Genomic DNA, 72,089 nt, shown 5'->3' with positions numbered 1-72,089 from the left:
TAGGATCTTAACGTTTCCTTGTAGCCCATGTCAATGGAGAGTAGCTGATCGATCTCTACTGGCGTCTTGGTGTTCGTTCTGAACCTTGTCACGAACGCCTCCGCTAATTGCGCCCAAGAGGCTATGCTGCCTTCTGGTAGCCTTTCGAACCAGGTTAAACCTAGGTCGCCAAAGCTGGATGGGAATAGGATGCACATCAAAGCCTCGTTCCGCCGGTATACTGCCATGACCTGGCGAAAGTGGCTTAGATGCATGTAAGGATCTGTCTTTCCCTCGTACGTCGTAAATTTAGGCTGGATGAAGCCTGAAGGTAATGATGCGTTCTCAATCACCAGAACGAACGACGAGCTATGTAGCCTTGCCAATGCTTTATCTGTTGGCTCGTAGGCAAGGTGCGGTATTGGCATTCCTACCTCGATGCTTCTATGCGTCCAAGGAGCCAACCGCTGAAGGGCTGAAACTCTGCGCAGTCGCGTGCCCTGGTATCCTCCTTCCGTCGTGCCCTTTCTTCAAGCATAGTCCGTAAGTTGGACGATCTAGGCAACTCCGTTTGCTTAGATGATGTCTGGTGTGTATGTGAGGGCTGATAGGTGCTTCCCTCAGTGTAAGACCTCAATGTTCTCGTTCTCTCAGACCTAGAGTAACGAGTCCTTGCAGTCTTTGATTGAGTGTCGCATGTTCTGAGGCTCCTACTCTCTGCTTGTGATGACGTGGTATACCTACCATGATCTTCTGAGTGGCGAGGAGGCGTATTGCTTTTGCACCCGTCTCCTGTCACCACCCCCTTCCCTTTTATCTGGCGCTTCATCAATTCCATGTCCGCCGCCATCTTCCTGATTAACTCGTCCTGTTCCTTTACCCGATCCTCCAAAACTTGAGGGTCGATCCTCCAGGACTTGATGAGCAACGGGGGCTGTTACCCCGCCTCTCCCTTGCATCCCTCTGGGGATTCTGTCGTTGGGGCTCTAAATCTGCCATGAGAGAGATGGAAGGAAAACCTTCACGCCTCCTACCTCTCTCTGGGGTTTGCCCGTCAATAGCGGACTGCGGCAAATCTTCATTGTGCGCCATTGCATCTAATCTAGCGAGAAAAACTTTGATCAAGAGGTTTTGTTCTTCTGTGATTCCCACAGACGGCGCCAATTGTACGAGCAAGAAATAATCTTCTCGTATAATCCTGTTGATCAAGTCCGCGCTCCTCCAAACGTCGTCGCTTTACTCCCTCAAAACACAAACGTGAGCTAGCCGGCGGGTGTGTGCCGGATACCTCTCCGATGCCTAAGTCAGCAAAATAGACAAATAGACAAAAGCTCTGTGCATTCGAGAATCAAAGTTGTGTTACCTCTCCATAGGTGATGTTGTGAGCTTTTATAGGTTCCACGTGGCACAATCCAAGTAGGACTCTTACTCCTCCATGTAGAGTCCTCCTAGGAATCACATTCCTGAAAGATAATGCTTATCCTTCAACACCCCTCTCACTACTTAAACCAAGTGAGATGGTTCTACCACGGTTGGATGTCAATACGATTGAGATAACATGGGCATGCTAAAGCCGCAGACTAGACCGAGCTGCCACTAGCTCGGTTCTTCTTTTCACTGAGTGTAGCTCGGTTTGACATATTCCAACTGGGTTGTCTGAGACCGCACTAACCACAACGAGCTTGGACCGAGCTAACCAATAGCCAGGTACTGAGGAAAGCTCAACATACTTCGGCTCAATATGGTATGATCGAGCTAACTGTTACCGCTCTTTTGGACTGGGCTAACTTCTAGGCCCTTCTTACTGTAGCCCTCAGAATAGCCCATTACCTAGCTCGGCCTAATTTATATATAAATTACCTTCTCAAATTTGATTCCAAATTTAATAAAATCATAAATAATAAATTAAACTTAGATTTAGGACTAAACCGATAGAATTCAAAACTCACCCCTAGAGTGATCAGCACCACTTTTGATTTGGCCTACCTAGAAAGAGGGAGCACCGTAGGAGATATGATCAAGCATACAGATGATTCCCAACTACAGCTCTAAAGTACGCCTCCTTCCTAGCATGCACCCTTGTTGTTTCACTTCACCTTCCTAGCATGCGCCCTTGTTGTCTCACTTCACCACGTTCTTATATTTTTTTCCCCCTCATTTTCTTCGCTGTCTCTCTCTCTCTCTCTCTCTCTCCCTTGGATTTGCAGGCAGCTGAAAAACCCTAGTTCTCTTGAATTTCGAACAACGCACTCGATGGTACTGCAGACCTTGAGGCCAATAAAATCAAAAATTTTGAAGTTAACTTTTTCTCTTTTGGTTTCGTAATTATTTACTCTGTTTTATGTAAGATCTGACACCCTCTCTCTACTCTGCTCTTTCTATTTTATTTTCCGTTTGGTTTCTGAGAAAACAGAGGAAGATGAGACAAAACCTGGAGCCTGCCCTGTCCTGGTCGCGGTTTGAATGGTTCTGAATTTCCCAAGTTTTCTTATCTTTTTGGCCGTTTTCTCAGCAGCCAAACGCAGCTACTTCTAGAAAAGAGGTCACTTTTTTTATGCTAATTTGTGAGAATCGTTTCAATTTTGATGGTTTTATTGGAATTGAATTTATTTGTAATTAAATTTGTTTAGTTGTAGTTGAAAATATTGTTTTTCCCTCCTTGCCCAATTAATTTTTAAGTTGTATTTCATTTTGATTTGTTTAATTGTTGAGACGAGGTTTTTTTTTTTTTTTTTATGGTCATGGTTAAGTTGTTTGTGCAATAGAATGTTTGACTAGCTCTCGCTTGATTATGATGGAGATTATGAACTTTGGCTTTGGAATTTAAATCTGCCTCTTGTTCTGTTCTATGGTAGATAAGAAATGAGTGCAGGCCATTATTTGTGGGGATGTTATTGTGTGTTTTGTTGTAGGAACTAAGAACTCTTTTGCAGGTGTTCTTTGAACAATCTGTATTTCAGAAACTAATAAGCAGATAGCAAGTGAAAGTGTTAAAAAAGAACCAAGGGCTTGATCAGTGCAAGTTTTTGAAAGAAAAAATTGGAGAAAAGAAGAAAACAGAAATATGGAAACAAAAGGAAAGCTAGGACCTGTTAGAAACAGAACTAAAAAACTGGAAATGCTTGAGTATATACTTTTATTCCATGCCCATGTACATTGGACTTTTTTTCTCATCAGATTTGATGATATTTAATTATGGTTGATTTGATAGCTCTAGAATTTCTTACACCAAACTCTTGAAATTTTTTTTGGCCTTTATTTTAATTTTTCTTAATTATTTACTACACTTGTCTAGTTCTTATCATAACTTTCACACTAAAAAAAAATAGACATTTAGTTTTATATCCACTGCATTATGAATTTTGCTCTGCTTTTCTCTTCTTTTCTTTTCTTTACTTATTTATTTATTTTTTTAGTTTACTTTTTTTTGTTGATATGAAGACATATATTGGTATGGTAGGCTTGATGCTTTTTGGCTTCGAGAGCTTTCGCTCATGCATTTTAGCTGTCTGCCTTTTTGCCTTTTGTATTTTGGTTTCTTTGGATTAAAAGGTTCCTTCAGTGTTGCTGACATCGACTGGTCATCCTACTATTTGTAGTTTCTTTATGACGTGGGTAGATTTTCATAAAACTGTATAATAAGAAAGTGCATCTATTCTATCATAGATATGCATGGCTTATATGAAGTCCCACTTCCTGTTACTTAAAGGCCAGGCCTTACCTTCAATGTTAGGAAAGCAAGTTTGAAGTCTTTTCTAGCATTTGAGTACGATAAGAAGCCAATCTAATAATATAGGTGCTCTTTGTTGAGAGTGTTGACTCATTCCTTTTGCATCTGGCACAAATGCCACCTTCTAATGAATTTATTAACTCTGGAACAGGATGACTGTCTGCCAGATTGTTGTCACAAAGGATAAGAGTTCTTGTAATGTTTACTGTTGCTTGTGATTTGGTCGAGTTATTTTTGAGTTCATAGAATGGATCGGTGTGATACATCAGGATTTGGTAGTCGGGGTGCACTGTAATCTTTTGAGGCTCTTTGAACCCCTTTAATCCTTTATTACAACCCCAGAAGTTGGGCAAACTGTTTTATTACAATTGTTAGTTGGTTTGGGTAGGAAGCTTTACATCTGTTAACTAGATGGACAACACTCCTCGACATCTTATTGCTAATTTTGCCTCAAATGTGTCAAACAACCTGTGCAAAGTTGGAGATACAGGAGTTGTTTGTTCCAGTGTTGCTGCTTTGCAACTTCATTCTCCTGATGTTTCAAGCTCTTATTTTTCAAATTCCAGTGGAAGCAAAAGAAAATGGGGTGTCAATGGTGGTTCTGTGAACCTGCAGGACAGCTCTTCTCTAGTTCTTGGTTTGGGCCGTTCATTAAGTTCTTGCACTACCATATCATTGGGGAAAGAAATTGAGGAGGGGTCTTCAATCGATCTTGGTTTGAGTATCAACCTCCTTGAGAGAACAGCTAAACAAAAGAATGTATCATGTGAGACTCCCAAGGGACTGCAAGTGGAAAAACCAAAGCTAGAACTTGAGCTGAGTTTGTCTACTGGGCCTTCTGATTCTGATATAACTTCTGTTACTCAAGGATTCCCCCCATTCCAGAATAATGTGGAGTCTCCAATCACAATTGGTGTAGTTCAATTTGTGGATGAAAGGTCAACGTCATCTCGATGGAAGCTAAGGCCTCTTGTGCTTCCATTGCATACATTACAAAGCACAGAGAGCTCTACTCCTTTTGACCATGGTCTTACTCATATCGATCCAACTCCAGTTACCCCAAACCTCTCATCAGTCACGGTAATCACACCAAAAGGCTCAGTTGCCTGTGCTTCTGGGGTAACTCATCAGCAACAGCATCAGCGACAGCGACGCAATACTAGTGTAAAAACCTGTCAATTCAATGGATGTACAAGAGGAGCAAGAGGTGCTTCTGGCCTTTGTATTGCCCATGGCGGTGGCAGGAGGTGTCAGAGAGCTGGCTGTCAGAAGGGAGCTGAAGGCAAGACAGTATTCTGCAAGGCCCATGGGGGTGGCCGGCGTTGCCAACATCTCGGGTGCACGAAGAGTGCCGAAGGCCGAACAGACTATTGCATTGGCCATGGAGGAGGTAGGCGGTGCAGTCACGAGGGTTGCACCCACGCTGCAAGAGGGAAATCTGGCTTATGCATCCGGCATGGGGGTGGCAAGAGGTGTAAGATGCAAAATTGCTCTAAGAGTGCTGAGGGCATTTCTGGCCTATGCATCTCCCATGGCGGAGGCCGTCGTTGCCAGTATCCTGACTGTACAAAAGGTGCTCAAGGTAGCACAATGTTTTGCAAAGCACATGGTGGGGGTAAAAGGTGCACGGTTTTAGGGTGTACAAAAGGTGCAGAAGGGAGCAAACCATTATGTAAAGGCCATGGTGGGGGGAAACGGTGTTCGTTTGCAGGGGGATGCTTGAAGAGTGTTCATGGAGGAACCTTATTTTGTGTTAATCATGGTGGGGGCAAGAGATGTGCTGTGCCTGAATGCGCCAAGAGTGCAAGGGGTCGTACAAATTTTTGCGTCCATCATGGTGGAGGAAAAAGGTGCAAATTTGAGGGATGTGGGAAGAGCGCACAGGGAAGCACTGATTTTTGCAAGGCACACGGTGGAGGGAAACGTTGTTCCTGGGGCCAATCAGGCATTCCTTGTGATAAATTTGCTAGGGGGAAATCTGGTTTATGTGCTGCCCACGGTGCCCAGGTGCAAGACATGAAGATCCATGGTGGCAGAACATTGGTTCACACACTGCATGACCCGCACTCCATCACATCCAACAAGATGAAAGGGATCAACCATGCCAATGGTACTGAAACTGCAGGCAGAGTCAGTGCATCAATTAATTTTATGGGTTATGGGCATCCTGTGCAGGTACCGACCCAGGACACAAATAGTTGTTTAGTTCAGTTTTCACTTCCAGAAGGTAGGGTGCGTGGAGGAAACCTAATGTCAATGTTAAGAGGCACTACCGGCTTCGGAGCAAGAACCAATAATCAAGTAGTTGGTGGCCCATCAGAGCCAGGAACATCTAATCCTGTGCCTCACAACTGGGTTTAAGCAAACTTCTTTCCTTTTCGTTGTGTTGGAATTGGATCTGCTTTTAGCTAGTAGTTTAGAGATTTGGTGATTATGGATGAGAAATCAAATTCTCATCTCAGTGATTTCCTCAAAAACTCATTTGAGATAATAATGGGGAAAATAGCTTGGGTATGTGTAAAAAGGCATTGGTAGTTTGGTTGTTTCAAGTGTTCTGTTGTAAATACTCAGTACATGATTAGGCAGAGTATGCTGTGAATACAAGTTCATTTTTTTTTTTTTTTTTTTTTTTTTTTTTTTTTTTTTGGGCCCTTTTCGTTAATGTAAGTCATATAGTTCTGGTGTATCATTTGATATTCTAAAATTCTATTTGTATAGATAATTGTGTACTAATTCAACAGTAGATTATGCTGATTCTTCTAAACCCCATATGGATAAAGTAATTCCAAAAGAAAATGTTCCCATAGATAACTCTTTAAAAGAATTTACTTCAGATTCTTGGTAAATTAGCTAAAGCAACCAGTTTTATGGTCACCATTAGGAAGATTAAGGCTATGTTTGGATTAGAATTTGTTTAAAGGAAATTAAAAGGAAAAGGAAAAAAAAAATGAAATTACTCATTTTTCTACGGGTAAATTACACTTTACCCTTTTATGTTTCAAATTTTTCTCACTTTACTTCTAAAATCAACTTTTATTCAAAATTAGATAGAAAAGACCACAATAACTATCATATAATATAAAATATATTATTATATTAGAATTTAAGTTTATGTTAGAGGTGTGAGTCATATATAATAAAATATTTTTATATCACGTAATTGATAATTTGTCATTTTTGTCTAATTTTTAACAAAAATTAACTTTAGAAGTAAAGTGTGAAAAACTAGAAATACGAAGGGTTAAAGTGGAAAAAAATAAGCTTGAAGGACCAAGTGGGAAAATGGCCAAACATAAACGAAGCAAAGTGTAATTTACCCTTTTTCTACAGGTAACACAATAATATTTTCTGGTTTCATTTTTCCAACCCAACCAAACAAAAAAGCTAAGAACAAGCCACCAAAAATGAATAAAACAATTTATGAGACAAATTTATCAAAATCGCCAAAAATTGCAATCAAACAAGCGATACAACGCGGGCTCCAGCACAACATTTGAGATATTTACCATAAAAAATGAAAATGATCTTAGAACATTTATTTAACAAGTATGAAGCTCATCAATTTCTCAACACAGTTTAGGAACCAACTCATATTCTATTGCCACCATCGTGGGCTGCAAATTCCTATTAGTAAGATTTTTCATGACATGTAAAGATGTATTTGGTTTACATTTTATCTGTGTGCTAAAACAAACAAACAAACAAACAAAAGAGAAGAAGTTCACAACAAAACCAATGGGCTCATTTAAAAAGCGACCTCATAGACAAATTCAATGATTACGCTTATTGTTCAGACCCAATTTTGATCTGGAAGCCTTTTCCCAAATCTGTATATTGGTTTCTATGATAGCAAATATCCTTGTGGCCACCAAAAAGATTGCTAGATTGTGAAAGACCCCACTTTTAAATGGGTAATTTTTACCCTGAAAATCAACTTGACGGCTTGTGTCATTCTACACTTCTGAACTTACCAAAGAGCACGAATTTTTATATCTGGTGTACGCTAGTTCTTTCTAACAGAAGTACTGGAAACTCCAAGCAACTAACTTTCCATGAGCAGTTTCTCCGTATAGCATAACTGCATCAGCACCCTCTCGTATAGCAATGGAAAATTGGCAATGTCTGACACCTCTGCTCAGGTTAGTGTAGGATGGAGAATTATGCTTTCTAGCATATTTGATGCCACAATAACTGCTGTCCCTATGCTACCACACATCCTGATTATCTCTTCCTGCATGTTTGCAACAAATTGTTAGCTTATTTAGTAAGGTGTCGTTTGGCAACATTTAAGTTTTATTGTTTTTGTTTGCAGAAAATATTAGCACGTTTATGTTTATGTTTATGTTTGGTAAAAATAAAAACAAAAAATATGATTTTGATGTGTTAGAAAAGGAGAAAAATTGAAAACAAGTGAAAGGGGTGGCAATTGCAGGAGGTAGTTATCAACGATAACAGATGGTGATTGGAGGAAGTTGTAGGCCGCCAAAGGTGGTTAATGACAATTAAAGACAGTGGCCGTCCATTGGAGGTGGTGACCAGAGGTGGTTTTTGGCAAAAGTTGGTGGTGGCTGGAGGTGGTGACTGAAGGTGGTTTCTAGCATTAGGTGATTCGTTCAAGTTCTTTCTATTGACTAACACTCTTGCTTAGCCTTTCGTTTTCATCGAATTAGAGCTTGTCTCTTAGGTTGTTGAGCTCGCTTTGGAATTGAAAAATCTGGATTTGAAGATTTATTATGTTGGATAAACATGAAGTTCCATGCTTGTTAGAAAGTTTTACTGAGTATTTTACTGAATTTCGAGTTTGAGAAATTGAATAAGAAAAATGTTTTAGAGCTCTAAAAGAAGAGCTCTAAAGTAGCATTAATTTGTCTTCTTCCTCTTTTTGTTTTGTCTTTTTCCTCTTTTCTTTTTTTTTTTTTTTTTGAGAAATGCTTTAGACCACTAATTAGTGGTGGCTCTAATGATGTGGCAGTGGGTCCCACCCACTGCCACAGTATGTTTGTGCCTTCTTCTTTTTTTTTCCCAATTACCACCTCACTAGTAGTGGGATTAGTGATGACAAATTAGTGATCTATAACACTGCTCTTTTTTATTTAGGCGTGCCAACTCAGTAGAGCTGTTGTTAGAGCAGCTCTACTAGAGCTCTCTAGCAAAGCTGATTGAATAATGATGAAATTGGGAGGGAAGATTACCTGTTGATGAGATGCCCTCACTAAAAGTTATATGTTGAAAAAACAGAATGTTTGTATAGGAGTTGTAGGTCTAAGTTTATTGTATTGTTTTATTATATTATGTTTACCTTATTATTATTATTATTATTATTATTATTATTATTATTTGCAGAGTGTGTGTCTTGCATTCCTTTTGCTTGGTGCAGCTTCTGAAATGTGTTTGGAAGGATGAAAAAAAAAAAAAAAAAAAAGGACTTCTTGAGGTTCAAAAATAAATAATCTCAATTGTGCATATAATATAAATTTCTTTATATTTTGTGAGGATCACATTGTGCTAGGTTTGTCTATCTTGACTCTCCACATGAATTTGATTGCTCCACATTGCAAGTTTGCATTGGATTTCACATTTTAAGAGTTAAATCTAGTTGGAGACAGCTTGTATTCTAGTATTTGTTTCATTCTTGCTACTGTGAAGTTTTTCCATTGGATTTCACATTTTATGAGTTAAATCTATCCAATGTACCAACTTTTAGGTAACAGTCAAGTTCATCTAACTTTACCAAAAAAAGAAAAAAGAAAAAAGAAAAAAAGGGGATAACAGAAGCCCAAAAATGAGCTAATTAATCTTTTATTAAAGCACTGATTTTCTTTCAGCATTTTCTTAATATAGGAAAGCTTACATCAAAGGTGGAAGTTAACAACAAACAGGCTTATGAGCAATGCCATGTGCAATTCTTCATTGCATAGATATTTTAATATTCTCTCATCCTTCCACAGGAAGTTCTCTAAGAAAAAAAACTATTCCTATAACTACATAGAATTTTTGTTTTTTGTTGTTTTAACATATGTACTTGAACAAATGAAAAGTGTTTAGTTTTTTATTCTTGGCAAGTGGACTAACTATGCCTTGAAATTTGTTGATAAAGAACTTTTTTTTTTTTTTGCTGTGATTTGTAATCACCTACAAGGCATTAGTATCTAGTGTTTCCAATTGTTTCTGGAATCATTTCTAGCAAGAGTTTCCTGGTTAGCAACTAATTACAAATGACTGAGAATTTTTCAGTGACTGATAGTATTTGGTTTTAGAACTTGAGTCCTTTTCATAATATGGCAATATTGGGGAATGAGATGAACATAGACACTGGTATTGATCATTTATATTGCTTTTAACTTGTAGAAAACTGTCTTTTTTGGAAGTATGTCGAAAATATCACGTGGATCTAATAATTATTTTATTGCTTTAACATTTTTTTTTTGGGTACGTTGGAAACGGATATTGCTTTAACATTTAATTGTGACACATGGGGGTCGGAGTTGAGAGCAGCCACTGTGTGAAATTCGCTTGACATTTGGTCTCATTTTTGGTTCCAAGGCTCAACTTTGTTTCACATTTGGTCTTTTATGGGGTTTTGTTTGATCTCCACGGCGCAAATTTCTTGTGGATACACTAATCATGCTGATGGTAAGAGTGGGTTGGATCATTTCTGATTTTCTTGAGCTGGTTGGGTGATTACAAAATGGGCGAAAAAATTAAAAAGAAAAGAAAGAGGACTTGCAATATAGTTTATTGTGCTCAATCATTTTCAATTTAATTGTTATTATTATCCTATATTTTCTAACCCGCTGAGCAGAGCAATTTCTCCCATCACTCATGTGCCTTATGAACAATAAAAATAAAAATAAATGATTTAGGCTTTAGAAATCTTTGCAAGATTACAGTATGGTTTCCTAAATAGATTGACCAACATTTGTTAGCTAGTTATGTTCTTTGGTTTGGATAAATTAGATGCTTATCTTTGCTTATAATTACTTCTGATTTGGTATTTGCGGCAGTCGGCAGTGGTAGTGGTGTTGATGACATAGACAGATAAGTGGACAAGTGGACAGATAGTTATATATAGACAAATTGTGCGATAACACGCAGACAGATAGGTAGACTGTAGATAAATAAGTATGGGTAAAAAATAGATTTTGAAATTATAATTATTCTTTTGGCTTCAAAAGAATAGAATTTGGGCCTATTGATTAGCCCAAAAGATTTAGAAATAACCCTCTTTCCTAACCACTCTTAAAAAAGTTGATTCTATTTACGCAATATTTTCAACTCATTACACCAATTATCTCATTACACTCATTTAAAAATTTAAAAATTTTAATTTTTTCTATTTAAACTTCTCAATATATAAATTTTGTCATTACCTATAACCTTACTTTCCTCTCTTTACACCCATTTCCCCTGCCCTATCTTCTCTATTCATTCTCTTCTTCTTTTCACCATCTCTGACTACCATTACAGCCATATTCGATCGTCACCACCAGCTTTTCCCCACCGAGGACACAATCTAACCATTACACCATATGCGACACACTCCGACAGCAACACCTATTTTTAAAAATGATTGTTTGATATATTTTTTGGGTTTTTAATTTATAAACATCTTGACACACTCTAGCGAGCATTTTCCATTTGATTTCTTTTTTTGTATTTTTGTTAACGTTTTCATTGATCCAAGTTTTACAAACAATTCGGTACTGGTTTGCCGAGCACACGACATTTGTCCAATTGTGGCCTATTGAATATGCAATATGTGTCTAGTTTTCGGGGTGCTGAACATGATGGTTTTATAAAATTTGGCAATAGATGTTAGGAATGTTTCAATTTTGTTCGGTGGTGGTTGTTTGTGCAGTTTGATTTTGTTCGATAATAAGGCTATGAGCTGTTTGGTTTTGTTTGATTCTGGTGCACTGAACAAAAGTTGAACAACCATCTCTAAATTCGATTTGAAAAAGTAGAATTAAAAAAAATCAACAGTTCACTTTTCTGCTGGTTATTCATCATTATTTCTTCATTTATTGTCTTATTTTATAATCAAAATATCACGATTTATACTTTTGTAGGAGAATGTGCAATAAAAAAAATGAAATGAGAAAAGAAGAAGATGAATAAGGTTTATAGTGAGACGCGTGTAAAGAGATATTAAAATCTATTGATTTTTTTCTTTTGCCCTGAAAAGTAATTTTGCACAATTGGATTAAAAAATATTTCAAATAAATGAGGGGTGTAATGAGTTAAAACTGTTACGTATGTAGAGTTATAAAAAAAAAAAGGATAAATCACAAATATACTTCTCAAGGTTTGCTTAAACTACGGATTGCTTTTGTGGTTCTGAAAATTATATCCCACTTTTTTAATTTTCTAATTGTATAACTAACGACTCATTTTATTAATAAATCATTAAATTAATAAATTAATTAATAATTTTTAATAATGTTAAATATATATTTTAATTAATACTTTAAGCAATTTTATTGTTTTATAGAAGAATAGTTAGAAATTTATTTATTCTTGTTAATTTTGTCAAATAAAAAATGTTGATAAGAAGATATTTGTAATTTTTAAAATTATTGGGCTTAGTTTATATTTTCAAGTAAACCTTAAGAGAGGTGTATTTGTAAGTTATTTTAAAAAAAATGAAAAAAAAAATTGTAAAAAGAGAATGAATAACAACGGTGCTAGGACCCACCATCCCAGTTTTTTTTTATTAGTCAAATTTTTTTTTTTTCCCCTTCCAATCACCCACAGACACGTGGGGCTGGGGTCTGCCGCATTTTTCAATGAATATATGCTGCTACATCATGAACTTTTGGTGCTCCGCAGCTGCAGTAGGAAATCAACGGTTCCTAAATGACATAAAAGCGCGGGAAAATTCGATACGTTTGGCGCCACATAAACTGTAAATCACACAGAACTAGCCATTAGCACCGACGCCAAGATCTAAAAGTTTATAATGTCAAGTGCATCTCTCGCATCGCATCTCATCTCATCATATTCATATTCCTCTCACATTTCTCAATTCTGGTGCTCTTTTGGTTTTTGTTTTTTCCTTCAATCAATTCTGTCAAACCCTAGTCCGACCCATTTGAATACCCTAATTCATACGATTTCCAATTCTGATCGACATGGAAGGTTTATCCGCCATTTGCGCTGGTCTCGGAGTCATTGAGGAAGACGACAATGGCAATCGGAACAGCTACACACCCGGCGAATACTGCTTAGGTATCACTGTAATCTCCATGACTCCCATTTTTTTTTTTTTTTTGGTTTCATTTTGTAATCTTTCCCAAATATTATAGTAAATCGACTTAATGTTTGTTAAATACACTTGAATGCATTGCTCTATTTAAATAGATTTGTTACGGATTTTGTTTTTTCCCCGATTGCCTTCTAGATAATTTGAAAGACTTGTTGAGGTTTCTGAGGCGAGACGATCCACAAACCCGAGAAGTATTCAAGCAAGTTTGTAAATGGAATATTGTTGGCAAGGATTTGATACCCATTATTGAACATTGTCAGGATGATCGTAATTTGGTTCTAAATTCAGGTAGTCACTCACTCATTGATTCATAAAGTAGAAGCTTTATTGATTTATTATAAAGTTTGCAAATCAATAGGATCTTCACAAAATATTTACAAATTCATGGAAAAGTTTATAACTTTAATTATTAAAGTTGATAAATTTTACCACTAATTTGATTTTTTTTTAAAAAAAATTTATTAAAAACTTCCACTGAATTGCAATTTCCCCTAAATTGGGGAAATTGCAAATCAATGGGATCTTCACCAAATATTTACTCATTATTGCTTAATACAATTTACAGTGAAGGTTCTGGTGTTTCTAACTATGCCTGTTGAGCCTACATCCAATGACATACCCCAACAAATAGAGTATCTTTGGGGGTTGATGTCTTCAATTACTTGCAGTGACATTGTCCCAGTGATTGTCTCACTTCTAGAGAGTCCGCTGGAAAATTTAGAACAGTAAGTTGGAATTCCTTCTCCCCTTTTGTTTTGGCATTTGGTTTGGCTCCTTTCATACACCATCAAAGATTTGAAACTGCCAAGTAAAATGATTACATGAAGTATCAGGATTGTAGATGATGGGCTCTTTTGATTTTCTTCCATTATTTTCCTCGTTTTTTTCTTTTCGTACTAAATTTTACTTTTGAGAAATAGAGGTGGAAAAAGGGAAATGACTTAAAGTAAGGCTGTGTTTGGTGCAACTTTGAAAACTTAATTCCACCCCTCCATTTGCATGCATTGTTTGGATTGAGTTTTGGAATTGTGATTCCACCACACATTTCAAAACATATTTCTCTTTCATGTTTGGCTGCTCTCTCTCCTTCGTGTTTTTCATTCTAATTTTGGGTCTACCCGGTCATACTCCCAAACGTCCCTGGACGTCCAGCTAGTTAACCGGAACAGTGTTCATGTTTTTTTTTTTTTTTTTTTTTTTTTTTTTTTTGCAGCTGTTATTTTTATATTTTAAATAAAAAATATTTTGAATATTTTTTTTAAAAAGTTTTTATGAGCTTTGAATAGAATTTCAATTTGTGTGTTTGGGTATGAGTTGTAAATTTTTGAATCAAATATCATATGTTACATCACTCAATTCAAAACTCTTTTCAAAACTCATAACCAAACAAATTTTTCACACTCAAATCATAATTCCTGTTAGTATATTATATTAGTGCTTGTAATGATGTTAGTAGTGTATAGCTGTTAGTAGTGTATATTTCCTTTACTTTATTAGTGCCACTTTCGGCCACTTTAGGTTCCCACTTTTGGCTCCTCTCCTATATAAACGAGCTCAATTGAACCTTTGTAATATAACATTCAATACATATTCAATACACAATTCTTTCTCTTTCTTTATACATAAAACTAATATGGTATCAGAGCTAGGTTAAGAACCTAGTCATTCTGCTTCACCGGCGGGCGGTAGCCTCGCCTTGGCCGCCCGCCGGACCTCTACACATACCCTGACTCCGCTGCTACTAAACCCCTCCTTTTTCTTCTTTGATTCAGCCATTGCGGCGCTTTTTCTCTCTAAACTGAGCTCGGTTTTTGCTTCTGTAACCACTAAAGAACACTATTGAAGAATACTGCTGTAACTTCATCTTCCTCTCCTCGCTATTGAAGAACTCTGCTATTAGCCCTCTTCTTTCTTTCTTCGTCACATCGGCCGAGCCTTCACACCGCCGCTGCTGTTACTGATCATCACCGACACCAACTCATTTCCAACACCACTGCCGCTGCTGCCTTGCGCCACCAGCTCACGCTATCACTCGCCCCACTCATCACTGAAGCCAATCGATGTTAGTACGCCGGCCATCGTTGCAACTTCCAGGCACCGTCACCGCCCCTGTTCCAGCGTTGCGACCCAAGCTGCTGCTCACCATCAGTGCTTCCCTTCATTTTAATGCTGCAGTCCCTCAGAGATCCAGGCCCACCATAGCTCTGTTCTGCTGCAAGTGTCGACGCTAATTCCGCTGCGACGTTGCTGCTACTATCGGCATCTACTGTCCAGCGTTGATTACAGCTAGCTTCTCTCTGCTGCAAGTTCGCCACCGGCTTCAACTATTCCAGCACCGACCACACACGTTTGCCCTCTCAACGCCGTGTGTGGTCTAGCCAAGCATCCTTCTCCCCCTCAACATTCACTTTCAAGTTCAGAGCATCATCACCATCGTCAATCTTCTCTCTCTAGACATTCCGAGGCTGTTCTCTGTCTAGGAAATGACACACGGCCTCAGCTCTCTCTCTCTAGCGATATCTCTCTCCCTAGTTTTTCAAACCCACGAATCTTCCACCCAATCAAAGCCTTCTGAGCATAGCATTCCAGCAACCAAGAATGGTTGAAAGAAACATCAAGCTCTCACCCACTGTACCACCGAGGCGTGGCTATCACTGTAACTCACTTTGAAGCAGATAATACACACTGTATTCAATCCCAAAGTGACCATGAGAAGCCACCATCGGACTGAAACCGCAGAAAACTACCGGGGGAACTTTCTCTCTCTAGAATCTAGAGAGAGAGGCTCCTACTTTCTTACCCACCTCACCAACCCCATTTTACTTTTCTTTTATTTCTTTATTTTTTCTTTTCATCTATTTTACACCACCAAACACTTTACACCCACTCTCTCTCTCAATCCGGGAAACAGATTTTCTCTCTCTCACTTTACTTTTTCCACCACCCACAAAACATTATCATCACCATTCCACAAATACTAATATATATATATATATGTCTCTTTTTATTCCATCACACCAAACTTATTGGGCCACCTGTCCACCCACGTTGGCTCCACTTTTCATTTCAAAAAAAAAAAAAAAACAAACAAACAAAAACAAAAACAAAAAAAAAATCCATTCCCAACCAACTCGTTTTTCATTCCACAACCTTGTCATTTCTTCATGCCAGGATCAACCCCGATCACAATTTTACACCACCATCGACAAAAAAAAAAAAAAAAAACAAAAAACCCTTTCTATCATTTTTTTTTTTTTTCACATCTTCACTCTGTGTTGTGCTGTTTTACTCCACTTTATTCATCCATTTGTTTCAACCTCAACTAGGTTTCTATCTTCACACCTATTTGAGTTTGAGGGGGGGTTATACATATATCATGGTGAGCATGGTTACACACCATGCGAACCACCCAAGCCACCTCATGGCGCACTCCTTAAGTCGCCACCTTGGTGCACCACCAAATTCTTCTGCATCGGTCCGGCATGACCCCGTAAACTGTCCCGACATTGATTCCGGTCAGCTTCTACAACGGTCCGGCATGACCCCGTAAACTGTCCCGACATTGATTCCGGTCAGCTTCTACAACGGTCCGGCATGACCCGGTAAACTGTCCCGACATTGATTCCGGTCAGCTTCTACATTGGTCCGGCATGACCCCGTAAACTGTCCCGACATTGATTCCGGTTACAGTGTCTTCACCAATGGTTCGACACGACCATACAGTGTGTTCTATCCTATTTTCCTGTTTTGTTAATCTCTCCAAACTCAAGTTGGCTAGTACCTATCCTCCTTGAGTTTGAGAGGGGGCTGTTAGTATATTATATTAGTGCTTGTAATGATGTTAGTAGTGTATAGCTGTTAGTAGTGTATATTTCCTTTACTTTTACTTTACTTTATTAGTGTCACTTTCGGCCACTTTAGGCTCCCACTTTTGGCTCCTCTCCTATATAAACGAGATCAATTGAACCTTTGTAATATAACATTCAATATAACATTCAATACATATTCAATACACAATTCTTTCTCTTTCTTTATACATAAAACTAATAATTCCAAAACTCACAAACTCAAAATACAACTCTATTCTCAAATTATAATTCTAAAGCTCTACCAAACGCAAGTTTTTGGGATTTTCATTACTTGGAATTTTGGTTTGTTAAAGTTGAGAATTCTATTCCTTAGTGTCCAAACTGTGCAAACATCAGATTCAAGATGTTACTTTATTTTCATCAAGTTTTTCAATGAAGTAAATATTTCATTGTTTCATAAAATTGTAGTAAGTAAACCATTTTATGAGCATGAGTTCACTGAAACATATTTTAAGCTGCCTGTTATTCATGCTGGAAGTTGAATGCTTTCCTTAGTTTCAGGAGGTACAGGGGAGCATTAATAAAATACCTTTACCATGCATGACAAAATGCTAATACTTGTTAAGAGTGATCTTACTGATCTGATTAGGAAATGAACAGAACTCTCTACCCTTCTTCATATATGAGTGTTATATTTTTGAAACATTCATATGTGTTCCATGATTTTTTATTCAGAATCATCATCAATCTTTCTTAGAAGTGTTTAAAGTAGGCTATATGCTAAGAAGGTTTTGCTCTTATCTTTATTGCCTCTGTGACAGAATCTTGCCCAATATGGAAGTTAATACCAATAGCGAAGCATAAGCATCCTTTTGTTGTTTAAAATATGAATTGTGGTGACCATTTTGTATTAGAGACTCATATAATTAATCAAATGTGACTGCAAGTGTGGGATAGATATGGTTAAGAAGACCCATGCATCAATCAATGCTTGAGCACTTTGGAGTGTTTCAAGTTTTTTTTTTTTTTTTCTTCTTTTTTTTCTTTTTTTTTTTTATACAACCTACACATGTTTATATATCTCAACGGCCTGCTTGCTCTGATACCAAGTTAAAATTATATGAATAAGTTTAAGAGTGAAAAGAGGGAGACAAGAAAACAAGAGAGAAAAAAATGATTTGCAGGAAAGAGGCATAAAACCCAAGATTAGGTTTTTCCTCTATAACCATATGTATTTATACTAATCAAATTAGTGAACAAGTACAAAACCACCCTTCATCTTACTTAACATCATTTTATTGTCTTCATATTTTGTCTTTTTTCTTGCCTTCACATGCTTAATTGTTGTTATTATCACTATCATTTGTCATGTTATCACTGGTCTCATGATTAATTTTGTGCTAAGCAGTGAAGCATTTACAGAGGATGACTGGAAATTAGTTCAGCTGGTGCTTACTTTATTTCGCAACATTCTAGCTATCCAAGACATCCCTCTGCATGAGAAGGCTGGGGGATCTGCCACACAGTTCTTATCCCTCAGAGATAAGTTTCTAGAACTACTGTTCCGTGAGAATGCCACGGACTTGATCTTAGTTCTAACGCAGCATATTGGTGGTTCTTGTGGCTATATCCGTCAAGATAACTTGCTTTTATTGGAAACTTTCCATTACATATTTATAGGTCAAGAGCCAGAGTTGATCGCTAAAGCATATTCAAAGGGATTGAAGGTTGGTCTCTGTTCAATAATTTCCAGCATTTTTTAGCAATAAATTAAAATAGTTTGTGCCGTTTCCAGGAAGGAAACTGGCTGGAATTAATTGTGTTAATGTAGAAGAGAAAGAGAGTTTGGGAGAATGAGAGAGCTTAATCACAAGGGTTAACTCGTCTAAATATATATATATATATAACAAGTGTGGGTACAATGACATAAAATACTTTTAACACTACCTCTCAAGTTGGTGCATATATATATACCATATGTAACAAGCTTGTTACATATATATCTCACTCTAGAACCACACAACAAATCTGCTAGCTGATCTCTTGACTTTACATGACTCATACGAATCACATTCTATGACAACTTTCCTCTAATAAAATGGCAATCAACCTCAATGTGTTTTGTTTTCTCATGGAACACTAGATTGGAGGCATTGTGAACTGCTGCTTGGTTATCACATCACTAATTCATAGGATGATGGTGCTCTAATGCAAGTTTTTCTAACACATGTGTCAACCAAATTAACTCACATGTAATATATGCAATAGCTCCATATTAAGACTCAGCACTGGAGTGGGATGGGGGTCCAGCCCAATTTGAACATGACAATGATCCATAGGAGAGTATAGTAGGTTTAGACTCCAACATCCGTGTTTCACTTAACAAATCAAGAGCATACTTTCTTTGAGATGAAGAGATTCCCTGATATGACCTGGCTACTTCAATTCCTAAAAAATTTCCCAATTACCCTAGACCTTTGGTATGAAATTTATTCTGAGAAAGCACTTCAACTCCTGAATACCAACACAATCATCACCAATAATCACAATGTCGTCCACATACAAATCAACAATATTCGTCCAAATACAGTATGACTGTAAAACACAAAATGATATGCCCCACATCTTTGAAGACCGGCAATCACAATGTCACTAAATCTCCCAAACCATGCGCAATGGGATTGTTTGAGTCTATATAACGACATTTTTAAACGACATACTAATTTTGACTCCCTTAGAGCAACACATCCAAGAGGTTGCTCCATATAAACTTCCTCGTGGAGATCACCATGAAGGAATGCATTCTTCACTTCCAACTGATGTAAAGGCCACTCAAATGTAGCAGGAATACAAACAAATAGACAAATGGAAACAATTTTTGCCACAGGCGAGAATGTCTTAAATTACTCAAGATCATAAACTTGGGTATATCCCTTGGCGACAAGACAAACCTTCAATTGTTCAACGGTATCATCAGGATGAACCTTGATCACATAGACCCATTGATAGCTAACAACATATTTGCCCAGAGGAAGAGATACTAAGGGGTGGTTTGGGATGTTCTAAATAAGTGTACTTTTTGATTTTTTATGAAATATGGGTTGAGTATGGGTTGGGTTTGAAGTGATGTGGTAGAGAGCTGATGTGACTTAAATAAAATGATGTGACTTAAATAGAATAGTGATTTTTTGACTTTTTTAGTATATGCCAAACAAGGCCCAAATCCCACGTACCATGATTTCAGGCAAAGCCTGTTCTGATACCATGTTTATGTAGAAGAGAAAGAGACTTTAGGAGAATGAGAGAGCTTAGTCACAAGGGTTAGCTCCTCTAAATATATATATATAGAACAAGTGAGGATACAACAACATAAATACCCTTAACAAATTGGAACTAAATATATGTTGAGTTTTTTAATTTTAATTCTGGGTTCCACTTTGAAGACCAAGAGACAAAGAAATTAAAAGGAAAAAGCCAAAGCAAAAAAAGGATTATGACATCCACCTTCATAGCTTTAAACTCTTTAAAGAAGAAGATCTTTTGGGTAAATAAATTTATATATTCATATTGGTTTGTGAATGTATGGTTTAGTTCTTATCAATTATTTTTGTAATATCTCATGCTTGTTATTAAACTAGTTCATAGTAACCACTATCAAACAACATCTTTGTGATAGACTACTTAAAAGGGAGATTTTATTCATTAGGTGGACGGTGATGCCAAAACTTCTATCAACAGTCTTAGATCCATTATGGAAGAGGAACAGGAAAAAAGAAAGCTCACCAGACTACGCAATTTGGGTTGTTACTCACAATTTACCGGAACTTTTACTCGGCTAACCATGGTATGTTCTTGTCACTGTTATAGATGCACATGAAGAATTATTTACCAACTTTAGCAACTTAAGCAACATTTTAAAACAGGATGGTTCTAAAACATTATGCAAGGGAAACCCATGTTCTGCCTCTCATGATCCTCTGCTCAATTCTCGTAAAGTCCATCGAGGTCCATTGAAAAGAGTGGTGTGGGACTATGGAAGATTACCATCAACAAAGGACAATACTCTGGAATTGCTCCATGATTTTGTTAACCAGCTATTGTCAGGGGGTTACAATGGTATACTTTCTGTAATTGAAATGAAAGTTTGTGTTTCTTAACCTTTTCTTCTTTAGTCTCAATACAATACTGGTGCATGTTCTTACCCTGCTGTCAATGGTTTCAGTTTTAATGGAGTCCATCTGTGAGGATGTTGAAAAGGAACACCATACAATTCAAAATAGTGATGTCATTATTTTCTTTCAAGTTGCTCAATTTATTACGTCTTTTCAATATCATAAATCTGTGTGTTTGAAGGTGAGAAGTTATACTCAACTCATATCTCAATCTGTGCATCTTACATTCTTATGTCTATTGACATGCAATTTATTTTTGATGGGTGATACTCTGCATTCTTCATTTATGCTTACTACTTTGAAATAAAAAAAACCTCTAGATTCTATAATAATGATGAGTGCCTGATGCTGCCAACAACTAGCAGAACCTTGATATGATTTGGATAATTTAATTATTTGGATATGATAATTGATGATGCGAGTTGTGAAATGAACCGGTGTCTGTCAAAAAAGTTGTATACAGCAGAGAGTTAGGGCATTAATAAATTGCGACACATATATCTTGTTTAGGCATGTATATGTGCCCATGTGTAGAGTGATTTATAGTCTCATTGTAACATATTCTTTACTTTAATTAATCTAATTTGCGGTTTGGAAAATTATGAACTCAAAAGTGAAAGCAGACCTGAAACAATTAAAAGGGTATTTCAGGATTTGCAACATTTTCATTTTAAGTTTGGAATTGTATGTTTGATGATACTGGTTGGAATGATATGGTGGCAAAAATCAAGAAATATCCATGTTTGCATCAAGTTTTCACCAAGGAATAAGGTACTAAACTTGTATCTTTAGCCGTGAAACTTTCCGAGGAGATGGAGAAGGGACTAAAACATGGGATGATGTTATATATGTGCACGTGTGAAATTGTGATTATCGGATTAGTTGGTTTCTGTGCATGGAATGACAATAGCTATTTTCTCACTAGGTGACTAATTAAAAGGCTAGGGAGAAGAAGAAAGATCACCCTCTACTGTATATTGACTTTTGCAAATCTTGTTTAGGAAGAGATCTCATAGTGCATCTCGCTTGTTGACGGTGCAGTTTTATCAGATGAAACACGAGGAAGGGTAAAGATGAGCATGACATGATGATTGATATGGGGAATACTGAAAATTGATGTTTATGCTATCTTGGATTTATTATCCACTAGGAAGATTGAAAAGGACAATAGTCATAGAATTGTAGTGGGATAGATGAAGTGGAAATTGTGATTTTTAAATGTTGGGGTTATGTTGCCATTAAGGATCCCCTTTATTGCACATAATATCATTTCGGCAACAAACATATATAAGGATGCCCAATTAGATAAGGTTTTTACCATTAAAGTTTGATGACATTGCATTTAGTTTTCTACATATTTAGATCTAGAAGCTCTGGATTATTTACATATCAAAGATTTAAACACTGACTGAATCTTTTGAATTGAAAATTTTGAAATGGTTTAACAGATGAAATTCAGATGAAAGACATGATTACCTTGTCTGAAACATTTTCTTGTCTGCCCAATTTTGATTCTTCACTATTTGATAATTTCATTGATTTTTTTGTTGCTAAAATATGTGCATGCTTTATGGTTATGGTTTTGTCTCAATATTGCCTTTCTTCATTGACGACAACTGAACAGCTCATATGGTCTCTCGTTGCTTTAACAGTCAAACATGAAAGCTGACCCATTTGAAGCTTCTGTAAATCGTCATGCTGATAGCACATTGTTTGAAGGCAATTTATGTGGACCAATTGCTGCATCTATGAATGAGTCAATGTTCCTGTTAGTCATTTCAAAGTGGCGTTATGCATATGACAGCTTGAAGCAGACAAATGAGTATAAATTTGTATCTGCAGCAGGATCTCTTATGAAAATCATGGTGATCTATGCTTCCTTGTTCTTCCTTTCTTTCTTTCTTTCTTTTTTTTTTTTTTTTTTTCTTTTTTCTTTTTTCTTTTTTCTTTTTTTTCCCCTCTTCTTCATATTTCAACATGAAATTCTATCCAACCTCACTTTTGATTGGGACATGGGCTTAATTTGGTTTGGTTTGGAGGTTGAAAAGTTAATGACTGCATGTTTCTCTTGCCTGTGCATGCACATAAAAATGCATAGATGTGTTGATAAAATTACCTAATATTCACCTGCATGAATTTTTATGTCAGTTTTTATTTATTTTATATTCGTTGGAGTCCTAATATCATTAGCATTATAGTTAATGTACCATCGCCCATAGGAAAAGGTTTAGCATTGCATATTTGCATAAGTAGATTAAATCATTTTTTATATTTTGAAGGATTTAAAACAGCTGATGCTGCAGTATGAACAAGGGGGTGTGCATGGGTTGGTTTTGGGGGGAAATCATCAACCAAACTTCCCTTGGTGGATTTAGAATTTCCAACCTGCCCATCCTAAAAACAGGCGGGTTGGTTCAATATTTGGCAGTTTCGAGCCAATGGTTTAAGTGGGTTGGATGGCTTTGAAATACAGAACGAGGAAAAACATAAATATTTTCTAAGTTCAACCAAAAAATTATTATTAATTCCAAATCTCAACACAAAATCCATAAATTAATCAAATGCATTATGTTATTAAAATCACTTTTTGCTACTCAATATCTAAGACAATCAAATTAAGAAAAAAAATATGCAACAAAACTGAGGGTGGGTGTTATCTAATTAATGGTATTAGGTTTATGGAGGGATTCTTTTTAGACAACTGCAAGGTAGTTTTACACATACACTTAGGCGGGTTGGGTTGATTTATGGTGGATTAATAATTCTTAAATTGCATGCCAACCAACCTGTTGATTTTTTATCATGTGACCCGCTCACCTTTTCAAACCACACAGGTGGCTTTGAGTCGGTGCAAAGTTGACAGGTTGGTGGATATTTTGTACACCCTTAGGTATCAACTATCATTTTTGATCTTGCAAGTTGGATCTGATCATTTGTAGTTTTTTGCTTATTCTATTAAGGGTTGAGAACTTTGCAAAGCATGTTATAGTATGCGTACCACTTTTTTCATCATCATGTCAACATAAAAGCATGAAACACGAAAAAAAATAAAAAGAACTTCATGACTGGTGTAACTTTAAAAGAAAGGTATTATCTACTATTTTCTTTCATATCTTGAATCCATGATTCAGCCCAATGTTTTGAAAGGTGTTATTCATGGATACTTCAAATAGGGAGACGTAATTGTATCGTATCCATATCGGATATTGATACTCCTTGGATACTTGTGGATATGTATCGGATAATTGGATACTTCTTAATTAATTTTTCTTTAATTTTGGAGTATCGGATACTTAATTTTGAAGTATTGGATACATATTACTTGTTTTACAAAATTAGAACTGTGGCATTTCTTGCATAGTATTATAGTATAACATAATTGCAAGGATAAATAAGCAAGTAAACTTGAGAATATAACAAAAGTAAAATTAAATATCAATAAATAAATAAGCAAGTAAACTTGAATACAACATATTTTATTAGTGTCAAAGGGAAAAGCATAGAGACAAGTTGTGGATTGTTCATTATTGTAATATAAACATGAATGAAATATTTGCAAGACCTATTGCAAATTTAAAAGGTAAACAAGCTACTAGCTTAAATGAATGCCTAATTCTTAAGGTTAGTATTTTGCATTATAAATTACATTGTGGTTTCTCAACATTCTTTAGCTTATGTGTTACTCACTACTAATAGTTTTAAAAATACATTTTTCACAAACGTATCTTAGCCAGACCTGTATCCTATTTTTTGAAGTTTTTTTGTATTGCCGTATCCGTATCATATCGTATCCGTATCTATGCTTCCTAGGTGTTATCGAGGCTCACATCGAGGCTCACCTTGAGACGAGGCTAAGAGGCTTTGATTTTTAGGTGACATTGCCCAAAGGCTTGCACATCATAGCTTAGGTGTGTGCCTCAGGTGCATCTTATGTGCCTTTTGTGCTCAAATATGCGAGGATTATGCATATAAAGGCTTGTGTTACACTGTTGCTAAATTAGTCTAATACATAATTTAAACATAAAAAATAATCTCTTTTGTAATTATATTCCATGGAACAAAAAATTAAGTAAAAAGAAAAAAAAAAAATAATAAGGATTCATTAAGAAGCTTGATAACTACTCGGCAACTATGTGGGATAGAGTGTCATTTGGCATTGTTTTGGGTGTCCATTTCAGCTCCTTTTAAGGGAATTCCATTTATTATTATTATTATTATTATTTTTTTTTAATTTTTAATTTTTATATTTTATTGATGTTTGATTTACTCTTGTGAAGGACATCTTTTCCTCTCTCTGTACTCCTTTTATTTTTAATAAAGTTTTCTTTTGTTGCCCGATAAAAAAAATTAAGAAGCTTGATAACTGAAGAATATCATTTTCACATTCGATGAGAGCAAGCTTTCTTCTCTACAGTGAGATTTCGATGGCTCGAGGAGAAAAAGTTTTTACACCTTTGTATTTAATTTTAACATTCTTTATTATATTAAAATATTTTGTTTATTTACTAAATATAAAAATTCAAAATTCAAAATGGTTACACCTTGAGGCTTATACTTCACCTCACGAGGGGCAAAAGTAAACTCCTAGCATTAAACATTTCTCTTTGAACTTAGCATTAAACATTTCTCTTTGAAAACTTTGATTCAGTCCATTCAAGTGCTGTCCCAACTCTGTGGATATGTGAGGTCTTTCGCCATCCCATTTTCTGTCTATTTTGCACTCTTATTGCATTTCTTTTAATAACCATCAAATAATATATGCCTCCGTTAATAAGCTTTAACAGAAGTAGTCTCAAAAGAAATGTTCATGTATTTCTTGTCGTTTATATCCTGTTTGTGTTCAGTAATTCATGAACTGCTTCTTCCTAATGGATGGCTGTTCTTTTGCAGACTTTTTTCAACATAGTAAATGCTTAACATCTTACTTGAATAGTTTATCTTGCGCTTTATAGTGTTGGTACATGGCACTTTATTAACTACCAGTTTAGTGCATTTGCTACACCCTCAAAATATTCGAGTCACAATGTTGTGCATATTGCTTATAAGTAGATTGTGTTTGTCTTATATCTCGCTTTCCTCTTTGTTTTTTTTTTTTTTTTGGAAATTGCTGTCTGCTTGATTTAGGATTATGCCATCTGTTTTTATAGTGTCCTTTTTAACAAGAATAGGTTTGTTTTGTGTAGATTCGTATGTTGGATTTAGTGCTTAAGGTATCACCTGAAGATTCTAAGGACCCTCAAACAGCTCGCATCCTTCTTTACAAGTTGTTCTATGATCAAACTGATCAGGGAATGACTCAATTCCTTTTGAACCAGATCAAATCATTTGATACTCATAAACAAGCCAAAAGGTTTTGTTCTTGCACTTCAGCACCTTAAAATGTTTATTCTCAATTTGTGATTATGAATTTTGTGTCAAGTAAGTTACTTGCACCTATGGAACTTCATATAATAGAACTATAATAAAGTCTTGACAAACCTAAAATAATCTCTTATATTGTATCATATAATCCTCTTTGCTTGTTTTTAAATTCACGGTGTTGATCACATACTTCTCAAAAAAGGGGAACTTGTTTTATATCCACAATTCCAGTTATTAGTACATCATAAAACTTTTCCACTTCATAATTCTGCAAGGACAATAGCTTTGTGAATTAATCTTCCTATTTGTTAATCACCATAATTTTGGTTCTTTTGCAGCATTTTTCTATGAGATATGTATGTACATATGCATGTGCAAAACTTTCAAAATTGTTGTGCCCATAATTTTTGTTCTTTTTGCGGCCTCCTTCTAGGACTATGTATCTGTATATCTGCATGCCAGTTTTCTGATTTCCAAATTTGATTTATTTTCTACTCAATGTATTCCAGTTTCATATCAAGCCGCATGGCCTATGCGGGTTGTCTTGGTACTTAGTAGAACTTATAATGCAGATATCTGTGCATATAAGTGAATGAAGTAACATATACATTCTGAGTAGAATTGTGAAGAGATTCTTGGTTTAACAAAATGCTTGCCAAGAACATTTGTACGTGACTACATCCCAGCATAAAGGGATTATCTCAGTCTCTGTATGTAATGTACAATTTTACACAAGTTGTGCATGTGTGCGGTATGCAGATCAAAATTGTCATGCTTTAGACCTGTCTAATTGTCTTGCTGATGATGCTATTTTGTCATTTGTTCGTGCCAGTGATCTTGCCGATTTGGTAGAAACAATACATGTAGTTATACGACTCATCGAGAACCTTGAAGCACGTGGCACATTAAGGGTATGTCCTTTTTTACATTGATTTGTGGCAAATTCTAAATAGACTCCTATTGTGTAGTAATTTTCAATTTCCTTTTAATGTTTGCAATGAAAATTGTAGAAATTAGGTTTGCATGCCAAGCAGATGGGCCATTTCTTAACCTAACTTATAAAGATTTGGGGATAGATACATGAAATCCCATTTTGAGGCTTCCACCTATGTTGGGCCAACAAATACCAAAATATGACAAATGGTTTGGAATTGAATAGACCTGGTGATCAACCATCACTAAAACATGACTGGAAACAGTTGTATGTGTACACTGATTAGTAGTTACTTTATGCCTCTCCTCTGCAGCAGTTTACTAATGATAACATTATGAATGCTTATGATTTGATTGAGTATTTTGCTAATCTCTGTAATATTCACGAACTCATTTGAAAACAACATAAATAAGCTGCATATTGGCTTATTTAGGTCACATTACTTCTCTATTTTTCTGCATGTCTTTTGGTAGTAAGCAAAAAAACCAGCATTTAAGCCATACCCAAAACTACTTTTTTTTTTTTTTGTGACTTTAAGTTCTATCATCTACTCTCCACTATCGCCTAAAGTATCTGGCAAATTTCTGTAAACCAAGCCAAACCAAGCCTTAAGTCTCATCAAATGGGGTCGGCTATATGAATCTTTCTTTTCCATGCGGCTCTATCGGCCGTCATTTCGTTAGTCAAATAAAGTAAATCCATATCTCTATTTACAATGCTAACCAACGTTAATTTAGGCCTACCCCGTCCCCTATACTTCCATCTACCGTTGCAATATCGCATCTCTTCACTACTGTCTCTGTTAGTCTCCGTTGAATATGACCAAACCATCTCAATTAATTCTCTCTCAACTTATCTTCTATTGGTGCTATTCTTACCCATTTCCGAATACACTCATTCTTAATTCTGTCTTGTCTTGTCTTGTCTAGGCTTGCCACACATCCACCTTAGCATTCTCATCTCAGCCACACTCATCTTATCTACATGTTGTTTCTTGGTTGCCCAACACTCTGTGTCATACATCATCGCTGGTCTAATAGCCGTGCTATAGAACTTACCTTTAAGTCTAGTGGGTATTCGTTTATCGCACAGTACCCCAGACACACTTCTTCGCTTATACCATCCCGCCTTAATCCTATGGGCCACATCCGCATCAATCTCCGCTGCTGTTGTGATAATCGACCATAAATAACGAAAATGTTCACTCTTAGGCAGTTCTTGATTTTCAATCTTCACTTTTCATCTGCATTCATTGTTACTGTTACTAAATTTACACTCTATGTACTCTGTCTTAGTTCTATTTATCCGGAATCCTTTAGATTCAAAAGTTTTTTTCCAAATTTCCAACTTTGTATAACTCTTTCTCTAGTCTTATCTACTAGCACTATATCGTCTGCAAAAAGCATACACCATGGCATGTCATCTTGGATATTTCTCGTCAACTCATTCATAATTAAAGCAAAAAGATAAGGACTTAAGGTAGATCCTTGGTGTAACCCTACAGTGATAGAAAATTCATTTGTCTCTCCAGCAAGTGATCTAATAGTGATCACCACCCCTTCATACATGTCCTTAATCACATCAATGTAACCTTTTGTCACCCCTTTCTTCGCTGACACCCACCATATTATATCCCGGGACACTCTATCGTATGCTTTCTCAAAGTCAATAAACACTATATGAATGTTTTTTTTCTTTTCTCTATACTTTTCTATTATTCTCCTCAAAAGATAGATCGCTTCCATTGTTGACCTGCCTGGCATAATTCCAAATTGATTCTCTGACACCTCTGTTATATCTCGCAATCGGCGTTCTATCACCCTCTCCCACACTTTCATTATATGACACATTAACTTGATTCCTCTATAGTTGTTGCAATTCTAGACATCTCCTTTATTTTTATAGATTGGCATTAAAATACTCTTCCTCTACTCATCAGGCATGTTCCTAGTCAACATAATTTTGTTAAACAACCTAATCAACCATGCAACCCCTTTTTTACCCAAACACTTCCAAGCTTCAATAGGGATATCATCTAGGCCTAAAGCCTTATTTGATTTCATCTTCTTAAGTGCAAACTCCACTTCAAAGTTCCTAATCCTACGATAGAACTTATAGTCTTGGTTTATCGTATTACTGGCTATTTCTTCCCCTATTGCCATACCTCTATGTTCCTCATTTAATAGTTTCTCAAAATAATTCTTCCTCCTCACCAATACCTTAGAATCCTTACTTTTGATGCACTTAACTTGATTAAAATCTCTTGTTTTCCTCTTCTGTAACACCCCAAAGATTTCCAACATAATTTAGGTACATCAACCAACATTCATTAAAGAATAATAGCAATCCTCCAATTATCATATCATTGATGACTAAAGTTTGTACGAAATAGTCTCACATGCGAATTATACATTCAATGATATCAAATACATGAATCTATAGCATGTAGAACGTCGAATCCAAAAATAAATAAAATGCCCTCAAGGGGCTTACATATTCCAAGGCTTAAGCCTGATTACACCAAAAATGGTCTCTCGGAGCCAAACAGTTATAGCCCTAGGCTTACAAAAAAAATACAATCACAACAAAACAGAGCTTTGTGCTCTAGATACGTACATTCACGCCCTAGATTGGCGGGTTCATCACGTCCTTTCTTGTACCAAAATCTTACAGGGTGAGCATAAAGCTCAGTAGAGAATTTTTAACAAAGTATATACATTTTATGCAAGATTTCCATTATGAAATGCACATGCCATGCTATGCCTTTTAAAAAAAAATCACTTTTGCTCATCTTTTGAAAACCATCATGCTCAATGATAACTTGCAATCTCAACAATTCACAATTTACAATTTAATTCAATGGAGTGGTAAATATGACTCAGGCAATCCCTAAGTTGGTGTCTGCAAGTAGGCATAGCTAGCACTACCAAAACCCCACTTTACCGGTTGCTAATTGGGAGGGAAATGGTACCTCCTCCGCGCATGTTTTCGGTCTTTCACCCCGGACACTCAAGCCAACTTATTCAATTCCATCTACACCACCTATCCGGACTTACCAACGTATTTATCCCAAAACATTTCAATAGTTTCATTTCACCACATTTCTTTCTCAATGTAAATGTTTTCAAATCCCAACTCAAAATTTATAACTATGCAAATAAATAGAAATGCCAATGCAATATATATATCAAGGCAAACAATAATCTTTCATTAATAATATTTTCTGCACAATTCCTCCAATTCGATCGCAATACCCTACTTTCCAATGCAATTTCATCAAATATCACTTATGAATATATATATATATATATCCAAGTGTAGCAACATTTCCACATTTCATGTGTTCACAACAATTTTCCATTTCATAACTATGTATGTATATGCATTTAACAATAAATTCAAAACAAAATCCCCAAATCCTCATACACCAAGAAAATTGCTATTTTTTCAAACAATGATATGAAATTTCCACTTATTCATTCACTTAACACAAGAAGATCCATAGATTTTCAACATCATTCAAAAACCCCCAATTTCTAGGTTTTTCATTAAAACTAAACATTTTTTCATCCCTTGGTGGAATCTCACCAAAATCATCTTTCTTAAATCAATGTGATTCAAATCTTCAAGAAAATCTTTTAGAGGAAACAAGAGATGAACCCCTCTTTCAAAACTACCAATTTCTTAATCCAAAAACCAATTTTTCAATGCCATCGAAGAGGGAATCTCTAAATTTGCTTAAACTTGCAAAAAACACATATATAACTCTAAGAAAGTCCCTACCTTAAGTTTTGATGGAGAGATGAGACGAAATTCCAAAATCAATGGTGTAGAAATTTGATCTCCACCGCACAAAGTGAAGCCCTTGCTTTGCTCTCCAAAGTTTGTGAAGGATGATGGATCAAAACCCCAATCGATTGCAAGAAATCAAGAGTTTTTGGTGTTTGGTGGAGGTTTTTAGAGAGGAGCAAAATGATTTTAGAGTGAGAAGGATATGTTTTAAAAGTGATATATATAGCCCAAAAGAGAAAGAAAACAGAGTTTTCGGACCCAGGCCCGTCCCGCTCGTGCGGCCCTCATCCCCGCATGTGTGGCTCTCCCATTCGGCACCTCCTCCCGCACCTGCATATAATGTAGTGAGCAGCCCAAAATTCCCCCGTCTCCCACACGTGCGGCCTCACTCCCCGCATGTGCGGCCCCTCTTATGCACGTGCAGCCAAGGCCCCCGCATGTGCGGCTCAGCCTTCTAGCTCGAAATCACTCCGGCTCGACTCGGAAAACCCTAGATCCAACCTCGCACTTCTCGAAATATGAGAAACTTGACACGAAAATCAAATAAAAGTAAGGACTTGGGAATAAGCTTCCAAACACAACAAACCCAACCCGTTAACAACTCTCCCGGTCAAACCGACACTCCAACAAGACAAACCCAAGGTTAAACGAGGGAAAACGAAACGAATAGTGCACCCGGTCATAACATGTTCCGTATCTTAGCAAGTTTGTATATCCTCGTCTCTCCCTCCTTACTATCTAGTCTAATGTATAGGTTATCATAAGCTTTTAGCTTAGCCCATCTCACTACTTTCTTGACCTCCTTATTAGCCAATCTATAGCTCTTAAGGTTTTTTTTAATTCTATCTTTTTGCCACTTTTTAAAACACTTTTTTTGTCTTAATTACCGCTTGAACCTCACTTAGAAAATATGAGGAAGAAGAACTCCGAAAATATGAGGAAGAAGGAATATATTTCTGTTATATTCAAAACTTCTTATTTTACAAGACCAAATGACACTCCTTATATAGGAGATATTACAAACATCATTATAACCCATTATATGCCACTTACATATTATATATTACCACTATCTACCACTATCATATTCTATACATGCCACTATCTACCACCAACACCACTATCATATTCTATACATGCCACTATCTACCACCAACACCACTATCATATGCCACTATCTTATTATATGCATTAACACAAATTTCCAGCACTCCCCCTCAAGCTGGTTTGAAGATATCTTCCATAGCCAGCTTGCTAGTCAGCTTATCAAATTGCTTCTTGTGTAATCCCTTCGTTAGCACATCAGCTAATTGTTCACCTGTTGGAAGGTAGGTCATACAGATTATGCCAGCATTGATTTTCTCCTTGATGAAATGTTTATCCACTTCTATATGTTTTGTGCGATCATGTAGAACTGGATTATGAGCTATAGATATAGCTGCTTTGTTGTCACAATAGACCTTCATAGGTGTCGGGTGAGAAAGCTTTAATTCTTCAAGAATTCTTTTAATCCACATTACTTCACAGATTCCATGGGCAACAGCTCTGAACTCTGCTTCTGCACTACTTCTAGCTACCACATTCTGTTTTTTACTCCGCCATGTAACTAGGTTCCCTCCTACAAAGGAGCAGTATCCGGATGTTGATCTCCTGTCTGTAACACTTCCTGCCCAGTCTGCATCTGTGTATACTTCAACTTGAAGATGTCCATGTTTCTTGAACAGTAAGCCTCTCCCTGGAGTTCCTTTCAAATATCTTAAGATCTTATAAACGGCCTCAAAGTGCTCTGCCCCCTGGTGAGTGCATGAACTGACTTACCATGCTGACTGCAAAGGCAATATCAGGCCGCGTATGAGACAAGTAAATCAATTTCCCGACAAGTCGCTGATATTGTTCCCTCTCTTTGACTTCTTCAGCCTTAGCAGCTTGTAACTTCAAGTTAGGCTCGATCAGAGTCTCCACCATCTTACAACCAAGCATACCTGTTTCTCCAAGGAAATCAAGAACATATTTTCTCTGATTAACGAATATACCTTCCTTGGATCTTGAAAATTCCATTCCGAGGAAATACTTGAGGGCTCCCAGATCCTTAATGTGAAATTCTTTTGCGAGTTTTTCTTTGAGGGCTGCTAACTCTGCTTCATCATTACCAGTTAAAATGATGTCATCAACATAAACAATCAAAATTGCAATTTTACTGTTTTTTGAATGTTTATAAAATATTGTGTGATCTGCTTGACTCTGCGAGAAGCCACAACTGATAACTGCCTTCCCAAAGCGTTCAAACCATGCTCTTGGTGATTGTTTGAGTCCGTATAATGACTTGTTCAATCTGCATACTCTGTCGCTTCCAAGTCTCTGCTCAAATCCCGGCGGTAGGCTCATGAACACCTCTTCAAGATCACCATTGAGAAATGCATTTTTAATGTCAAGTTGATGTAGAGGCCAATCTGAATTTACTGCAAGAGATAACAGTACTCTGATTGAATTTATTTTAGCAACAGGAGCAAACGTCTCCTGATAGTCGATCCCATAAGTTTGAGTGAAGCCTTTAGCCACCAGTCTCGCCTTGTATCTCTCAACGCTTCCATCTGCGTTACATTTTATCGTAAACACCCATTTACACCCAACTGTTTTATTGTCTTTGGGTAGATCAACTATCTCCCAAGTACCACTTCCCCTTAAAGCATTCATCTCCTCCATGACTGTTAATTTCCAATTCGGATCATCCAATGCTTCCTGTATATTCCTTGGAACAAACAAGTGTGAAATCCTAGATGTGAAAGCTCTATGGTTTTTAGACAGTCTTTGATAGGAGAGGTAATTTGCAATAGGATGTTTAATGCAATTTCGGACACCTTTCCTAATTGCTATAGGAACATCAAGGTCGGAAATAGAAGGAATAGGATTACCTAAAAATTTCTATGCCAGAACTCGGGTGGACATTCGGGTCATTAGGATGGACATTCGGGTCATTATTCCTCAGATGAAATCGCTTCCTAGTATAAACTTGAAGCTCAGGATTTAGATCATTTTGTAGTACTTCTCCCCCTAAACAAGAATCTTCTTGACTAGGCACCATAGAACTTGGTTCTCCTAAGTGATCATTATCAGACAGATGTGGTTTTTGTGTAGGATAAATGACATTGGGGAGCGGGATAGAAATATCCCAAAAACGGTCTTCTACTCCACTTGTCTCCCCCTGAAGAGAAGTGTTGGGGAAATAGGATTTTGTTTCCACAAATGACACATCCATACTCACATGAAATTTCTTGGTTTGAGGATCGAAACACTTATACCCCTTTTTGTTTGAGGAATAACCCAAAAAAACACATTTTATAGCACGGGGGTCAAGTTTTGAACGAAATTGACTAGGAACATGAACATAGGCAGTACATCCAAAAACTTTGGCGGGTAAATCAGAAAACAACCTCGTGTCAGGAAAAAAAGTTTTGAGACAATCGAAAGGTGTTTTGTATGTTAACACCTTTGTAGGCATCCTGTTTATCAAATAAGAGGCTGTTAAAATTGCTTCACCCCATAAATATTTAGGAACATGCATGTAAAACATTATAGCACGTGCTACTTCAAGTAGATGTTTATTTTTTCGTTCTGCAATGCCATTTTGTTGAGGGGTATCCCGACATGTAGATTGATGAAAAATTCCCTTTTTTTCCAAAAACTCACCCAACTGCTCATTGAAATATTCTGTTCCATTATCAGAATGTAAAATACCAATTTTGGTTTGAAATTGGTTTTCAATCATATTGTAAAAATTTGTGAATAAATTTTTCACGTCAGATTTTTTATTCATCAAATAAATCCAACATAAGCGGGTATGGTCATCAATAAATGTAACAAACCATCTTTTACCAGAAAGAGTAGTGATTTTAGAAGGGCCCCAAACATCACTATGAATCAAATAAAAAGGTTTGGAAGCCTGGTAAGGTTTTGACAAATAAGTAGAGCGATGAAATTTTGCAAAAATGCAACTTTCACAATGAAAAGAAGAACAATCAATCCCTTTAAATAATTCTGGAAATAAATGTTTCAGATAAAGAAAACTAGGATGTCCTAGCCTATAGTGCCATAGCATTATTTTTTCTCGAACAGAGATTGAACTAGTACTATTAAAGCTCTGAGCTTTTTTATTACTAACAGGTACTTCATCAAAGTAGTAAAGACCTTCAAGCATCCTAGCACGCCCAATCATCATCCCCGAGTTCTGGTCCTGAAATTCACAATGGGATTCAAAAAATGTAACACGACAATTAGAATCCTTAGATAGTTTACTGACAGACAAAAGGTTACAGGCTAAGTTGGGGACGTGAAGAACAGCATTGAGATTAATTTTCTCAGTTAGTTTAATAAATCCTTTTCCTGCAATAGGTGAAAAACTACCATCGGCTATTCTGATTTTGTCATGACCAGAACAAGGGAAATAGGTACTAAATAAATGGGAAAAACTAGTCATGTGATCGGAGGCACCGGAATCTATGATCCACGGAGAGAAGTTTAGGCAAGAGAAGGCTTTAGGATTTCTACCTGTTTGTGCCAACAAAACACTAGGAGTACTGGATGAGGAGTTGGATTTTATCAGCTTTAAGAGTTGATCAATCTGCTCTTTGTTGAAGGGACCTGAATCGGCTTCATTAGCGGTAGGAAAGCCACGATTCTTCTCTCCTTGTTTGCTGCTTTTCCAGTTGACAGGTTTGCCATGGATCTTCCAACACGTTTCGCGTGTATGGCGAGGCTTGTTGCAAAAATCACACCAGACCTGTGGCTTATCATCAAACCTGCGCTGGTAATTTGCAGCCTTGTTGGCCGCAGCATCGCTAATTAAAGCAGAAATTTCAATTGATTCACCAGTACCTTTTTTCTTAAGCATGACGCTCCTTCGGCTCTCTTCCCTTCTGACTTCGGCAAATACTTCGCCAATGGATGGGAGAGGAGGTCTGCCAATAATTCTTCCTCGCACTTCATCGAACTCAATGTTGAGGCCGGCAAGAAACTTGTAAATACGGCTGTCTTCCACAGTTTTCTTGTGGTGATTGCAGTCGTCAACCGATTTCCATTCGTATGTGTTGAAGATGTCAAGATCCTGCCACAACCTTTTCAACGAATTGAAATATTTGGTGACGGAATCATCTCCTTGACGAATCTCTCCCAACTTCAAAGTTAATTCGAAAACTTGAGATTGATTTCCTAGGTCAGAATACATCTGACTAACATTATCCCACAATTCTTGTGCAGTAGGATAGCACATGTAATTAGAGCTTATATCCTCCTCCATGGAATTGACCAACCATGTCATAACCATGGAATTTTCAGCGTCCCAACTGTCGAACAGCGGATCATTAACAGCAGGAGCCTTCTTGTCACCAGTGATGTAACCGATCTTTCCTTGCCCACGGATATACATCCGGACAGATTGTGACCAGCGGAGAAAATTATCACCATTTAGGCGGATGGTGGTGATTTGGACAGAGTGAGTTTGACGTTTTCACCGGAATGGCAGCGGCAGGGGTTGAAGTGGTTTCGGACGTGACTTTCGACATGGCTATGACGGTTTTAGGGCTGCTGTGTTTTTTGTAGCTCTGATACCAACTTAGAAAATATGAGGAAGAAGAACTCCGAAAATATGAGGAAGAAGGAATATATTTCTGTTATATTCAAAACTTCTTATTTTACAAGACCAAATGACACTCCTTATATAGGAGATATTACAAACATCATTATAACCCATTATATGCCACTTACATATTATATATTACCACTATCTACCACTATCATATTATATACATGCCACTATCTACCACCAACACCACTATCATATTCTATACATGCCACTATCTACCACCAACACCACTATCATATTCTATACATGCCACTATCTACCACCAACACCACTATCATATGCCACTATCTTATTATATGCATTAACACAAATTTTCAGCAACCTCTTCCCTCCACCACCAAGTTTTCTTAGAGCTGGGTCTCGTTCCTTTCGACTCTCCAAGCTAAAATCAAAAAGTAGAAGTTAAAAGCATTTCTTTCTCCACTTCTCAATAATTAATTTTTTTTTTTTTCCCCAGCTTTTTAAAGCTATTTCTATCTCATAAGTTGTAATGTAAGCAGAAGTTGTATCAAATAGTCTAAAACAAATTTCTAAAATCAAAAAAAAAAAAGAAGAAACTATTAGCATCTCTATAAACCGCACCAAATAAGGTAAATGTCACCATGCCTTTTTCTTTTAAAACATGCTATATGCTTTTTCTGAACTTGTTTGTGCCTTTGTTAACAGATTTGTTACTATAATAACATGCAAATGGCCTCTTTATATATGCATATATATGTATTTGTTTTGGTTACTCAAAATATGCTGCCGTAATAACATGCAAATATACATATATATATACATATATATCAGCTTTCAATTCCTTTGACTCGTTATGACTTGTTCTCTGCTTTTGTGGATTGGAAAGCCTTTTGTTTCACTTTCTCTACATCTGAAGTGTGAAATTTTCTTGTGGTCAAGGTTTCTAGAAAGTCGAGGAAGAAGAGAGCAAAGAAAATCATGAATGACAAGAGTAAGATTGATCAACCAGTTGGAGATCATGTTCCCCTTCAGAATGAGGTCTCTAACCCTGGTTGTGAACAATCTGCACATTCAAGCATGTTATCTGAGGAGAAGTTGATGAATCCAAGTTCTGATGTGAACGGGGAAGAGACAGCAGAACCTTTTCAGGTTGATGAGCCTGAAACGAGTGAGGTAGACACACTTAATCATGAAAGCAATCTTCCAGGGATGAAAAATACAAAGTCCGATGTAAATTGTGATGGAATTGATGATTCTTCTAGTGATGAGCAGCTGCCTGTGACTAATGAAGTTGATTTTGAGGCATCTGCTTTGGTTTCTGCCCTTGCAAGCAATGCCCTTATTCAAAATTTGTGTTGGTTGCTGAAGTTTTATAAAACCAATTCCACGAGTACAAACCACTACATTATATGCATGCTGCGGAGAATTTGTGATGATCTGGAGCTTTCTCCAATGCTATACCAGGTAAAGAGTGGAAACAATTTGTCTTTCTAACATTATTGAAGAGTTATAATTGTTGACATTTCATGTGGATGTCTTCCTCACAAACTTTGCAGTTATCCCTTTTAAATACATTCTACATTATCCTGGCTGAGCAGAAGTCAAGTCCATGCAAGGAATATGAAAATATTGTTTTATTTCTGACGAGCTTGGTTAGGAGAATGCTGAGGAAAATGAAGAGCCAACCTCTTCTTTTTGTGGAAGTGCTCTTTTGGAAGACGCGTAAAGAATGCCATTACATCAACTGTGAATCATTATTACATGAAGTTGGCAACTTGAAGAGAGAAAGTGCGAAGTGGGGGAGTGTGTCTAATGACGGAGAAATGGGTTCAACTCAAGGGAAAGGATGGGTCCGTAGAAGCATAGCAGATGCATTTGGCGATGATGAAGCGGACTTTGTTATCTCACATGAGATGGATAAGCAGAAGTAAGAAAAGTTTATCAGTACAATAATAAACTTAAGACCATTTGTTCAGTATTTTTTGTGTGGCTTCTGATAAGTAGGTTGATTCACTCATTTTATTGTAGTATTACTGGTGAATCATATAGAACTATATTAATTACATAATCTGGAAACGTTATTTCCCCCCTTTTAATTTATGTTCATCAAAGCTTTCATTGATTGTATGATATGTAAAATATAATCATGAAGGATTTGTAACTTATTAATAATTGTGAAAAGGTAAACTGGGAATATCATTTTTTGAGATGATTTCTATATGTAACCGTAGGGAGGAGGATCCTCATGAGGTTTTGCAAAGAAGCAAGCGAAGTAATGGGGAAAGGAAGGAAAACATCACATCAATTTCAAATGACAGAATCCAGAGGAAGGAAAATTCTGATAGGTAGTGTTCAGATTTACAGCTCTTGGAAATGCTTTGTCACTTCCCATCTCTTGGTTTAAAAACTTATTTTCACTGCTTCTATCTGTTGCAGTGAGGGACATTTTGAACATGTGTCTCAAGGGGTATCTAATAGAAGGAAAAGTCTGGTTATCAATGAAGATCTGGAACGACAAATTAAGGGTCTATATGAAAAGTGAGTGTCATTTCATGCATATGTTTTATATTGCAAAGATTTGATCATGAATAGCCATTGTAATTATTACATATACATTTTAATCATGATAGAATTTAAACATAGTTAGTTGCATTTTCAATTATTTGACTTGTATTATCGAAGTGATTGAGCAGTTGCTCTTTGAAATTCTAGATGTACTCTCCATTATGATGAGACTTAGAATTAGTAGTATTAGCAATGATTAATTCATAAAAATGAAGTGGTTATATATTTTTTTCTTTCTGACTCTTCTTTCCTTGAGCTATGTTATACAATTCTTTAGATTTGTTCCATTTTCATAATGTATTTTCTGATTGCATTGTTGAAAAATATGATGACTCAAGATACAAGAACAATCGGCATTGTAGTCGTCTCATTGCTGAAGCCCTCAATCAAGATGGAAAAGTTTCACCAGTGCAGGTTTCCAACAAGCTTAGACAGCTTGGACTGAGAGTCCTACCAAAGAAAAGGACGCTTCAGGCTGGGGCTTCTATCCAACCTAGGGAAGAAGGGGCATTGGGAAATGAGTTGAAGGAAAGTTCTGTACTCAAACCTCTGTAAGTAGTTTTCTACATGTATGCTTTTTGGATATGGCATTTCTTTATGCTATTTGTCTATGTTCAAGAAAACAATTTGGCTGCAAGACAAGTCTTTAGGCACTTGCATTGAAGTTTGAAACTATTAAAAGCATTGGTCAAGGTTTTTGGGGCTGGGTTGACAAGTTCAGCTGGCTTTTGTGGTTAATCAGCTAATTTGTTTTCTTCTTTTCAGGCACACTAGAAAAAGAGTACGTGCCTTTAGCGAAGATCAGGAGAGGATGATTAAAGATTTATTTGAGCAGTGAGTACTTGATTAATGCTTAATAATCTTACACTTGATATCTTCCAGACAATTTATATTGAAATAACAACAGCTATCTCAGGTGTATATGTTGAATTTAAAGCATTATCCTGTTGTTTGATTTCTGCAGGTTTAAGGATCAAAAGAGGTGTAGTCACATGATTGCAAATGCACTGGATGCTGATGGCACTTTCACAGCAGCACAAGTTTCACGCAAACTCAAGCAACTTGGCCTTCGAGTTGCTCAGCAGAAGAGACCCAAAGCCAAGGCACATTTGAAGGATGAGGATGTTATTAACTTTTCTGCAGAAACTGCAGAACACTCTGACAATGAAACATTATTATCACTGAAAAAAAGGTACTTATCCATCCTTGTTTCAAATTATCCCTGTGTGTGTGTGCAATAATTTAAGCTATGAAACCTAAAAAGTTCAACTGTTGAAGTATTCCAGTGGGCATGCACCAAAGTCTGTATCTTTCACAACAACAGTCAGTATACAGGGGTTCAACATGGATATCATAACAAACTCAAAAAGACCAGAAATGTGGACCTCCATCATGACTTGTTCCCAATTCAAGTTAACCCATCCTTAAAACAGTTGTTAATGGGTGTTTTCTCTGCCATTATTATGACGAGTCCATTCCTTATTGTCGGCCATCTATGAAGCACGTGTACTTCGACAAACATGCCATACCTGTACTGGGTACTCACCAGTGTATGATACTTTATATGATACTTCAGCATATGTACTGGGTACACGAAATATGTACCCAAATTTTTTCTTCTTAATTTTGGCGTACCAGACGTACCTAGTATATACCCAAGCCATACTATACTTCCGTCGAAATAATATTTACTTCTACTACTGAGATAAAATTCTTTTTACTAGACTTTTTTTTTTTTTTTATAGTTTTATACTTAGTATGATTTTAAAATTAAGCTATAGTTTGTAAGTTATTTAATATAATGACATTTAATTTTAATTCATACCTTTATTTTTGGTGTTAAATGTTAATTATAGGTTGAATCTGAATCTTAACAAATTAAACCACTTAATCAATTTTTTGCATTATTCTAAATTAAAATTAAATATTTTTTTATAAATGTACCAAGCCATACCCGTACTCTAATTTTTTTAGATTTTACCGTATCGGCGTACCCATATCGTACTAGTACCAATACTTGTACCCGTCTCCATGCTTCATAGTCGGCCATTGCTATGTGATTGGCAGGCCAACATGCCTTTTCTGATCACCTCAATTTATTTCATTTTTCCTTGTTCTTGCATCAATTCTAAACCACATTGTTCCCACTGGACTGGCCTTGTCATTTGTCTATGCTTACCCTCAAGTTCATTTTAAACGATTCCAGAAATCTTTATGTAATCTGTCATGGGCACCTGTTAATCTCATGTGTTACTTATCCATCTCAATATCCGTTTACTGCTATACTAATTTTGTGGGCATGTCTATAAGTGCTTGAACATCATTCAAATCAAACCTCAAGGCATGCGTGTGTTAGGAAAAATATGTGATTCCCCACAAGTAAATCAATCAATGGGAATAAAAACTAATGCGGAAAAATTAAATCAAAGGCAACACAAGAATTTTTACGTGGTTCCCTCAATGTGAGGTACGTCCACGGGATCGAAATCCGATTTCACTATCAACCAAATAAGTTCCAGACGATTACAAAAGAGACAATAATGGTCTCACAAAACCACCCTTAGGTGAATTCCAAATAATCACAAATAAATAAAGAGGAAAAACCTCACCAAATAGATGAACCAAAATCTTCAGAACCAAAGTTGAAGAAGACCCAAAATAATAGACCGAAATCAAATCTATTAAACCAGCCGAATTCGAACCAACCACGAACAGAGTATTTTTCCAAAGCTTGAACACAAATGCCAACAAATTGATTGATTAGCCCAAAGCATTGACCAATGGTCAACAATGGAACAATGGAATTTACCCAGCAAAGTCACCAAAAAACAAATCAATATAGATAGCACTCCTCTGTCTCTTCCGCAGAACAAATAACAATATCAATATATATATATATATATATATATTATGAATCTAGGGTTTTGTAATCAAACCCTAATTGTTTCCAAATTGGATTGGGTCTCCTCAAATATAATATATAAAAATATATTATACTAAACCAAGCCAAATTAAAATTCTTTAACAAACCAATTGGGTCCCACACTCCAATAAGGAGGTATACCCAACAATTCTCCCCCTACCGACTTAGGTGGAGAAATCAACCATACCCGCCAAAGTTCGACACTTTAAATGTTTGTCCCTCGACAAAGTCTTTGTCAACATTTCTGAAATATTATCATCTGTGTGAACCTTTTCGAGTTGTAATAACTTCGGATCTAACACATTACGAATCCAATGGTATCTCACATCAATGTGTTTCGATCTCGAATAAAAAGTAGAATTTTTACTCAAGTATACTTTTCTTGCTTCAAACTCAACTCTTGCAAAAATTTCTTCAACCATAACTCTTCTTTGCAAGCTTCTGTAATAGCAATAAATTCAGCTTCGGTAGTTGAGAGAGCAACACATTTTTGTAATTTAGATTGCCATGCCACAGCTCCCCCTGCAAAAGTCATCAAATACCCTGAAGTAGATTTACTAAAATCAACATCACCGGCCATGTCAGAATCTGTGAACCCATCAAGCATCGGCTTACCATCCCCAAAACACAAACACACCTTCGAAGTCCCTCGAAGATACCTTAGAATCCATTTTACCGCTGCCCAATGTTCTTCACCCGGATTAGAGAGAAAACGACTCACTACACTAACTGCATGAGCAATATCCGACCTTGTACAAACCATGGCGTACATCAAAGAACCAACTGCTGAAGCATAAGGAACTTTCAACATCTCTTCTTTGTCTTTCTCACTTGTCGGACATTGATTCGAACTAAGTTTGAAGTGACCCGCAAGTGGACAACCAACCGGCTTTGCTTTATCCATGTTGAACCTCTCAAGAACTTTCTCAATGTAGCTCTCTTGAGACAACCAAATCAGCCCATTTTTGCGATCACGAACAATTTTCATACCAAGAATTTGCTTTGCCGGCCCCAAATCTTTCATAGCACAAGACTTGCTCAACTCAAATTTCAACCTGTTTATCATGGTAGAATCTTGACCCACAATTAACATGTCATCAACATAAAGCAAAAGAATAATAAATTTACCATCCGAAAAAATTTTCACAAACAAACAATGGTCCGAAGTAGTTTTAGAAAAACCATTATTCATTATGAAAGAGTCATTTTTTGTACCATTGTCGCGGGGCTTGCTTGAGACCATACAAACTTTTCTTCAATTTGCAAGCAAATTTCTCTTTCTCTTTTTCTACAAAACCTTCCAGTTGCTCCATGTAAATTTCTTCTTCAAGGTCACCATGAAGAAATGCGGTTTTTACATCAAGTTGCTCAACTTCAAGGTTCATACTTGCAGCCATGCCAAGTACAACCCGAATAGAAGACATCTTTACAACCAGTGAGAAAATCTCGTCAAAGTCAATACCTTTCTTTTGCCCAAAGCCTTTCACAGCAAGACGTGCCTTATACCTCAGATTCTTGCCATCATTCTTCAATTTGAAGACCCACTTATTTTTCAAAATTTTCCTCCCTTTAGGCAACTTCACTAAATCATAAGTCTGGTTTTCAAGCAAGGAATTCATCTCCTCGTCCATGGCCTTTTTCCAATCACCTTTCTTTGCATGCTCAATTGCTTCTTGGTAGCTCTCCGACTCCCCTTGATCAGAAATCAACACAAATTCATTGGGAGGATACTTTCTTGAAGGTTGTTGGTCCCTTGTAGATTTCCTCAACTCAAGTTGTGGTGGTGGTTCTTGAGTTGGATGCTCTTCCTTAATTTCTGGCTCAACTTCATTAGAATTAGCATCATCCTCTATATCTTCAATAGGTGGCTGCACATCTCCCCCGTTTTCATCATCAACTGAAGATGAAGGAGATGGATCCATGTCAATGAGATCACTAGTTTTTGGCTCCGGTTGATCACCTTTGTCAAAGTCTTCAATTGTTTGGTCTTCAAGAAACACAACATCACGGCTTCGAATGACTTTCTTGTTGACTGGATCCCACAATCTATACCCAAATTCATCACGCTCATAGCCAAGAAAAATACATTATCTTGACTTGCTATCAAGCTTGGACCTCTCATCTTTTGGAATATGAACAAAAGCTCGGCAACCAAACACTCTCAAGTGCTCATAAGATACATCTTTACCGGTCCAAACTCTTTCAGGAACATCACCATTCAAAGGATAGGAAGGTGACAAATTGATCACGTCAACCGCTGTCTTCAATGCCTCACCCCAAAAGGATCTTGGCAATTTGGCTTGTGAAAGCAAACACCTTGTTCTTTCCACAATGGTGCGGTTCATCCTCTCGGCAACTCCATTTTGTTGAGGAGTCTTCTTAACTGTCTTTTGATGCTGAATACCTTGGCTGCGACAATACTCATCAAATGGCCCAATGTATTCACCACCATTGTCTGATCGGATGCACTTCAATTTCTGTTCTGTTTCTCTTTCAACCATGGCCTGAAAATGCTTAAATACTTCTAGAACTTGATCTTTAGTTTTTAGTAGAAAAGTCCAAACTTTCCTTGAATAATCATCAATGAAAGTGACAAAATAAAGTGCACCACTATGTGTTCTAACTTTTAAAGGACCACAAACATCCGAGTGAATCAACTCTAAAACATTTTCTTTTCTAGAAGCAACATTTTTATGAAAAGAAACTCTATGTTGTTTACCCGCCAAACAATGAACACAAGTTTTAAGATGTGTATCTTTCAAACCGAGTAGAAGTTCTTTCTTGAACAAAACTTGCAGCCCCTTTTCACTCATATGCCCAAGCCGCTTGTGCCACAATTCAGTAGAAGTATCATCTTCAAGTGCATTGACAACACCTTTACAAATTTTTCCTTGCATCGAATAAAGTGTATGAGTCTTTTTGCACTTAGCCACCACCAAAGAACCCTTTGTGACCTTCCATATTCCATCACCAAATTTGTTGTTGAAGCCTTCATCATCTAGCTTTCCAGTAGAGATCAAATTGAGGCGAATGTCGGGAACATGCCTCACATCTTTAAGCAACAACTTACAGCCCAAATTTGTTTCCAAGCAAACATCACCCATGCCAATAATCTTGGACAAACCTTCATTACCCATTCGAACAAAACCATAATCTCCTTCGGTGTAAGTAATGAAGAAATCAACTCGAGAAGTCACATGAAAAGAAGCATCGGAATCAATCACCCAATTGCTCTCTTGGCTCACAAAATTGATACAATCATCTTCACAAACGACCATGAGATCACCATTGGTAGTAACTGCCGTTGTGTCTTCTTAGTTCTTGTCCACACTTTTGTCACGCCTTTTCTCCTTATTCTTGAGCTTTCGGCATTCCCGCTTCATGTGCCCTTTCTCATGGCAATAATGGCACTCAATGTTTTTCTTTGAAAAAGAATCATCTTTCGAGTTGTCACGGCTTTGATCACGACTATGAGGAGTCTTACTCCTCCCCCTTGTTTTGCTTCGGCCTCTCACAACGAATGCTTCCGAATGAGAGGAACCCGCTGATTTTGTTCTAGTTTCTTCATTCAACAGGCTACTAGTGACTTGGCCCATTGTGACAACTCCATCGGGCGCCGAATTACTGACGGTCACAACCAAAGTCACCCAACTTTCGGGCAAAGAACTAAGTAGCATCAAAGTCTGCAACTCATCATCAAAAACAATTTTCATAGAGGCAAGTTGGTTAACAATACTCTTTATTTCATTCAGATGTTCTGGAATAGGGTGCCCTCTTTATATTTTAAATTAACCAACTTACGAAACAGAAAAGCTTTATTTGTGGCTGATTTCCTATCATAAAGGCCTTCTAATTTTTTTCATAAATCATGTGCTGAAGTTTCCGTAGCAACATGATGAAACACACTGTCATCAATCCATTGACGAATAACACTAACGACTTTTCGATTAAGCCTATTCCATTCATCATCTTTCATACCCTCGGGTTTGCCAGAATCACCCTCAATGGGTCCATACAAATCTTTACAAAATAATAGGTCTTCCATTTTAGTTTTCCAAGTTACCCAATTGCTTCCATTGAAGCTAGACATACGACCCACATTCCCCTCCATTGATTTACACAAATAAATAAACCCAAATAAACCGTAAGTTCTGATACCAGTTGTTAGGGAAAATATGTGATTCCCCACAAGTAAATCAATCAATGGGAATAAAAACTAATGCAAAAAAATTAAATCAAAGGCAACACATAAATTTTTACGTGGTTCCCTCAATGTGAGGTACGTCCACGGGATCGAAATCCGATTTCACTATCAACCAAATAAGTTCCAGACGATTACAAAAGAGACACTAATGGTCTCACAAAACCACCCTTAGGTGAATTCCAAATAATCACAAATAAATAAAGAGGAAAAACTTCACCAAATAGATGAACCAAAATCTTCAGAACCAAAGTTGAAGAAGACTCAAAATAATAGACCGAAATCAAATCTATTAAACCAGCCGAATTCGAACCAACCACGAACAGAGTATTTTTCCGAAGCTTGAACACAAATGCCACCAAATTGATTGAGTAGCCCAAAGCATTGACCAATGGTCAACAATGGAACAATGGAATTTATCCAGCAAAGTCACCAAAAAACAAATCAATATAGATAGCACTCCTCTGTCTCTTCCACAGAACAAATAACAATATCAATATATATATATATTATGAATCTAGGGTTTTGTAATCAAATCCTAATTGTTTTCAAATTGGATTGGGTCTCCTCAAATATAATATATAAAAATATATTATACTAAACCAAACCAAATTAAAATTCTTTAACAAACCAATTGAGTCCCACACTCCAATAAGGAGGTATATCCAATAGCGTGGTGATAGATAGCCATCTCGTACAATTTCTTTTCAATTTTCATGGGCAATGCTTAGAATCATCTTTTCATTACCTTGACAGTATTCTCTGTCTTTCCAATGCTAATTTTTTAAAAGAAATGCAGCTAAAATTAGATGGAACATTAACTAGAATTTGTGAAGTTTGCTTCATAGAGCAAGATAGTGAAATGAGATACTTATATTTCACCCCAAGGAATTATTTCATTTTAGGACTCTTGCTGACTTGGAATTTAAACAAACTAAATCTGAAAGGAATTTGCAAGAATTATTCATTGTTTCCATTAGTTTAATTGATCTTTGGAATTTTAGGAGCAAAAACAAGAAGATTGAAAGAGAAAATAAGGACATGGAAAACCAGAAAATTGAAGGAAAAGTGTCACAAGACAGTTCTGAAGATGAATTTCCGGGCTCTGTTTCGGGGTAAGTACACTTTCTCTTTCTTAATGGTAAAGCATGATTTTGCATATGGGGAATGTTGACGATTGTATTGTTTTCCTCTGCTTTGACTCTCTTTCTTCTCTCTCTCATTATACCATTAGTGTTTTGTTTGGTTTCTTAGAATTGGAAACATTTTGGCTGTTTTGATGGAAACAAATGGAAGTTTTTTCCATGACATTCAGACTCCCAATGTCGATCCTCATCTGTGGGGGGTGCTGGAAGGGGTACTACTTGATAGATCTAACCTTTGAATTATTTGTGGGTAGGGGCTGCCCAGACCTGAACATGCATTCTCATGCTTGACAGTATGAACCTCTAACACTGCCAAGCAATGTCCATGACAAAAAGTTTTCATTGTTTGCAATTCATTAACTGACTTTACAAACATATTTGAGTCCATCAACAAGGTTCTGACGATGGCTTATTAAGTGCCTGACTGCCTATGTATTTTCTTATGATTAGTGAACCTCAATAAATTTTAGTTTGTGAAGGCAAGGAAAGGCTACCATGCATTAGTTTGGGAGAGCTTAAGTTTGAGGATAATTTTAATAATTTTTTGCTTTTTCAGGGATGGACATGAACAACCCAGTGGGATGGAAGTTGATGATGATGGTACTCTCAACCGTGCCGCCAATACAGAAGCTCAAGCAACTAGCATTAGCAGTGAAAAGCAAGTAGGCACTATTGATGCAAATAATTTGCAGCATCAGCAACTGCATGATGAGCTGGAGGATCAATTGTCAGATTTGGGGGATGATGTGACTCCTGTTACATCCCAAAATGGTGCTCTATTAAGAAGGAAGCTAAGGATGGTAATTGATCCCGAGGATGATGAATAGGAATGCAGCATGGGGTTATTTTATTTCATTGTTGTTCCCATTTTAGTTTTTTGGCTTGGATGTGATCAAATATGATGTAGATGTTGCACATAGAAGAATATTATTCAAGTGCCTATGATGGCTTTTGTAGAGCGTTGTGCTACATTGTGTTATTCACTCTGGCTCTTAGTCAATCAGATTGAGTCATCTTAAAGATTAAAGATTATTTGAACATTGTATATGAAGAGTATGACTCATTGGATTCTTTTGCTAAATCCTTGCCTAATTATATTAATTTAATTTGATATGGAAAAATTTCGCTGAATGTCACAATCACAATTTGCTAAACTAAATCTTTGGACTATTTTGCTGTGGGCTGAAGTGGCTTGAAACTGCTTGGGTTGGGTGTCTGTCGTTGTCTCTTTTTCTGCTTTTTTTGATATGAAGGAACTATGTTGAGACTGGAGAGGAAGAGCTTGATATCGTCTGAAACTAGCTCTGCGCTTCTAGGAGGATGGAATACTGAATGGAGCTAAAAATATGGCTTTCAGCAGAAATAGCAACCCAAGTTTAGGATCTTTTTTTTTGTTCTTTTTTTTTTTTTGTTTGATTACATAGTAGAATAATCAGGCATTGGAATTACAGAGAGTAATGGGCTAAATTGTATTATCCTGAATAGCAATTTTTAAATTAATTCAATTGAATCGACTGAGAATGATTTAACTATAAATTGAGATCACAAAAAACCTCAATTTAATTTAGGTGTTTTGTGATCTCAATTTATAGTCAAGATGGAATATAACACGTGTTAAGATGAAATTTTACGTTAATTACATGTTATATGTTATGCAATTAACATATAACACATGTTAATTGCATTTATATCTGTCTGTCGTAGAAATATCTGTTTGTATTTCTGTTTTGCTCTGCGAACTGAGGGCCTTATCGGCATTCGATTACGAAATTAATTTGGTTTACGTGTTATTTGGAATTTTTAGAACATTATGGTTGGTTCAATTAAAATTTTGATTTGGAACCAAATGATTAGAATTAAATAATGCAAATTAGTTAACTTAAGCCTAGCTTAATTAAGCCCACTAAACCAACCTACATAAGGCGTCTTGACTACAACTAGGGCTGAGCGAGAAATCCATGAAATTCGTAATCCGATCCAGTCCAGTCCAATCCAGTAGGTTTTGATTGGTTTTTTGAATCCGTGGTTCGGTTCCGGATTGAAAAATTAAAAATCCGTAATTCACGGATTGGTTCCGGATTGAACCCTACGGTTCCGAATTGGAACCGATTCAGACCGTATACAAATAGTCTATATTTTTATTATATACCCTCCTGCATAGTATCTTCTCTTATTTTATATATAACTTAAATCCAAACCTAAACTCACATAGTATCTTCTTTTATTATTTTTGTTTGCTAATTTTTAATGTTAATTTGTAATGGTCTAAATACTTATGGTGGAACCAGTTTTCTTATGGTTGTTTAAATTCTAGAATAGTATGTCGCTATTATGAAAAGACATGTTGTTATTGTGAAACTAATATGGTGCTATAATTATATTTTTATAAAATTAAAGTGTTATATATATTTTTTTTGTTATTTAATTATGTAAATCCGTGGTCCTAAACCGATCTAATCCGTGTTTAAATGGATTGGTTCGGATTGGTTCCATGATTTAAACGGATTAGATTGGTTCCAATTTTTCAGGAATCGTAGATAACGGATTGGTCCTGGTTTTACCCCAATCCGGTCCAATCTGGACCATGCTCACCCCTAACTACAACACTCTTTTTTTGTCATCTTAGAGAGCAAAATGTGTGTGTGTGTGTGTGAGAGAGAGAGAGAGAGAGAGAGAGAGAGAGAGAGGAAGAATTGAGTTCAACTAAGGAACTTGCTAGAGAATTGAGGGAACTCAAGAGGATAGTCAAGGAATTGTTCAACTTTGAGAAGATTAAGCCTTTACACTTGAGAATTCAAAGCTTGAGGTAGGAATTCACTTCTTTAGTTGTGTAGTTGTAGCACTTAATACATGAGTTCAAGAGAATTAAGTAGATTAAATTGAGAATTAAGCTAAAGAAGTAGAATTAGGATTAAACCATCCATGTATGTGCATATCATGGAGTTTTGGAAGTTGATTTCAAAGTTTTCCTACATACACATATTTTGGTCTTGTTATGAGAATTCAACTCGTCTTTGTACTATGCATCTCATTCTACCAAGATTTGGAAAGTTTGAACTCAAGGAAATATATGCATGTTATATTTTCAACATTTCAAGTTTAGTTTTGTTCAATTGACAAAGCTTTTGGACTTGAATTTGCAAAATGGTTTCTAATTCTTTACTTACTATGAGTTTCTCAATGTTTTTACCAAGTTTTGGTCCAAAAGATTGTATTTTGAAGTGTTGAAATTGAGTTTTGAACTTGGGAAGCAAATCTGAAAATTTCAGAATTTGCACACTTCGCTCAAGCGTTGGAGTCTACGCTCGAGTGAAGAATTCAAGCTCCCAGCACTTTTGCAGACTTTGGGGGTTAGCTCGAGTGGCAGAATCTGCGCTCAAGCGACCACCCTTATATTTGTACCTCCGCTTGAGCGGCAAAGTCTAAGCTTGAGTGTAAAATTTATGCTCCCAGAAGTTTTACAAAATTTTTGCAAGCCACTCGAGCGACCTATGTTCCACTCGAGCAGAGACCCTTTTTACTCAATCTTTGGCTCGAGCGACCGTCGAGTGTCTATCGAGCAGAAAATTCAAGCAACTAGCACTTTTGCAGACATTGCAGACCGCTCGAGTGACTTAAGTGGTGCTTGAGCGAATTGCCCTCTTTTTAAAAATTTGACTAAGTATTTTGAAGCACATTTTGGCATTCTCATTGCATCTTAGGCATTCTTAAGCCCTAATTAAGACATAATAATGGAGATAAGGATTAGAAATACACGAAGATAGAAATGAAATGAGTTCTATGTTTTCCGGACATGTGTTTCAGTGTGCATTTGTTATGTGTTTGTATAGGTCAAACGCCATAAGCTATCCGATCTGTTTTCTCTTTCCCTTTTGCTATCGGAGCTATCTGTGAGTAACAACTCTGTAAAGCTATGTTTGATTATAAGTTTTCCTTACTGAAATGATATGATCTATTTTCTGAAATGCTATTTTATGAATTATGAATGAATGTCCATTTTTTTCAAAATGTATTTGTGACGTTCTTAGTTCACATGGCCTTCACTTGGGGGAAACAATACCGTGGCATATGTTTATATGGCCTTCACCCGGGGAAAACAATATCGTGGCTTATGATCATATGGCCCTTACCCAGGGAAAACAATACCATGGTTTATACATGGCCCTTGCCTGGGAAAAACAATACCGTGGCTACTTGTGCACAAGATATGGACCTTTGGGGCTGTCAATACCGATTATGCATCTAGGTCCCAGGACTAAGGTGATATGAAGGCTAATGGATGTACCACATATAATTGCTTATGATTTCTGATGAATATATGAATCTAAATCTGTTATGATATGAATTCTGATTTTGAGATTGTTCGAACATCATTCATAATTCTGAGATTGTTCGGACATCATTCATAAAACATTTACTTTATTGTTATTCACTAGGCTCCAACTCACCGTATTATTTATGTATGTAGGTGACCAAGCACGTGACTAGGCTCAGAGTTGATGGCCTGGAGTTCTGTTTTGTCCAGCCAACCACATTGCCTCCCGAGGAGGTTCCTGTTTTGTAGTAGTCAAGCTTTTGTGAACCATGTTAAAGATCTTTTCGTATTTCTTTTGTTAAATTTTGGACAAGTCTTTTGTTGGTCTGTATGTATGAATGGTGACGTGGGTATGACCTCTTGATTATGTAAATTAAGTATGAAATTTTCTATCTCGTGTATGTCTATATAGCTCTATGGACGTATATGTTTGTATTTGCTTCTGCTAGCCCCTGTATCTTGTTTAATTTGTTCAGAGGCCTTTGGTAATCCTAGGATTACTGGCCGGTTACGGCATTAATCCTATAGGGAGGGGTTTGGGTCGTGATAGAGTAGTATCAGAACACGAGTTATACCGCACACATGAGTCCATATGAGCTATAAGATGTCTTAGTAAGAATTAGGGACATTACATCTACATGTGTGAGTGTGTGTGAAATATATGAACATCTCTGAACCAATATACATTGACACTGAAATGAAATGAACTGAAATTGAACACTGTGAAAAGAATTATTTGCCTATGTTTATTGGTGCTCTGTTTACCTATAGCAAATGGAAAATACAAGTAGTGATGGTCTAGCTGAATCTTCTGAGACTCGGATGAACCAAATAGAAAGAATGCTTGAAGCTTTAACAGAAGCAATAATGCAACAACAAAGACAACAACCTTTGCATCCTCTACTCCTACCGGTCCAAGTAGAGCCGGTTAATAATGACATCATCAGCTTGACTCAGAAATTCAATAAGATGAAGCCACCGACTTTCTTGGGTGGAATTGAACCTTTAAAGGCTGAAACATGGATGCTAGAAACTGAAAAACTATTTGAAGTCTTTCCATGTCCGAGAATCAGAAAGTTTTGTTGGCCACCTACACCTTAAAGGGCAAAGTCCGACATTGGTAGATGCTTGTCCGTGATAGCAGTGGAGTGGGACTTTGACTTGGGATCAATTCAAAGAGATTTTCTATGAGAAAAGAAAAGTGTCTGAGTTCCAAGAGCTTAAGCAAGGCAACATGTCAGTGGCTGAGTATAAGGCCAAGTTCACTGAATTAGCCCGTTTTCCCCCACACATGGTAGATACAAATTACAAAAAAGCTCAAAAATTCGAAGGAGGGTTGGATCTAGGTGTGTTTGATTAGGTAGGTGTCTTAAAACTGCCCAAATATGTGGATGTATTGGATAAAGCTTTAATGGCTGAAGCCAACCTGGTTACAATGAAACAAAGGAAAGCTCCAATAACTGAATGGAAAGGCAAGAGATTTGGGTATAAGTTCAAAGGGGCCGTTCATTTGTCACGAATAAGAAGCAAAACACGGGATCTACCAATAGTTCAAGTCAGAGTAGTGGATCCACGCCTGTTTGTTCTGAGTGTGGAAGAAAACATAAAAGTGTCTGTTATCGTGCATCTGGTGCTTGCTTTCGGTGTGGCAAGGTTGACCACATGATGAAAGATTGCCCACTCACAGCTGAAAATACGAACCGTCCTGCGGCAAGTTCGGTCGAATCCGTTTCTGCACCAAGATCAAATGTAAGAACTAATGTTGGGAGAGAACCCTTAAGGCAAGGTAGAGTTTTTGCATTTATACCTGGTGACGTCCAAAACATTGAATCCGTGGTGTCAGGTATCTCCCTATTTGTGCTCAAAATGTATATGTGCTGATAGATTCTGGTTCTATACATTCATTCGTGTTGCATGCTTTTTCTCGAAAATTGACTAGACCACTAGAACCTATGAATTATTGGTTATCTATAACTACATCTTCTAGGGGTTTTATGATGTATGCTTATGTGTATCCTGCATGTGGCATCATGATTAGGGATGTGATATTATATGTTGATTTGCTGCCATTGGACATTACTTATTTTGATTACATATTGGGTATGGATTGGTTGACTAAGTACTGTGTGGCTATTAATTGTGTGAATAAATCTATTGTCTTCCGACCACCTAGCTTATCTGAATTTGTGTTTGCTGGGAATGGGATAGTTCTATCTCCGCATATGATTTCTGCTTTGAAAGCCGTCAAATTGCTTAGGAAAGGATGTAGGGGTTATTTGTGCAATTTTATAAATGTGACCTCTGTTAGTCCTAATGTGGAAGCCATTCCTGTAGTTAATGAATTTCCTGATGTGTTTCCAAATGAGTTACCCGATGATCTAATTAATAGGGAAATCGAGTTTACGCTTGAGGTAGTACCTAGAACATAACCTATTTCTAGAACCCTTACAGAATGTCAACCTCAGAACTGAAAGAATTGAAAGTCAAGAACTGTTAGATAAGAAATTTATTCGTCCAAGTACTTCACCTTAAGGTGCTTCAGTTCTGTTTGTTAAAAAGAAATATGGGTCCATAAGGTCATGTATAGATTATCGAGAATTAAACAAAGTAACTGTCAAGAATAAATATCCATTGCCCCGAATAGATGATTGTTTTGACCAACTCTAGAGAGCCTAAGTGTTTTCAAAGATAGAGCTTAGATCCAGATACCATCAATTGAAGGTTAAGACAGAAGATGTCGAGAAAATTGTCTTTTGAACTAGATACAGAGATTATGAATTCTTAGTAATGCCATTGGGAGTAACAAATGCATCTATCGCCTTCATAGACCTAATGAACAGGGTATTTAAACAATTTTTGGATGAATTTGTTGTTGTATTCATTGATGATATTTTGATTTACTCCAAAAGTAGGGGAGATCACGAAAATCATTTGAGAACCGTGTTACAGATTCTGAGAGAAAAGAAATTGTATGCAAAACTCTCGAAATGTGAATTCTGTCTAGACAATGTAACCTTTTTGGGACATGTGATTAACAAAGATGTCATATCAGTGGACCCACATAAGATTGAAGCCATTATAAATTGGCCAAGAGCAACAAATGTGTCAAAAGTTAGAAGTTTTCTAGGGCTAGCTGGTTACTACAGAAGATTTGTGAAGGACTTCTCCAAACTTGTTATGCCTTTGACACAGTTAACACAGAAAAATGTATCGTTTGATTGGAATTACCAAAGAGAATCTGCTTTCCAAGAGTTGAATACCAGATTAGTGACTGCACTAATTCTGACTCTGCCTAATGGTATAGATGGATTCCATATTTATAGTGATGCTTCATACAAGGGTCTAGGGTGCGTACTTATGCAAAATGGAAAAGTGATTGCCTATGTTTCTCGCCAACTCTGACCTCATGAAAAGAACTACCCAACTCATGACCTTGAACTACCAGCTGTCATGTTTGCTTTGAAAATTTGGTGACACTATTTGTATGGTGTGACTTGCGAAGTGTACACTGATCATAAAAGCCTTAAATATTTCTTTACGCAAAAAGAAATGAACATGAGACAGAGACGATGGCTTGAGTTGATAAAAGATTATGACTTGCAAATTCTGTATCATCCAGGAAAGGCAAATACCATTGCAGATGCTTTGAGCTGAAAATCTGTTAGGAATCTGTCATGTTTGCTCACTGGCCAGAAAGAATTGTTGTGTGATTTGGAAAGAAATGAAATTGAAGTAGTTTTGCATGAACAGGGTGGAATCCTAGCCACAATTTCTGCATAACCGGCCATAGTTAAGGAAGTTAAAGAAAAGCAAATACAAGATGAATTTCTGAAAAAGATTGTTAATGAGATTGGTTCAAAACCAAGGCTCGGATTTGTGTATCAAAACAATGTGTTGAAATTTCAAGGTAGACTCTGTGTACCGAACCATTCTGAACTGAGAAAACGTATTATGACCGAAGTTCACAACTCTAAATTTGCTATACATCAGGGGAATACAAAGATGTACCATGATTTGAAACAGAATTTCTGGTGGCCTGCAATGAAAAAGTGTATTGCAGATTTTGTAGCGAGATGTATACATTGCCAACAGGTAAAAGCTAAACATCAATGACCCGTTGGATTACTTCAGCCGCTTCCAATACCAGAATGGAAATAGGAGCACATTGCGATGGACTTCATTGTTGGATTGCTTTGCTCCTCTCAAGGTATGGACTCTATCTGGGTCATTGTTGACCGTTTAACTAAGTCTGCCCATTTTTTACCTATTAAAACTTTTTATAATGCGGATAAGTTAGCTAACATTTATGTGAATGAGATTGTGAGATTGCACGGTGTGCTAGTGTCCATTGTATCTGACAGAGATTCTGAGTTCACGCCAAGATTCTAGCAGAGTTTACAACAGGCTTTGGAAACTGAACTGCAACTGAGTAGTGCCTACCACCCACAGACAAACGACCAATCTGAATGAACCAATCAAACTTTGAAAGATATGTTACGGATGTGTGTGTTAGATTTCCAAGGGAAATGGGAGACTTACCTTCATTTGGCCGAGTTTGTATACAACAACAACTATCATTCAAGCATTGGAATGGCTCCTTATGAAGCATTATATGGTAGGAAATGCCGATCTCCAATTTGTTGGGCCGAAGTAGGCGATAGACCGTTATTGGGACCAGAACTTGTGCAAGAGACGACAAAGAAAGTGAGACTGATTCAACAGAGACTGAAAACTGTGCAAAGTCGTCAAAAGAGTTATGCTAATGTTCGAAGACGAGACAAAGAATATGAAATCGGAGATCATGTGTTTATTAAAGTAACTCCTATGAAAGGGCAAACACAATTTGGAGTGAAAGGAAAGTTGGCTCCGAGATATATTTGTCCGTATAAGAATCTAGAGAAAATCAATTCAATAACATACCAAGTGGCCTTACCTCCGGTTTTGGAGAATATGTACAATGTTTTTCATGTCTCAATGCTTCGGGATTATTTGAGAGGTCCAGCTCATGTGATTGAGCCGACTCATGTGTTTCTGAAAGATGATTATACATACGAGGAACGACCTATCCAGATTGTGAACCGCCGAATCAAAAGACTAAGAAACAAAGAAATTCTGTTGGTGAAGGTTAATTGGCAAAATCATGGAGCAACTTAAGCAACATAGGAGACCGAAGAGGATATGATAAAGAGATACCATCACTTGTTCCCTTTGGATCCGATATTCTTCCAAAACGAAGGTAATTTGAGTTTGGAAGACCAAACTCTTTAAGAGGGGAAGACTGCAATAACCCCGACCTATGATTAGCTTATGATCTTTGATTAAGAAGGCTTAATAAGTAATTAATATTATATTCTACGTTAATTACATGTGTTATATGTTAATTGCATTTATATATGTCTGTCGTAGACATATCTGTTTGTGTTTCTGTTTTGCTCTGCGAATTGGGGGCCTTATTGGCATTCGATCACGAAATTAACTTGGTTTACGTGTTATTTGGAATTTTAGAACATTATGGTTGGTTCAATTAAAAATTTGATTCGGAATCGATTAGAATTAAATAACGCAAATTAGTTAACGTAGCTTAATTAAGCCCACTAAACCAACCTATATAAGGCTCCTTGACTACAGCACTCTCATTTTGTCATCTTAGAGAGAAAATCTTGAGAGAGAAAGAGAGAGAGAAGGGAATAATTGAGTTCAACTAAGGAACTTGCTAGATAATTGAGGGAACTTAAGAGAATAGTCAAGGAATTGTTCAACTTTGAGAAGATTAAGCCTTTGCACTTGAGAATTCAAAACTTGAGGTAGGAATTCACTTCTTTAGTTGTGTAGTTGTAGCACTTAATGCATGAGTTCAAGAGAATTAAGCAGATTAACTTGAGAATTAAGCTAAAGAAGTAGAATTAGGATTAAACCATCCACGCATGTGCATATCATGGAGTTTTAGAAGTTAATGTCAAAGTTTTCCTACATGCATGTTCATATTTTGGTCTTGTTATGAGAATTCAACTCCTCTTTGTACTATACATCTCATTCTACCAAGATTTGGAAAGTTTGAACTCAAGGAAATACATGCATGTTATGTTTTCAACATTTCAAGTTTAGTTTTGTTCAATTGACAAAGCTTTTGGGATTGAATTTGTAAAATTGTTTCTAATTCTTTACTCACTATGAGTTTCTCGATGTTTTACCAAGTTTTGGTCCAAAAGATTGTATTTTCAAGTGTTAAAATTAAGTTTTGAATTGAGGAAGCAAATCTAGAAATTCCAGAATTTGCACAGTCTGTTCGAGCGTTAGAGTCTGAGCTCGAGCGAAGAATTCAAGCTCCCAGCACTTTTGCAGAGTTTAAGGGTTAGCTTGAGCGGCAGAATCTGCGCTCGAGCGACCACCCTTATATTTGTACCTTCGCTTAAGCGCAAAGTCTAAGCTCGAGCATAAAATTCATGCTCCCAAAGTTTTGCAAAAATTTTGCAGACTGCTTAAGCGACCTAAGTTGTGCTCAAGCGGAGACCCTTTTTACTCAGTCTTTGGCTCAAGCGACTGTCGAGTGGAAAATTCAAGCAACTAGTACTTTTGCAAATTTTGCAGACCGCTCGAGCGACCGAAGTTGTGCTCAAGCGAACTGCCCTATTTTTGAAAATTTGACTAAATGTTTTAAAGTATATTTTGGCATCCTCATTGCATCTTAAGCATTCTTAAGCCCTAATTAAGACATAATAATAGGAATAAGGATTAGAAACACACTAAAATAGAAATGAAATGAGTTTTGTGTTTTTCGGACATGTGTTTCAGTGTGAATTTGTTATGTGTTTGTGTAGGTCACACAACATAAACTATCCAATCCGTTTGCTCTTTCCTTTTTGCTATTGGAGCTATCTGTGAGTAAAAACTCTATAAAGCTATGTTTGATTATAAGTTTTTTTGACTGAAAGGACATGATCTTTTTTTCTAAAATGCTATTTTATGAATTACGAATAAATGTCTATTTTTCCGAAATGTATTTGTGGCATCCTTAGTTCATATGGCCCTCACCCAGGGGAAATAATACCATGGCTTATGATCATATGGCCCTTACCTGAGGGAAACAATATCGTGGTTTATATAGGGCTGCAACTCGGGCAGGCTCAACCCGAGCAACCCGTGCCCAGCCCGAGTTTTTTTAGGACTTGGGCAACAATATCTTGTAATCTAGACGGGCCTGGGCAAGTTTTTGATACCCGAATTGTAATTCGGGCCGGGCCTGGGCACAATCAGTGGCTAACTCGAGCAACCCGAACCCGAATTGCATTTAATATATTATAGAATTATATGATATATATATAAATTAAATTAAATAGATGTCCCTAATATTTTTTTTTTGCTAGCTTAAGTGTCCCATCCTAATGGCAATGGCTGACTCTGTTTCTTAAGAGTGTGATATGTGTCTTCAACTCAAACAAGCCAGTGCCACCAGGCTCCAGCAGCTTCTTCAAACAGAGTAGGCACTCTAGAGGGCTTGTTTGGAGAAGCACCATTGCAGAAGCTGTTTGTTGTCTAGTGCAATTCGGGCTAACTCGAGTTCAAATTATAAAGCTTGGTCCAGGCTTGGACAACCATGCTCAGGTTGATGGTCGGGCTTGGGCGGGCTTGGGCACTGCCAAACACAATTCGGGTTGGGCTTGGGTAAACCTCCAACCCGACCGAACCCGCCCGAGTTACACCTCTAGGTTTATACATGGCCCTTGCCTGGGGGAAACAATACCATGGCTACTTGTGCACAAGATATGGACCTTTGGGGTCGTTGGTACCGACTATGGATATAGGTCCCAAGACCAAGATGATATGAAGGCTAATTGATGTACCACATATAATTGCTTATGATTTTTGATGAATATATTAATTTGAATCTATTATGATATGAATTTTGATTATGAGATTATTCAGACATCATTCATAAAACATTTACTTTGTTGTTATTCACTAGGCTCTAGCATACCGTATTATTTATGTATGTAGGTGACCAGACACATGACCAGGCTTGCAGTTGATAGCCTGGAGTTCTGTTTTGTCCAGCCAACCACAGTGCCTCCCGAGGAGGTTCCCGTTTTGTAGTGGTCAAGCTTTTGTGAACCATGTTAAAGATCATTTTGTATTTTTTTTGTTAAATTTTGGAAAAGTCTTTTGTTGGTCTGTATGTATGAATGGTGATGTGGGTATGACCTCTTAATTACATAAATTAAGTTTTACATTTTTTGTCCTATGTATGTCTATGCAGCTCTATGAACGTATATGTTTGTATTTGCTTTCGCTAGCCCGTATATATTGCTTAATTTGTTTAGTGTCCTTTGGTAATCCTAGGATTACTAGCCGGTTACGACACTAAACCTATTGGGGCAGGTTTGGGCTTTGACATAATGGGTCCGCTCTAGCAACAGAAGTTGGCTCGAGCGAACTACCTTGTTTTTAGAAATTTGGCTAATTGTTTCAAGGTACATTTTTGCATCCTCATTGCATCTAAGGCATTTCTAGGCCATGTTTAATTTACAATAATAAGGATAATAGTTAGAAACACATGCTAAGAGAGAAGAATGACAAGTTAAGCACCTTTGAGACGTGTGTTCAATGTGTATCTGTCATGTGTTTATGTAGGTCACGTGTTATCACCCACCTGATTAGTCTATTCTGTCCACATGATCTGTTCTGCTACTGGGGCTATCTGTGGGTAACAACTCTGTAAAGCTATGTTTGATTATTAGTATTTTCAGAATGATAAAATATAATATGTTTTATGAAATGCTATTTTGTGAATCATGAATGAATATCCATTTTTTCGAAATGTATTTGTCGCATCCTTAGTTCACGTGGCTCTCGCCTAAGGGTAACAATACCGTAGTCAATATGCACGTGGCCCTTACCCAGGGGTAATAATATCGTGGTCTATGTTCATGTGGCCCTTGCCCAGGGGTAACAATACCGAGACCTATGTTCACATGGCCCTCGCCTGGGGGTACAATACCATGGCTATTTTTGCACAAAGATGTTGACCTTTATGGGCATCGATACCGACTATGCATATGGGTTTTATGACCAATCTGATCTATTAGCTAATGGATGCACCACATATAACTGCTTATGAATTTTGTATAAGTATGTGAATCTAAATCTGTTTCTGATATGAACTTTGAATACTGAATCTGTGATAGACATCATTCATAAACCCTTTGTTCTGTTGTTATTTACTAGGGTTTAGCTCACTGTATTATTTATGTATGTAGGTGATCAGGCACGGGACCAGGCCTAAGCTACTTCCTAGAGTTCTATTTTGGTCAGCCAACCATCGTTCCTCATGAGGAGGTTCCCGAATTAAGAAGTGGTCAAGTTTGGTGAACCATGTTTAAGACTTTTGTTTTCTTTTGTCTGAACAAGTTTCTGTACTGTCTGTGTATTGGGCTAAGACCCATTTTGGTTTATTTGTATATAAGTTGACGTTATATATGTAAATATAAGGTTAAAACTTTTTGTCTCATGTATGTCTACATAGCTCTATGGACATTGTATTTTGATATTGCTTCTGCTAACGCCTTAATTTTACTAATCTGTTTAGAGGCCTTCGGTAATCCTAGGATTACTGGTCGGTTACAATGCTAAACCTATAGGGGCGGGTTTGGGTTGTGACAGAATGATATCAAAGCACGTGTTATGCCACACACACGAATCCATATGAGCTATTAGATGTCCTAAAAATGAATTAGGGACAATACATCAGCTTGTGTGAGTGTGTGAGTTAATTTATGTGAACATGTGAACTTAAAATATGAACATATGAATTTAGATTGTAATGACCTGAAACTGAACATTGTGAAACTGTCAAGATTATTTGCTTATGTTTATTAGTGCTTTGTTTACCTATAACAATGAAAAAAAAGAAGAAGTGATGATGTGACTGAGTCCTCCGATGCACGGATGGACTGTATAGAAAGAATGTTAGAAGCTTTAACAGAATCAATGAGACAACATCAATGACAATAACCTTTGCCTCCTCTGCCTTCTCCAGTATAGTTTGAGTCGATCAATAATGATATTATCTCATTGACTCAAAAGTTCAATAAGATGAAGCCACTGACCTTTTTGGGAGGAATTGAACCGTTAAAAGCTGAAGCTTGGATGTTGGAAACTAAAATATGTTGATGTGTCGAATAGAGCCTTGATGATTGAAGCCAACTTAGCGGCAATGAAACATAACAAAGCTCCAACAACCGAATGGAGAGGCAAACAGTCTGGATTTAATTTCAGAAAGGGTTGGTCATTCTCAAAGAAGCAAAATACAAGATCCTCCAGTAGTTCAAGTCAAAATAGTGGTACAATACCTACTTGCTCAGAATGTGAAAGAAAACACAAGGGCGCCTACTACCAATCAACAGGTGCTTGCTTCTGGTGTGGCAAGACTGGCCACATGATGAAGGATTGCCTGCTTATGTCCCAAAATTCCAACCATCCTGAGGCAAGTTCAGTCGGATCTACTTTTGTACCAAGAATAAATGAGAGAACTAATGCTGGAAAGGAAACCTTGAGGCAAGGCAGAGTTTTTGCACTTGTGCCTGGGGACATTCAAAATACTGAATTAGTGGTGTCAAGTATAATCCCTATCTGTGCTCAGAATGCCTATGTCTTAATAGATTCTAGAACCACCCACTCATTTGTGTCGCATGTTTTATCTCGAAAATTAACTAGACCTATAGAGCCCCTAAATTATTTGTTGTCTGTATCTACACCATCTGGGGGTTCTATGTTATGTGCATATATATATATCCTGCCTGTGATGTTATGATTGGAGAAGTACTTTCATATGTTGATTTGCTACCATTAGATATAGATCATTTTGATTGCATATTGGGTATAGATTGGTTGACAAAATATCACGCTACCATTGATTGTGTTGCCAAATCTGTTGTGTTTCAGCCGCCGGGGTTGCTTGAATTTGTATTTGTTGGGAATGGTGTAGTTCTTTCCCTGTATTTGATCTCTGCTATGAAAACAAACAAACTACTTAAGAAGAGATGTAGGGGTTATTTGTGTTGTGTTTTGAATGTGTCTACAGATAGTGTTAATGTGGAAATTATTCCTGCAATCAGTGAATTCCCTGATGTTTTCCCTAATGAACTACCCGGAAACTTGATTGATAGGGAAATTAAATTTACTATTGAGGTAGTACCTAGAACGCAACCAATTTCTAAAACCCCATAGAGAATGTCAACCTCCAAATTGAAAGAATTGAAAATTCAATTGCAAGAACTGTTAGACAAGAAGTTTATCTAATCGAGCACTTCGCCTTGGGGTGCTCCAGTTCTATTTGTTAAAAAGAAAGATGGAATTTTGAGATTGTGTATAAACTACCAAGAATTGAACAAAGTGACTGTGAAAAATAAATACCCATTGCCCCGAATAGACAATTTGTTTGACCAACTTCAGGGAGCCCAAGTGTTTTCTAAAATTCACCTTAGGTCCAGGTATCACCAGTTAAAAGTTAAGGTAGAAGACATAGCAAAAACTGCATTCCAAACTAGATATGGGCACTATGAATTTTTGGTAATGCCGTTTTGGGTAACCAATGCACCTGCCGCCTTCATGGACCTAACGAATAGGGTTTTCAAACCATGTCTAGATGAATTTGTCCTTGTGTTTTGATGATATCTTGATTTATTCCAAAAGTATGATTGAACACGAAAACCATTTGAGAATGATGCTATAGACTCTAAGAGAAAAGAAATTGTATGCAAAACTGTCCAAATGTGAGTTCTGGCTTGATAATGTAACATTTCTAGGACATGTAATCAACAAAAATGGCATATCAGTTGACTCACAAAAAATAGAAGCTATTGTGAATTGGCCAAGACCGACTAATATATCAGAAGTTAGAAGTTTTCTAGGTCTTGTTGGCTATTACCGCAAATTTGTGAAAGACTTCTCCAAACTTACCATGCCATTGACTCAATTGATACAGAAAATGTACCCTTTGATTGGAATGACCAAACAGAATATGCCTTTTAAGAATTGAAGGCCAAATTAGTAATTGTACCAATTTTGACTTTGCCTAATGGTACTGATAGGTTCTAAATCTATAGTGTTGCTTCGTATAATGGCTTGGGGAGTGTGTTAATGCAAAATGAATGGTTGATTGCTTATGCTTTTTGACAACTCTGACCACATGAGAAAAATTATCCAACACATGATCTTGAGCTTGCAGCTGTAGTGTTTGCACTAAAAATTTGGTGCCATTATTTGTATGGAGTAACTTGTGAAGTATACACCGACCACAAAAGCGTAAAATATTTCTTTACTCATAAAGAATTGAACATGAGATAGAGGAGATGGCTCGAGTTGATAAAAGATTATGATTTGCAAATTCTGTATCATCCGGGAAAGGCAAATACAGTTGCAGATACTCTGAGTCGAAAATCCATCGGGAATTTAGCATGTTTGCTAACTGGTCAGAAAGAAGTGTTGTGTGACTTAGAAAGAAATGAAATTGAGATTGTTTTGTGTAAGCAAGGTGGGGTTCTAGTTGACATTTCTGCATAGTCAGCCAAAATTGAAAAAGTTAAGGAAAAAAGGTAGAAGATGAATTCTTGAAAAAGATTGTTGATGAAATTGAATCGAAACTGAGACCGGGATTTGTGTTGCAAGATAATGCATTGAAATTTCAAGTAGGCTTTGCGTACCGGATTATTCAAACTTAAGAAAGCATATTATGACTGAATCCCACAATTCTAAATTTGCTATGTATCTAGGGAATACAAAAATGTATAAAGATTTGAAGCAAAATTTCTGGTGGTTTGGAATAAAGAAAAGTATTGCCGACTATGTAGCCAAATGTTTGCAATGCCAACAAGTCAAAGCTGAACATCAAAGACCTGCAGGACTACTTCAGCCGCTTCCAATACTGGAATGAAAATGGAAGCATATCACAATGGACTTTATTGTCAGCCTGCCTCGTTCTTCTAAAGGTATGGATTCTATCTGGGTCATTGTTGATCATTTGACTAAATCCGCACATTTTTTACCTGTCAAAACTTTTTATAATGCGGATAAACTAGCTAACATTTATATTGATGAGATTGTGAGATTACACGAGGTGCTAGTGTCTATTGTATCTGACAGAGACTCTAAGTTCACTTCAAGATTCTGGCAGAGTTTATAACAAGCTTTGGGAACTGAATTGAGATTGAGTAGTGCTTATTACCCACAGATAGATAGCCAATCCGAACGAACCATTCAAACCATAGAAGATATGCTGAGAAAGTGTGTGTTAGACTTCCAAGAGAATTGGGAAACCTATTTTCCTTTGGCCAAGTTTGTGTATAACAATAGCTATCACTCGAGTATCGGTATGGCTCCTTATGAAGCTTTGTACAGAAGAAAATGTCGATCTCTGATTTGTTGGGCCAAAGTAGGAGACAGGCCATTATTGGGATCGGAACTTGTGCAAGAGACGGCTGAGAAAGTAAAACTATTCAGTAACATTTGAAAACTGCTCAGAGTTATCAAAAGACTTATGTGGATGTCCGGAGAAGAGACATATAGTACGAAGTTGGTGACCATGTGTTCATTAAAGTGACCCCGATGAAAGGTTAGACACGATTTGGAGTTAAAGGCAAATTGGCACTGCGTTACATTGGCCTGTATGAGATTGTTGAGAAAATCAATCCAGTGACATATCAAGTGGCCTTACCTCCAGTTATGGAAAATATGCACAATGTTTACCACATTTCTATGCTTCGGGACTATTTGCGAGATCCACTTCATGTCATTAAGCCGACCCATGTGCTTCTGAAAGATGATTTTACCTATGAAGAACAACCAATACAGATTGTTAACCACCGAATCAAAAGATTAAGAAACAAAGAAATCCCATCGGTGAAAGTTGATTGGCAGAATCATGGAAGGACGTGTGCAATGTGGGAAATGGAAGAAGATATGATGAAAAGATATTTGCATTTTTTCCTCTAGACCCGACATTCTTCCGAAATGAAGGTAATTCGAGTTTAGAGGGCCAAACTCTTTAAGGGAGAAGACTGTAATTACCTCGAACTACGTGATTAAGAATGCCTAATAAGTAATTAAGAGAAAATTCTAAGTTAATTGCATGTGTATTGTGTTATTTGTGTTTATATTTGTCTGTCATAGAAATATCTGTTTGAATTTCTGATTCAATATGTGAATTGAAGGCCTTATCGGCATCCGTACATGAAATTGACCAAGTCTATGTATTGGTTAGACTTCTTAGAATTTTATGATAAGTTTAATTGAAATCCGATTCAGAACCAAATAATTAGAATAATTAATTAGATCTAATCACACTTAACCAAATTAATTTAAACAAGCCTATACCAGGCCTAAGTAACTCAAGAACCTTTCATTTTACACACACTTCATTATCTTTTTGAGCATCAACCGTAGGGGAGAGAGAGAGAGAGTGAAGAAAATAGTGAAATCAAAGGGAGAAATGAAGAATTTAGAAGACAATTTAGAGGTTTGGCCTCCTAGCTCAAAGAATTAGTCATCTAGAGCCCAATTGAAGAATTAAGGTAAGAATTCAACCCTTTAGTTATGTAATTAACTTGTTAACTACATGGGTTCAAGAGAATTTATAGATTAAAGACATAAAATGAACCAAGGAGGTAGGAAAGAAGAGCATTCCATGCATGCATGCTCATTTCATTATGTTTGAAATTATTTTCAAGGAATTCTCTCTTACATGTTAATGTTTTAACTTGGTTTTGGGAATTCATCATGTTTTACATTACCTTAGCCTAATTGATCATGTTTTGGAAGGTTGGAGACCATATCATTACATGCATGTTATGTATTCAAAGTTTAAGTTTTGTTTTTGCACAATTTACATGCTTTTGGGCTTGATTTTGCGAAATGATTTTTCAAGTCATGATGTGTTATGTGTTTCTACATGTTTTCTTAAGTTTTGGGCCCAAAGAATGTGTTTTGAAGCTTTGAATTTGAGTTTTGAACTTGGGAAGCAAATCCGAAAATTCCAAAATTCGCACTCTTCGCTCGAGCGGTGGAAGCTGAGCTTGAGCGAAGAATGCGAGCTCTCAGAAGTTTTGCAGAGTTTGGGGGTTGGCTCAAGTAGTAAAAGTTGCGTTTGAGCGAGCATCCTTTGTTTTGAACCTTGGCTCAAGTGACCAAAAGTTGGCTCGAGCATAAAATTCAAGCTCGCAGTACTTTTGCAAACATGAACCTTGGCTCGAGCAATAGAATATGCGCTTGAGCGACCACCCTTTGTTTTTAGAATTGACTTGAGTGACCAAGATCTTTGCTTGAGTGTAAAATACGAGCTCTCAGAAGTTTTGCAGACCAAGGGGTCCGCTCGAGCGATAGAAGTTGCACTCGAGCGAACTGCCTTGTTTTTAGAAATTTGGCTAAGTATTTCACAGTACATTTTTGCATCCTTATTGCATGTAAGGCATTCCTACGCCATGTTAAAGTTACAATAATGAGGTTAAGAGTTAGAAACACACGTTAAGAGAGAAAAATGATAAGTTAAGCACCTTTAAGACATGTATTCAATATGTATCTGTCACGTGTTTATGTAGGTCACGTGTTATCGCTTGCTTGATCAGTCTATTTTGTCCATGTGATCTATTCTGTTACTGGGGCTATCTGTGAGTAATAAATCTGTAGAGCTATGTTTGATTATAAGTATTTTCAAAATGATAAGATATGATATGTTTTATGAAATGCTATTTTGTAAATCATGAATGAATGTCCATTTTTTCGAAATGTATTTGTGGTATCCTTAGTTCACGTGGCCCTCACCTGGGGTAACAATGCCGTGGCCAATATGCACGTGGCCCTTGCCTAGGGGTAACAATACTGTGGTCTATGTTCATGTGGCCCTTGCCCGGGGGTAACAATACCGAGGTCTATGTTTACGTGTCCCTCGCCTGGGGGTAACAATGCCATGGCTATTTTTGCACAAAGATCAGTACCAACTATGCACGTGGGTCTTATGACCAATCTGATCTATCAACTAATGGATGTACCACATATAACTGCTTATGAATTTTGTATAGGTATGTGAATCTGAATTTGTTTCTGTTTCTGATATGAACTCTGATTATTGAACCTGTGATGGACATCATTCATAAACCCTTTACTCTGTTGTTATTCATTGAGCTCCAATTCACTATATTAGTTATGTATGTAGATGATTAGGCGCGGGACCAAATCTAAGCTGTTGCCTGGGATTCTATTTTGGTCAGCCAACCATCATGCCTCCCGAGGAGGTTCCCATATTAAGAAGTCGTCAAGTTTGGTGATCTATGTTTAATACTTTTGTTTTCTTTTGTTTGAACAAGTTTCTGTACTGCCTGTGTGTTGGGCTAAGACCCATTTTGGTTTATCTGTATATAATTTAATGTTATATATGTAAATATAAGTTTGAAATTTTATGTCCCATGTACATCTGCATAGCCCTATGGACATTGTATTTTGATATTGCTTCCGCTAGCCCCTTATTCTTTGTGATATTGGGTTCGTGTTTAAGTTTACGCGTGCCTTGGGCTAAGTCCCTATGGGCCACGGCGGGTCATGCCTAGATTTGGTATGTGACAATGAGTATAACGGTGATGGTAGCGACGGTGGGTGGTGGACGGTGATAGCAGCGATGCGATGGCGGAAAGAAAGAGGAAGAGGAAGAGAAGAGTGTTGTGATGATGGCGGTGGTTGGGGTGACTTGAAGGTGGACAGTCGGCGTGCCGAAGGTGATGGAATAAGGGTTAGGGTTGGAAAATTAGGGTTAGAGGATTAGGGATGAGTGTAGAAATAAAATTTTATCTTTGGACAAAATTGGAATTAAAAAAAAATGAAACAATGGAGGGTCCAAAGCAACAAGGTAAATGTCAATAGTAGCAATCTTTTTTATCCGCCACATAACATTTTATTGAAAGAACAAACCAGTACAATAAGAGAACAATGAGTTTGCCAAACATACAAACAAACAAAAGAGCAGAGCAAATCATCCGTTTTGGGTGGTTCTTGTGCGATATGGATATCAGCTACTATTCTATGTTTGATGAGGCTCACTCTAGGTCCCACTTTGCTGATCAAAATTATTCAATTTTTAGGATATATTGAGGAAAACATATTTGTAAAAAGTCAAATTGATCAAATATTGACAACCCTTTCATCAAATTACATTTATATAAAAAAAAAAATGAACGGTAAGTGTGATTTTAGGTATAAATTGAATACAAATATAATTTAATGAAAGAGTTACCGATGCTAGTAGCTGCACCTTATGCTGCCAGTAGTGGCTTCATTCATTCAGCTAATCTCATCTCAGACCTACGACCCATTATGGTTTCAATCAAATATGAAGGTGCCATGCTTTGGTCCAAGTGATGATCTCATTGGTTACATTTCCTCCATCATATGGACGATGTTTGAAATTAAATTTAGTTTACAATTGGTTTATGTAAATGAATCCTAATCTTGAATATCTACAGTCTTCTATGAATTTCTATGTGCCATCTTAATGAAATGGGATTATGAACCATACAACATCAATCAATTCCTAGGCAGTCTATGGGAGCATCATAGAGTTTCAATTCCATTTACATAATCTCAACAAAAAGATAATTTTTTGGGTGTTACCTTTGTTATCTAGGTGACATTGTAGAATAACTACACGTAGCATGGGATTGGGATGATGGATGACTAGTGATGGCGGAGGAGCTGTACTGGTTAAACTCTCTCTTCATGGCTTTGTATACTTGATCCAAGCCTTCTTCAATCAACTCCAAAACTGTCTGTGGCATTGGTGGTACATTGATTTCAACCGATCCTTCCAACATCTTCACCACTTCCCCCATTGAAGGTCTCATGAAAACCTCATCTTGGATGCACCAAAATGCAACTTTCAAAGCTCTCATGAGTTCTTCTTCTTCTACTACTCTTTCTAGGCGCCTATCTGCAACTTTCATCGGTGTTCCATTTGTCATTTCCTGCAAAAATCAACATTTTCGCAAGTTTCAAAACTTGGGGAAATGCTAAAATGCAGCATTTAATTGCATGAAAATAGAGGGAAAATGAAGGATACCTTGAAAGCCCAGCCAGGGTAGAAGAAGTCCTCTGCATCATGAGTCATGTCTAGGTTTCTTCGGCCACCAACAATCTCCAGAAGAAGCATTCCATAACTGTAAACATCAGCTTTCACAGTTATAGGGCGGTTACTAACCCACTCAGGGGCCAAATACCCTCGTGTTCCTCTAATCATTGTGACAACATGTGAGTGCTCTCTCCCCATCAACTTAGCTAGTCCAAAGTCCGATACTTTAGGACAGAAATTTTCATCTAGCAGAATGTTTTCCGGTTTAATATCACAGTGTATTATCCTATTCCGACATTGCTCATGAAAATATGCAATCCCTTGTGCAGTACCAACAGCTATTTGGAATCGGGTTGACCAATCCAGCAGTCTACCTTGGCATTTGTATGATGGAAAAATCCATTTGTCCAAGGATCCATTCTTCATGAACTCATATACTAGAAGCCTGTGAATGAATTAATATCACATTTCAAAACAAATTTGAGAACAACATGCTGAGTTTGTAATGCTTGAGTTTTGTAGTTGTGAAATGGTTTGTGCACTGCAGCTTAAAATGTTCCCCTAAGCACTAAATTCTCAACTGCAATCTCCAAATTTATGCAATTTTCAGTAGACAATGTGAGATGCTATCTTAAATACATAATTAAATAATAGTGCTTGCTAGGAACAATAAAGCTAAGAACCAGAACTCATGCACAAAAATTTACCCGGAAAAATAAAGAATGGTGATCCACATTCAACTTTTGTATAGTGAAACCCACGCATTGCTTTACCGGGTATTTTGTTTGTGCACAGATTCTGGATTCGTGGCATTGCTATTGCATACCGTTGTGAGCCCTCAGAGCAATATCCACAGAGACGAACCAAGTTCATATGATGCATGGAGCCAATAGTGTTGACTTCAGTGATGAACTCCTTCTCTCCATGAGGCAAAACCCTGTCAAGTTTCTTCACTGCCACCAAAGTCCCATCTCCTAGGCTTCCTTTGTATACACTTCCAAACCCCCCTGCAAAACAACACAACATTAGAATTTAAAAATAAAATAAAATAACCACAAATCTTCAACTGATTTAAGTAATATTCTTTGCTTTAATACAGACTTGCCTGTTCCGAGCAAGTGTGCAAAATTATTAGTCTTGACTTGCAAATCACGGAAGCTAAAATTTACAGGAGCACCAGAAACAAGCAAGGAGTTTTGGAAGGCTCTCTTCAAGGACCTCCTTCTGTGAACACTGATGTACAATAAGCAACAGAGGAGCCCAATAAGAACAGTCATGCTCAGAACAATAGGAAGTACCACAACTTTGTCAGTACTCTTCCTTGACCTTCCCGAAGAATCCCCAGACCCTCCTGTGTTGCTCGATGAGCCATTGGACTCAACCTTCACGAACAAGGTCGAACCCGGGTCTTCAAATCCCCCAAATTCCAAGCTCTTCAAAATCCAACAGTAGGGCTTTTCCTGACTAAGTCCATAGACAGAAGCAACACACTCGCAATCCGATAAGCAAGCATCGCCACACTTTGAAACCGTGGCAATATCACTGTAATTAGCTATCACTGATGAATCAGAAAAGTAGTAATTGCTTTGTTGCACAGTTTCAATTTTGAATTCAGATGTCATGTTCTGATGTTGAGGTCCACATTTTCCTGTGAGCGATGAGTTGTCGTAGCACCGAAGCTCTGTTCCAAATTTGGAAGAACCCGGCAAGCATGTGCAAGAAGCATTTGTCTTGCTTCGATCCAAACTACAAATCCCATTTCCACAAACACCAGCAATGTCACAGGGGTTCGATACAGCAGCCCATTCAGGAACCCATTGGCGCGAGCCATTGACATCGTTGTCCCATCGATACAGACGTAAATTCCCATTAGTCTCGAGGATTAACCGGCGAAGAATGGATACCCTGATGGATTGATTCGATGAAGAAGATAATCCACCATTGTCGCCATCATTCTTGTAGACATACACAGCACCATTAGAAGAAGCACCATAGACAATCCCAAAGCTCCCTGCTTCATCCAAGACAGCAACAACATCACCTGTTACGTTGGAGATGTCGGGTCCAGACCAGTAGGAGTAGTTGTTGTAAGATTCCGGCATGTTGTAGCTGAGAGCGAGGCTGAGCGAAGTGGGTTGTTGCAACATGTTGAGAGTGTAGTAACCGCCATGGGAATGGGAGATTGGGGAAGTGAGC

The 72,089-nt window shown here is 37.1% G+C and overlaps 5 protein-coding genes and 1 pseudogene across 8 annotated transcripts in view; 4 read left to right on the top strand and 2 right to left on the bottom strand.

The window, feature by feature from the left end:
* The first annotated feature begins 2,060 nt into the window (after positions 1-2,060).
* Positions 2,061-6,426, top strand: LOC114286142 (uncharacterized). Of its 4 annotated transcripts, XM_082883215.1 has the most exons (3): positions 2,061-2,235; positions 2,393-2,521; positions 3,861-6,426. In XM_082883215.1, the coding sequence occupies exon 3, from the start codon at positions 4,121-4,123 to the stop codon at positions 6,068-6,070; it is 1,950 nt and encodes a 649-aa protein (XP_082739341.1). In that variant the 5' UTR covers positions 2,061-2,235; positions 2,393-2,521; positions 3,861-4,120; the 3' UTR covers positions 6,071-6,426. The 4 variants fall into 4 exon arrangements, with proteins under 4 accessions (XP_082739341.1, XP_028085031.2, XP_028085036.2 ...); XM_028229230.2 differs by having other exon boundaries at positions 2,393-6,426; XM_028229235.2 differs by lacking the exon at positions 2,393-2,521 and having other exon boundaries at positions 2,082-2,322.
* Positions 6,427-12,529: 6,103 nt separating this feature from the next.
* On the top strand, positions 12,530-48,556 carry ATIM (timeless family protein). The gene is made up of 19 exons (XM_028232708.2): positions 12,530-12,937; positions 13,110-13,262; positions 13,540-13,699; positions 18,192-18,510; positions 20,490-20,627; positions 20,707-20,899; positions 21,006-21,136; positions 22,608-22,820; positions 26,139-26,305; positions 27,149-27,227; positions 37,581-38,105; positions 38,198-38,568; positions 38,873-38,986; positions 39,078-39,179; positions 39,545-39,757; positions 39,972-40,040; positions 40,171-40,398; positions 47,335-47,445; positions 48,032-48,556. The coding sequence occupies exons 1-19, from the start codon at positions 12,841-12,843 to the stop codon at positions 48,300-48,302; spliced, it is 3,654 nt and encodes a 1,217-aa protein (XP_028088509.2). The 5' UTR covers positions 12,530-12,840; the 3' UTR covers positions 48,303-48,556.
* On the bottom strand, positions 35,043-36,555 carry LOC145797062 (uncharacterized). Its single transcript, XM_082883211.1, has 2 exons — positions 35,588-36,555; positions 35,043-35,273 (listed from the first exon to the last, which is right to left on the bottom strand). The coding sequence occupies exons 1-2, from the start codon at positions 36,462-36,464 to the stop codon at positions 35,239-35,241; spliced, it is 912 nt and encodes a 303-aa protein (XP_082739337.1). The 5' UTR covers positions 36,465-36,555; the 3' UTR covers positions 35,043-35,238.
* Positions 48,557-54,577: 6,021 nt separating the features above from the next.
* On the top strand, positions 54,578-55,192 carry LOC145819432 (putative mitochondrial protein AtMg00860 pseudogene; annotated as a pseudogene).
* Positions 55,193-56,380: 1,188 nt separating this feature from the next.
* Positions 56,381-56,944, top strand: LOC145819431 (uncharacterized). The gene has a single exon (XM_082913425.1). It carries the CDS (start codon positions 56,381-56,383, stop codon positions 56,942-56,944), a length of 564 nt encoding a protein of 187 aa, XP_082769551.1.
* A 12,229-nt stretch (positions 56,945-69,173) lies between these two features.
* Positions 69,174-72,089, bottom strand: part of LOC114289077 (Protein kinase superfamily protein) — a 5,934-nt gene continuing 3,018 nt past the window's right edge. Inside the window, exons 2-5 of the mRNA XM_028232709.2 lie at positions 70,999-72,089; positions 70,720-70,900; positions 69,885-70,338; positions 69,174-69,789 (exon numbers count right to left, since the gene is read on the bottom strand). The exon at positions 70,999-72,089 is cut by the window's right edge and continues 240 nt beyond it. Of these exons, the coding sequence (XP_028088510.2) occupies positions 69,445-69,789; positions 69,885-70,338; positions 70,720-70,900; positions 70,999-72,089 (2,071 nt within the window). The 3' untranslated portion in view covers positions 69,174-69,444. The remainder of the gene's footprint in view (positions 69,790-69,884; positions 70,339-70,719; positions 70,901-70,998) is intronic.

The sequence above is a fragment of the Camellia sinensis genome, chromosome 1 (assembly GCF_055761805.1).
Source record: "Camellia sinensis isolate YWXY chromosome 1, ASM5576180v1, whole genome shotgun sequence".
Lineage (NCBI taxonomy): Eukaryota > Viridiplantae > Streptophyta > Magnoliopsida > Ericales > Theaceae > Camellia > Camellia sinensis.
The sequence above is the reverse complement of the archived record's forward strand: the minus strand, read 5'-3'. Positions and strand labels throughout refer to the sequence as shown.

What these genes read in the sequence shown, in the direction of transcription:
- LOC114286142 (XM_082883215.1), top strand. Translation starts at nt 4,121, where the DNA reads ATGGACAACACTCCTCGACATCTTATTGCTAATTTTGCCTCAAATGTG.
- LOC145797062 (XM_082883211.1), bottom strand. Translation starts at nt 36,464, where the DNA reads ATGTATATCCGTGGGCAAGGAAAGATCGGTTACATCACTGGTGACAAG. An exon ending in TGTTTTGTTGGCACAAACAG is followed by an intron (nt 35,274 to 35,587) that starts GTAGAAATCCTA and finishes TGTGAATTTCAG; the next exon opens with GACCAGAACTCGGGGATGAT.
- LOC145819431 (XM_082913425.1), top strand. Translation starts at nt 56,381, where the DNA reads ATGGCTCCTTATGAAGCATTATATGGTAGGAAATGCCGATCTCCAATT.
- ATIM (XM_028232708.2), top strand. Translation starts at nt 12,841, where the DNA reads ATGGAAGGTTTATCCGCCATTTGCGCTGGTCTCGGAGTCATTGAGGAA. An exon ending in ACTCATAAACAAGCCAAAAG is followed by an intron (nt 26,306 to 27,148) that starts GTTTTGTTCTTG and finishes TGTTCGTGCCAG; the next exon opens with TGATCTTGCCGATTTGGTAG. An exon ending in TTTCTCCAATGCTATACCAG is followed by an intron (nt 38,106 to 38,197) that starts GTAAAGAGTGGA and finishes CAAACTTTGCAG; the next exon opens with TTATCCCTTTTAAATACATT.